The 66,815-nt window shown below is 60.2% G+C and overlaps 3 protein-coding genes across 8 annotated transcripts; 1 reads left to right on the forward strand and 2 right to left on the reverse strand.

Moving 5' to 3' along the window:
- Nucleotides 1-2,728: 2,728 nt before the first annotated feature.
- Nucleotides 2,729-16,890, reverse strand: LOC139155907 (dual specificity testis-specific protein kinase 1-like). 2 transcript variants are annotated; one of them, XM_070731275.1, is made up of 10 exons: nt 16,649-16,890; nt 7,894-8,015; nt 7,550-7,598; nt 7,313-7,459; nt 6,965-7,047; nt 6,789-6,879; nt 6,586-6,669; nt 5,262-5,351; nt 4,726-4,867; nt 2,729-4,332 (listed from the first exon to the last, which is right to left on the reverse strand). In XM_070731275.1, the coding sequence occupies exons 1-10, from the start codon at nt 16,868-16,870 to the stop codon at nt 3,383-3,385; spliced, it is 1,980 nt and encodes a 659-aa protein (XP_070587376.1). In that variant the 5' UTR covers nt 16,871-16,890; the 3' UTR covers nt 2,729-3,382. The 2 variants fall into 2 exon arrangements, with proteins under 2 accessions (XP_070587376.1, XP_070587377.1); XM_070731276.1 differs by lacking the exon at nt 6,586-6,669.
- An 8,288-nt stretch (nt 16,891-25,178) lies between these two features.
- LOC139155913 (ciliary microtubule inner protein 2B-like) lies at nt 25,179-29,961 on the forward strand. The gene is made up of 6 exons (XM_070731285.1): nt 25,179-25,299; nt 25,790-25,989; nt 26,333-26,478; nt 27,104-27,209; nt 28,251-28,454; nt 28,599-29,961. Exons 1-6 carry the CDS (start codon nt 25,229-25,231, stop codon nt 28,694-28,696), a joined length of 825 nt encoding a protein of 274 aa, XP_070587386.1. The 5' UTR covers nt 25,179-25,228; the 3' UTR covers nt 28,697-29,961.
- A 419-nt stretch (nt 29,962-30,380) lies between these two features.
- LOC139155914 (AP-4 complex accessory subunit RUSC2-like) lies at nt 30,381-49,184 on the reverse strand. Of its 5 annotated transcripts, none has more exons than XM_070731288.1 (13): nt 49,118-49,181; nt 45,381-45,469; nt 42,439-44,401; nt 37,375-38,139; nt 36,471-36,659; nt 36,095-36,238; nt 35,521-35,597; nt 34,377-34,551; nt 34,108-34,213; nt 32,967-33,013; nt 31,769-32,570; nt 31,243-31,401; nt 30,381-30,826 (listed from the first exon to the last, which is right to left on the reverse strand). In XM_070731288.1, exons 3-13 carry the CDS (start codon nt 44,315-44,317, stop codon nt 30,640-30,642), a joined length of 4,530 nt encoding a protein of 1,509 aa, XP_070587389.1. In that variant the 5' UTR covers nt 44,318-44,401; nt 45,381-45,469; nt 49,118-49,181; the 3' UTR covers nt 30,381-30,639. The 5 variants fall into 5 exon arrangements, with proteins under 5 accessions (XP_070587389.1, XP_070587388.1, XP_070587387.1 ...); XM_070731287.1 differs by having other exon boundaries at nt 45,370-45,469; XM_070731286.1 differs by having other exon boundaries at nt 45,347-45,469.
- Between the last annotated feature and the right edge of the window lie 17,631 nt (nt 49,185-66,815).

Here is a 66,815-nt window from a genome sequence, read left to right on the forward strand (position 1 = left end):
CTTCAACGTCGTTGAATGGAGGAGGTTTTAGAGGGGGGGGTGCTTGAACAAGGCTTCAAAGCCATGGCTTCTGCCTCACCAAAAGACGTTCTCTGCTGTGGGGTTTTTGCTCGGGACTTCGGTCAGCTGATTCGTGCGCTTCAATGATAAATGGACTTTGCTCTCTACGGAATTCCAATGAGGCCGAGTTTGGCCCCTTCCCCAGACTTTGTTGATGCTCAGCTCCGAGAGAAATGACCCCCTTTCCCTTGCTCTTCACGTCTGCTTTTCGCTGCCTCTGCTTTTGTCAATAGTTTGGCTTTGCCATGAAATGAGGGAGTTTTGAGTCGGTGGGCTCGCTCCGAGGGCCGCGCACAGAACGCCAGCACACTTCATAAGGGCGTGGGGTCCAGAGAACCGCATTGGTAGGAACCCACTGGTTTTCCCCGGCGTCTCCGTGTGGAAGAAGCCCTCAACTGTGCTTCGGACGAAGAATAAAGGTCAGCATTAAGACCAGGGCGGGCAGACGGGCTTCTTCCACAAGGAGGCGCTGTAAGAAACACCACTGAAAATCAGCGGCTTCATATTCGTGCCGCTCTCTGCACCACATCGGTAGGAAAACCACCGCTGCCCACTAGGCTTCAGGAAGGCCTGGACAGGTGCGCAGGGGGCAGCGAGGGTGTGTGTGTGTGTGTGTGTGTGTGCATGGGGGGAGGCAGGGAAGGAAGAGTGTGGTCACTAAAGGGTCTTAATAATGTCTGGTCAGATTCGGAGTTGCTGGCCCTCCAGCGCTGCTCCAGGTGTCTCTTCTGGGACTTCATCTCCAGAACTCTTTGGTAAACCAAGGACCTTTCCTGGATCCACTGCCGGGGGGGGAGGGGCCACAAAGGCGCCATCCGGTCCAGAGCCCCCATTGAGGCCCTACTCCAGGCCATTAGCAGGGACTGCGCCGGATTGTGTGCAAGCGAGTCAGGCATTCCCCCAAACGCCCCCTGGGACCCTTCTGGGCCCACCAGGCACCTGGGGTGGAACCACAGACCCTGCGGTGGAGGACTGGGGTCTTAAAGTCAAGTTGTAACAGGAAGTGACCTGACCATGACAAGGGCGAGCTGTCTACACCCCTTAACCCCAGATCGTGACCCCAGTGCCCCAGAGAAACACCAAGTCAAGGGTGTGTCCCCCCTCCCCCTCGTGAGTCGGACCCTGCACTACCCCGGTCAGGTCCCTGGTTGTCATGGAAGCCATGAACTCCTGTGCCCCCTCCCAGGACTCGCCGGGTGACGGGGCGTTAAAGTCCCCCAAGACCCTGAGCCTGTGAGTGCCAGCTGGGCGGCCACCCCGAGTAGCGCAAGGCAGCTGGGGGGCAGCGCTCACAGGGGACCTGAACAGGGGGGTGGGGGTGGGGGGTGAAAGAGAGCCATGGGGTCAGAAACCCCAGAGTCCCACCCTATGCTGGGCCCCCCACCCCTTTTGTCATCACATGGGGCTTCCCAGCACTGCTGCCCCCTCGAGGGGGAAAAGGCCCAATCCAAGCAGAGAGACCACCCCAGGGACAAGGGTCCACACCGCTGCCCCCCCTGGCTCCCAATTCTTTCGGGGTCCCTCCTCCTGCTAAATCGGGGGCCCATGGAAGATGCCGGCAGGAGCTGCCCCGCCTGGGGAGGAAGTAGGTGCGTCAACAGGGGGGGCCACGGCCTCCCCCTCCTCCCAGGGGCCCCTCCCACGGGGAGATGGGGAGGACTCGGCCCTTAAGGCAAACTAGGCCCCCTGGAGACGACAAGAAGGGGTTGGGCCTGAGCACCTGCAGCCCCCTCCCCCAATCCTATGGAAAGCTGCAACTTGTCAATCACCTTCTCAATGAACAAAACCAACATTTGGGAGGATAAAAGTGGTCCCCCCTCCCCCCCCTCCGCGTTCTCTGAGCCTCCTTCAGGGGCCGACGTCTCTGCGCCTGGCAGCCGAGTTTGGAAGGGTGGGGACAAGAGTGTGTGTGTGTGTGTGAGAGAGAGAGAGACCCCCTCTGTGGTCACTCCCACTGTTTCAACCTGAAGTGGCCTGTGGCTCTTCTCTGGGGCTGTGAGCGAGAAGGCCCAGAGGGAAACCCCAGAACATCTGCACAACCCTCCCCCCCAGGCTATGCGCATCGCTTCTGAGGGCTGGCTGGGGGTCAGCAGCAGCAGCGGCCTCTGCGTCTCCCTATTTCCCTTTGCCCCCCACCCCCGGCCCAGCCCTCAACTTCTGCTTCCCAGGCCTCCCTCGTGCTGGCCCCCAAGCGGTCAGCTGCAGCTCCTCCCTCTCTGCCACCACACACACACACACAAGGCTGAGGTTGGAGAGAGTGACCCATGCCGGCCTGCACTTTGCAGGGCGCCCCCTGGAGGAGAGAGCCATCAGCCCTCCCAGCCCTCCACGTTACACCACACGAACTCCCTCACCTGTCCACCTGTGGCTCGTACTTCAGCTACTTTCCCACCATCTAATTCCTTTCCATTCTTTCTTCCCCCTTTGGTGTGTGTGTCCCCCAGTCCACAAGTTGCCGGTCACACCAAATGATGCACAATTTCCTCCTTTGGCGTCAACCGTCCCATGCTGTAGCCGCTCCCTCCGTTTGGCCGTCCCTGCGGCCCTTTTCCACCCAGCAACCCAGAGGATCCAGGCCAAGAACTTTGGGGGCCCAGCCCCAGACAGAGACGGCCCCTCCCACCAATTCTCGTCTCCTCGGCAAAGACCACCCAGGCCGGGACGGGTGTCCGTGTGTCTGTCATCAGGTTTTATTTTTTTTCAACACATTAAATAAGCTGAATATATTAACAAGTATTTCCAAGTATTATTAAAAACGCAGCTGCCTTCTCTTCTCCCCTGGGGCCAGAGAGGGAAGGGTCAAGACGCACGGCTGACCCACCCCGGACCAGCCCTGCGCAGGGCGGGAGGGGAGGGCCCGGGAGTTATTTATCTGCCTGACCCATCCCTCCGACGACACACCCCACGCGGCACTGGGCCCAGGCTGTGCAAGTGCCCCCCCCCAGCGCAGCAGAAGGAACGGGGCCTCCCTTGGCCAGCCTCGCAGGGGCAGCCCAAATTCCCTTCGCTCCAGCCCCGCCTCCTCCGGCCGCTCTTCTCCCAGGCACCTAGCCCTGGTCAGGAGGCGAGCGCTCCCCCCCAGCACTACGATGGGGCCAGGCAGGGGGCAGCCGAGAGCAGCAACAGCAGCAGCCCCCTGATCGCGCAGAGCCCGGGCCGGGCACTGGACAGCTCCCTCCTGCCTCCTGCTGGGAGCCCCGTGCCAGCCTGCCCCAAGGGTGCAATGCCGCTCCGAGGCCCCTCTTGACTCACTGGGGGTTGGAAGGGCGGCCAGGACGTCCAAGCGGGCCCGAAGTGCTCCTCGAGTGCAGGGCCGGCCTCCTCAGGACTGGGCTTCCGGCAACTTCAGGCCTGGCGCCAGGCCCTTGCAGCGCTGCGGGTGCCTCTCCGGGCACTGCAGGCTCTTGGCCTCGCAGTTCAGGTTCTGGTAGCGGGGGGTGCTGGCGGCCGGCCGGTGGCAGACCGAGGCGAAGCTGAAGCTGAAGGGCCCCAGGCAGCAGGCGGGGCAGGACAGCACCTCCTCCTGCTCCATCACCCCGCCAATGCTGCTGCCGGAGGGGGAGAGGGGCAGGGCCGAGCCCGGGTGCTCCGTTGACGCTCCCTCCACCGCGGGCGGCACGCTCAGCTCCGAGAAGGCCCCGCCCCAGCTGTGGGGCTTGCTGTTGTTGTTCAAGAGCAGTCCGTTGGGGGGCCACGGCCGGGACGCTGACACGGCCGTACTGATGAAGCTGCCATTGGTCAAAGGGGCTGTCGCTGGGCCGGCGGGGACCGGGGCCGGGGCAGGGCTGTCTGGGCTGCAGTCCATCTGTTCGCTGACCGGGGAAGCAGGCGGCTTAGGGGGTGTCTGGTCCAGGAACAGGAGGGGGCGGTGGGGCGGCTGCTCCCGGCGAGGCAGCTCCGGGGAGGCCGGCAGCGAGCGGCACCTGCGCACGATAGCCACGGGCTCAGCAAAGTTGCACTGCATCTCCACGGTCGGCTCCGGCGTGATGGGGGTGCCTGGCGGCAGAGGCGAGGGGGGCGGCAGGTCGAAGGTCAGGGAGATCAGGGACTTGCTGGGCGTGTCAAAGAGCTTGATCCTGCCCCCCTGGAGGTCCTGGCGCTGGGAAAAGGGGTTGACGCGCTGCGGAGTGTCGTGGGCATGGGGCAAGGCGGGCGACCGAGTGCGGAACACGTCCGACTGGCTGCGCGAGAGGGGCTGTTCCGCGGTCAAGAGCCGCTGGCCAAGCCGGCCGGAGGGAGTGCTGGGGAAGGAGAGCGGCTTGGCTGCTTGACCTGCAAAAGGAAGGGAGGGTGGGGCCGCGCATTGGAGGCATCTGAGCAGGGCATCTCAGAGTCGCCCTGCATGCCACAAAAGCCAGAAAGCCGCTCAGCTGCCGCTGTTCCAAAGGGCTGGGAGGGAACTTCCGTGGCAGACGTGGAAAACCCGGCACGTCCCTCCCCTCCCCCAGTGGCCCAGAGGCCCAGGAAGAAAGCCGTCCTCTGCCCCCAACTCTGCCCCCAAGCGTGCAATGCCTTCCAAGGCTGCCCATTCCCCTCCTGCCCCCCTTCGCCCCTTCCCAGCACCCAAGACGGTCCCTGCAATCTCCCGTGGAAAACCATACTTCCAGGGGGGGGATCAGCCTCTCCACCCCTTGCCCACCCCCTCCCTCTCCCGAGAGGGGATACCGTTCAGCGCAGCTGCCGGGTTGGCTGGGAGGGACGTCCTCTCTTGATTCGGCAGGGCCAGGCCGGGGTCTCCTGCCATCAGCAGCATGGCCTCCAGGCGCTGGACGATCTCCAGGAAGGAGGGCCGGGCGGTGGGCTCCATCTGGGGACAGAAGAAGGGGGCTCATCTCTTTTGGGGCATGTGGGAAGCTGCAGGCCTCTGCGTCTCTCTCTGGTGCCCCTGGGCCTGTGGCCCCCATGGTCCCTCTTTGGCCTTTCCCGGTGGGGCAGAGCGGACCTCCCCTCCTTATGAAAGACCCCCCCCAAGAGAGGCCCCACCCCCATACAGTTCAGCCTGCTCTCTGCAGTTGAGTAGCCCCAACACACACACAGACACACTCAGCAGCATCATCCAGGAAGGCCGGAGGGCCCTCCCAGCTGCCCAGGTGGGGATGGGCCGCTTTGCAGGGAGCTGCTGGGCGTGAGGGTCCCCTTGGGGCTCTTCTCTTACCCTGGTTCCAGCCCCTCCCCCTTCCTTGGGGGGCGCCAGGACCCACCTTGCAGGAGTGGAAGGCCAGGTGGAGAAAAGCTGCTGGACAGTCGGCTCCCACCAGGTTGCAGAAGGCAGCCACGTCAAGGCCAAAGTCCTGAGGAGAGGAAGGGGGGAGGGAGGGAGGGGCTGAGGAAGACCCCTCCCCAAAGATGCTCTGTGGAAAGCAGGACCAGGGAGCCAGGGGCCACACTGCCTGGACTCACCCAATGGCAGCCACATCTGTTAGGACTCTACATAACTGCTGGGCTTGGCAATATATCAACAAACTATCAATGTTCGTTTAAATGAATTACAGTGATACCTCGTGATACGAACCCCTCGTCTTACGAACAACCCGAGATACGAACCCGGGGTCCAGAAATTTTTTGCCTCTTCTTACAAACTTTTTCCTTCTTACGAACCCGCCGCCTCTGCCGCCGAGAAGCCCCACCGCCCGGCTGTCGCTTTTTGAAACAACCGGGGGGGGGGGTGTTCTCAGCGTCCTCCTGAACCTGAACGCCAAACCCAAACTTCCGGGTTCAGTGTTCGGGAGGCCGCTGAGAAGCCCCCCGGCTGTTTCAAAAGGTGACAGCTGGGCGGGTGGGCTTCTCGGCGGCCTCCTGAACCCCGAAGCCACAGGTTTGGCAAAAGTTCGGGTTCGGGAGGCCACTGAGAAGCCCCGCCACCCAGCTGTCATCTTTTAAAACAGCCGGAGGGCTTGTCGGAGGCCTCCCGAACCCCAAACCCGGAAGTTCAGGTTTGGCGTTCGGGTTCGGGAGGGCGCTGGGAAGCCCCCCGGCTGTTTCAAAGGGTGACAGCCGGCCGGGGGCAGTGTTTTGCAGGGGGGTTTTTTTTTGGTTGCATGTATTAATTGATTTTAAATTGTTTTCTATGGGAAACAATGTTTCGTCTTACAAACTTTTCGTCTTACAAACCCCCCTCCGGGAACCAATTAGGTTCGTAAGACGAGGTATGACTGTATAACACTATAGCTTTAAGAGTGTTGCAGTTAGCCACAAGAGGGAGCCAGAGGCGTCTCTCTGTCTGGGCCTGTCTGTCTCTCTCTCTCTCTGGTTATTGTCGGCTCTTACTGCTTTGTGAGCTGAACAAGCGAGTCAACAGTTTTGCAGATGTTCTGACTGATTTAACTGCGTGTGATACGCGGGTTGCCCCACGGCTGTGTTAATTCACACCTGCGCCCCCACCTGCCCCCCCTCCTTGGAATCGATCAGCTGCCCCCACAGAGCTCAGCCCCTGCTTGGAGGAGCCCCCCCGCCCCCCCATGAAGCTCTCCCCAGGGGCCCGCCAGCCCCCCTCCTGCTGGGGCTGCAGAGGGAGGGGGGGCTTACCTCTGTGCGAGGCAGGTAGTCGGGGTCGGCCGGCACTCGCGCGATGACCTCGCAGAGGATGATGCCGTAGGCAAAGACATCCGCCTGTGGGAGCAGAGTGGGGAGGGGGCGCTGGAGGGCCCGAGGGGGCAGGAAGGGGGCAAGCAGGCATCCTCCCCGTTCTCCCCCCTCCCCTTCTGACCCCTCCCGGTGGGGGGGCTCACCTTCTCATTGTATAGCTCCCCACGCAGGACCTCGGGGGCCATCCAGTACGGGGAGCCCACCACCGCCAGCGGCTCCTGCTCGGCCCCCTCGCTGCAAGGGGGAGGAAAGGCTGAGTAGAGGCAGAGCCCCACGGGGAGGGCTGGGGGGGGCACGCAGCAGCATCCTCCGGGCTCACCTGTACGTGGGGATCTTCTCGGCCAGGCCAAAGTCCCCCACCACAGCCATGTAGCCGGTCTCCTCACACCTGACCAGGCAGTTCTGGGGGGGGGGCAGAGGGGGAAATTTGAGGGGCAGCTTCCAAGAAGGGGAATGACCCCCCCACCCCCCACACACGCAGGGACTAAGGAGAGGGTTTGTGGGGGGAGGGGCACCAGAGCAAATGGCTTTGCAGGGGGCCAAGAGGCTCTGCTCCCCCTTCTCTGGAAAAGGAAAGGGGGGGTCCGGGCCTTGTGGGGAGGACCCACAGCAGGAGCCCCTCTTTCTGCCCCCGGGCACGGGGGGGGAGGCACGGGGGGGGGCGCACCTTGGAGGTCAGGTCCCGGTGGAAGAGGCCCTTGCTGTGCAGGTAGCAGAGCCCCCGGGCGATGTCCAGGGCCAGCTTGAGCCGGACCCCCCAGGGCAGGGGGGAGGGGCTGTCGAGCAGCTGCTCCAAGTTGCCCCCGTTGATGTACTGCAGGGGGAGAGAGAGGAGCCGGCAGTGGGGCCCTCGGTCCCCCAGGAGAGCTAGGCCCTCAGCGGACCCTCGACCCCCAGCACTCACCTCCGTCAGAGCGTGCAGCTGGCCCTGGTGGACACAGACCCCCATGAACCTGGCAGAGGGAAAGCAGAGGGGCCACCGGCAGTGAGACCCCCGCTGAGGGCCCCAAAGACCCCCCCCCATTGTCCCCCTCTGTCGTCACCAGTATCCTGGGGGGGAAAAGGAGCAGGACCGCCCCCTGCTCTGCCCTGGACACCGGGTGCCATGCTCAGCCCACCCCCCAACCTCACCCCCAGGGGCTGCTCTGCGCCTGAGCTCCCAGTGGGCCCCTGAATACCTCCGCCCAGCCCTCCTCCCCCCAGCAGACCCTGTTCTTCCAGGCAGGGGCCCCGAGCCCCCCCCCTTACCGGAGGATGTTGGGGTGGCAGAGCCGGTTCATCAGCTGCACCTCGCGCAACATGTTCCCTCGGTTGCTGGTCAGCTTGTTCATCTTCAGCACCAACACCTGTCCCGACTGGCGGTGCCTCACCTGGGGGGACAGACAGCCGTCACTCAGGCAGCGCCCCCTCCCACCCAGCCCCACCTGCCCCACGGCTGGCCCAGGGCGGAAGCCCCACTGGACGGCTCCTGAGTGGCCGGCAGTCCACGCTCAGAGCTCGGCAGGCTGTCCCCCCTCCAAGGGCCACGCACACCGCCTGTCCCTAGGCCGGGAATCATGGGAACCGAAGTCCAAGCAGAGCTACAAACCCCGCTGGCATCCCAAGAGACCCAAAGCTCTGCAGCTGCCTGAGATCGACCCCCCCACCAACGGCCCCTCCCCCAGGGGGTCCCAACCGCTGGCCCCAGGGCCCCTCAGGGGCCACGATTGGGGAGTCGGCTCTCAAAGAGTTCAGCCAAAGGGTCGGGGGGCACAGAGTTACTCCAGCTGACTGCTAGATCTGCAGTTCGGCAGTTCAAATCTCGCCACCAGCTCCAGGTTGAGGGGGGTCAAAGGAGGACCCAGATGGTTGGGGGCCAGAGGCTCAGAGGGGGCTGGAACAGCAGCAGGTGCTATTGCCGGTTCCGGTGGACAGCAAGGAGGGGGGTGGAACTGCGGCTCCACCAGACTACGGCCTTTAACCTCAAAAATACAGGACATTGTGGACTTAATTCCGCAACTCGCAGTCTGGAAAAGTGACCACCATCTCCCGCTGCCCATGTGGCCTTTGTGCAGGATACGACTGTCTGCTGCACGTCTTTTATATTGGGGTTCCTTGCTTTTAGACTTTTTAAATGTACTATTGTTATTTTAGATTCTAACTATTAGATTTGTCATGATGTGCTGTTTTTATCACTGTTGTGAGCCACCCCGAGGCTGCGGAGAGGGGCAGCATACAAATCTAATAAATAATAATACATAATAATAATAATAATAAATAATTTCCACACACACATCACGTCATCATACCTGCCCCCCCAGTCTTGCTGCAGCCCCTCCCCCCCAAATTGCCTCTGGCCCATTTAGGGAGACCCTCCCTTCACATCTGCTGAGGCCCCAGGCAGCTCGGGAAGCGCCAAGTGTGAAGGCAAAGAGGGGGAGCGGAAGGGAACGGGGGGGGGGCTAGAATCCACCCCTCCCACCCGGGCAATGGTTTCTCCTGACCTTCCTCCCTTTCTAGCATAATTGACCATTTGCCCTGGAAATTGCCCAGCAGCAGCTGTGTTTTCATTGATTTACGGCCTTTGCCCCCCTTCACCCCCCGTCTGAGAGCCAAGAGAGCGACGGGGGCGGGGGGCTTCGAGCCCAGAGGGCACAGGGGGAGTGTGCCAGCCAGCCTGCCACCCCCCCACTTCCCCCCCTGCTCGGCCGGGTGCCTCCAAACAGCTTCCAGCCCCCCATCTGGGGCTCCCAGGGCAGGGGAAGGGGGGGCAAGCAGGCCAGCACCCAGAAGCCCCCTCCCCCAGGGACGCCATCCACGGGGAAGAAGGAGGAGGTGGAGGGCCCAAGTGCCCCCACCAGCCCCTCCTCCCCAGCCCCATTCCCAGCCCCCCCAGCTGCTGCCAGGTTGAGGGGGGGGTTTAATTTATTTATTTATACCTCCTGTTTCTGGAGCTGGGCAGCCCAGCCGGAAAGCAAGAAAGAGTGACCTGGTGCCCTGGGCAAGGCAGCTGCCCGGAGAGGCCCGGCCCCCTCCCCCTATACACCCCCCCCCCCCGCCAATGGAGCCTCCCTCTCTCCCTCTCCCCCCCCTCCCACATTCCTGGGCTCTGCAGCCATCGTCCATTCCTGCCCTTTTTAGTCCATGCCTCCCCCTCCCCCTCAGCTGCGCCTGCTCCTCCCCCCTGCCCCCCCCCACTCCATTCTGGGAGGGGCCTGGTTTGTGCCACCTGCTGGGGGGCCCCAAGTGGACTCTTTCTCTTTGGGGGGGGCGCAGGGGACACACCCTTTATTGTTGATTTGTTCGTTTATTTATTTCTGAGTCAAAAGACACATAATACGCAAGGCCGGCAGAGGAAACTGAGGACAACAGGGCAGAAGGACGGGGACCACATAGGGTCAGTGGTGCACTTACGCAGGCCCCCATAGGCCTCTCCCTCTCCACACCCCCCCCCCCCGGCCTGGCACGGCCCTCTGCCCCCCAGCCCTGGCTGCCCCAAGGAGGAGCCGAGCCAGCAGGGGAGGCCCAGACTCCGTCCGTGCCTGCCTGGGAGCTGCCCCTGTGGGACGGAGCTCCGGGGGGGAGGGAACGGGGGGGGCTCTGCAGGAGGGAGGCCAGCACCCCCCCACACCTCCCCTGCCAGCCCTGGAGCCCCTCTGCCCTCAGCAGGCACAGAAGACAGGGGCCCCCTCCTCCTCCTTCCTGGCCCCCCAGCCGTCCTGGCTGCCTCCCCCCTCCGCTCCCCTCCGGCCCAGCCCAGACCCACAGCGGGAGGGAGAAGTGCTGCCTGCCAGGAAGGGGGCGGGGGGTGTTGCCTTCCGCTGCACAGAAGCTGCTCCCAGCCCTCCAACTGCCCCCCACAAGGCTTTCTGGGGGTCCATTTAAAGTTTGCAGCCCCCTCCCTGCCTGGCCCTACGGCCCCCTCCAACCCCCAAGGGTGGCCCTGCAGCCCCCTCAGCCCTGAAGCACTGCTGGCAAGCGACAACGGCCACCACACAACGCAACCCCCTCCCAGCATCCCCACAGGAAGTGAAAGCCCTGTTCTCGGCCCAGGAAGGGGAGGGGGAAGCCCGGGAGGAGGGCCCAGCCGCTCCCACCAATGGTCTCCCCCCACCCCGCAATTCTCCTCCCACCCACAGCCCCCTCCCCCAGGCCAGTTAGCCAGGAAGCTGGGTGGCTGTAGCCGAAGGGCTCCCGTGCCCAGAGAGGGAGCTGCACGCAGGGCCTCCTCCGCAGGGGCCTCCCCAGTTGCAGTGGGGCCGGGCAGAGGCCCAAGGCAGCCCCTCCATCTCGAAAGTGGCCCTTGCAGCCCAGCCTGGAGGGCTGTCCAAGAGCCGTCCTGGGACCCTCGGACACAGTTGGGCGGTCGAAGCCCTTAAGAGGCGCCGCACTGGATGGAGCCCCTCAGAGGTGCCCCCACACTGGGGCTGTGGGAGGCCCAGGGCAGAGACGCTGCCTGCTGCAGTGGGGAGAAGCCAAAGGGGGCACCGGGGGGGGGGGCAGTTTGGAGACAGAGAACTCCAAAGCCCCCCAGGGCAGGACAAGAAGCAATGGGTGGGAACTAAACGAGGAGAGAAGCAACTTGGAACGAAGGAGGAATTTCCTGACAGTCAGAACGGTTGATCAGTGGAACAGATGTTGCCTCCAGAAGTTGTGAATGTTCCAACACTGAGAGTTTTTAAGCAGATGCTGGATGACCATCTGTCTGAATTAGTGTAGGGTCTCCTGCCCAAGGAGGGGGTTGGACTAGAAGACCTCCAAGGTCCCTTCCAGCTCTGTTGTTGTTGTTGTTGTTGTTATTGGGCCTGGGGGGGGGGTCAACCTGGCCTTCAGCTGCAGGGAGAAGGAAGGAAACAGGCAGATGCCATGGAGGGGGGGCCTGGGCAGCAGCCCCACCACCCACATTGGCCCTTGGTGCCACACAGGCTGGCAGGGCCTCTTGGGTGGCAGCACAGCAGCCATGAGGTCCCCTGACCTCTCTGGTCCCATTGGGGACCCCACGAAAGGGCCATCGGGAGGGAAGCTGGGCAGGCTGTGACCTGCAACGCTCATGGACTCCCCACCCGCAGGCTGAGAGCGCCACAAGGGCTGCCACAGCCACAGCCGTCGCCCGGTCGTTTGCCAGGGCGGGAGGGAGCGTGAGATGAAACCCGGGGGGGCTTTGGTGGGCAGAAGTGGGAATGCTGGCTACCCCACAACCCCCCTCAAGGCATCCGGGTGCTGGTCACATGGCTCAGGGCCACACTAAATACGGGACCGTCTCCTGCCGGACACCTCCCGGCGACCGACTGGAGCCCACGGGGTCACCCTTCTCCGCGTCCTGACCGCTAAGCAATGTCGATTGGCAGGCCTGCAGGGAAGGGCCTTCTCTGTGGTGGCCCTGGCTCCTTGGAATCAACTACTCCCCGAGTCCGTCCTGCCCCCACCCCGCTGGCTTTCCATAAGGCCCTAAAGACCAGGCTCTGCTGATAGGCCTGGGGGGCTGTGAGATTGACACCTTATTCCGGCCAAGATATGATTTGACTGGGATGTTTGACCGTAGGATTGTAGTGAGTTATTTGGGGTTTTAAGGGACTTTTAATCATTGTATTTTAATTTTTTTTAATTTCTGCTGTGAGCCAGGCTGAGTCCCATGGGAAGGACAGAGACCCTGGCCCAGCACAGGCACTGCTGTGTGACCCCCCTTCCAAGAGACCCCCCCTCGGCCTCTCCTTCTTCTTCTTCTCCCCACCCCCACTGCCCTGTTCCAAGCTCAGCGGTGGCCCCTCCCTCGCCCCCAGGGGAAACCCCTTCCTCCGAGACCCCAGGCCTCTCAGGGGGAAAGGTGCCCCCCCTGAAGAGCCTCTCTGCCCCTTCAAGCCCCCCCCTCTAGTCACGGCTGTCGGCATCCCAGGAGGCAAAGCTCAGCCCCCCCCCCCCATGCTTGCCCTGCGCCAGCCCCTCCCCAGCACAGAAGCCCTGCCCCATAACTCTCAGCTTCCACCCTTGAGGGGCTGCCCAACCCTCCGCCCCTGCCCTGGTGCCCCCCACACTGATACGACAGACCCCCTCTCACCAAGACTGCAGGCCCTCCCATTCAACGCCATGGCCCCCCCAACCTCCCCCCCAGGAAAGCCTCTTCCCCAGCTAATCCTGCAGGGCATCCTCCACCGGGGCCCTGGCTGAAGCCAGAGGGGGGGCCACCATGTCCCTCCCCCCACGGGGGTCTCGGCAGGCTGCCAGACCCCGGCACCCGTTCGATGGCAGCAGAGCCCCAGCAGGTTTGGGGCTCTCCTGGTGGCCCCCCTGCCACAGCTCCCAGGAGGGGGTTCACAGTTGGGCTCCTGGGCATCACCAGCCCAGCTTCCCAGTCACACGTTGCCCTAAACTAGAAACTGACCGGACAGGGTGGGATGCAGGCTAAGCAGGGGTGCCAACCCCCGAGGAAAAACCTAGCCGGACCCCCCCCTCACAGATGGAACCCACCCACCACGGGGCCTTAACGGAGAAGCCCGAGCGGTGTGGACTCGAGAGAGCCAGCCAAGCCACACGCCCTGGACCTGCTGATGGCGGCAAAGGGACTCCAAGGCCCATCAGCCCAGCCCGGCTGAGTTCAGGGGCAGCGGACACTTGGTGGCCCAGGACCCAGCAAGGCGTCTCCTAGCAACAGCACCCAGCTGGTCCAGGCTAAGGGGAGACCCAGGGAGGGCCCGGCAGAGCAGCCCGACCCACCTCCCAATCTGGGGGCCTGCCCAGCGGCAGGAGAGGGAGGGGCTGCCCAAAGGAGGAAGGGGGGAGCCCCCTCTCCCCACAAAAGCAGCAGCAGAAGAAGGAGTCAACCTGTTCTCCAAAGCAGGACAAGAAGCAATGGGTGGAAACTAAACAAGGAGAGAAGCAACTTAGAACTAAGGAGAAATTTCCTGACCGTTAGAACAATTAACCAGTGGAACAGCCTGCCTCCAGAAATTGTGAATGCTCCAACACTGGAAGTTTTTAAGCAGATGCTGGATAACCATCCTGCCTAATCAGGGGGTTGGACTAGAAGACCTCCAAGGTCCCTTCCAACTCTGCTGTTATTATTATTGCCTGCTCTGAAGAGCCACCCATTTCCAGGCTGGGAGGGGGGATTCAGAAAGGCTCGTTCCAGAGGGAGATAGACCTCCCCCCTCCATCCTGTGCTCTCCACCAGCCAGGGCAACAGAGCCCCCACCCAGGAGTGTCGGCCAGGCGCCTGCCTGCTCAGCCCTTTGGGGGCCCACAACAAGGCCCAGCAGAGCGGAAGCCAAAGCGGTGGAGGAGACCAGCAGAGACTCCTGAAGAAAGGCCCCACTCAGATATAAACCATCCCAAAAGAGTCCAGCCCCCCCCCAAAGCCTAGCAAAAGGCTCTGTCAACAAAAGAGACCGAGGTCAGAGAAGGCCCCCTTCCAGGGGAGATGGGGCAGACCCACAAGAAGGGCCCTCTGACCCTTCAGACCTCCTTGGGTGCACTTCTCCCTGCAGCCAGCAGGTGGCGATTCTCCCCAGGGAACCCAGAGAATCAAAGTGAGCCCCCCTCTCCCCCCAAATGACTCCCCACCTCCCCAGCCACAAGGGCCCAAAGGGGCCTGGCCCGTCTTCTGCCAAAGCCTCCTGGTCCCCAAAGAGGGCAGGTGGCCCCTTCCCTCCTTCCCTTCCCCACACGTAAACCCCCCACCCCCCACACATAGCCAGAAACGCTTCTGTCTTCTCCACCTGTCAGGTATTCACACCACCCAACGCAGGACACAGGGACACATTTCAATCAATATTCATAACTTTGGCTTCAATGTATATTACTGGCATCAGTACCTGCCAGTCTGGACTTTCATGATCTCTTCGAAAGAAAGAAAGAAAGAAAGAAAGAAGGAAGGAAGGAAGGAAGGAAGGAAGGAAGGAAGGAAGGAAGGAAGGAAAGAAGGAAGGAAGAAAGGGAGGGAGGGAGGCTTCCGTCTTGGGCTGCCTCTGTCTGCTCTCCTGCCGTGGCCTGAGTTGGGAGTCATTGCCCTCCCCCCGCTCCAGAGCAGAGGCAGCTCCCCTCCCCCCCCAGGAGAGTTGGAAGGGCTGGCCAGCCAAGCGAGGGAAGAACCTGCCTGGACACCAGAGTTTTTGTGGCCCAACTGGCCAAGCCACAGCCTGTCCTGGCACCCTCTCCTGCCCTCAGCCCCCCCAGCAGCTGAGAGGGCCTGACCCCCCAGCCCCCCCCCCCCCGCCTTCAGCTCAGTCAATCTGAGGCCGTGATGGATGGCAAACCCATGGCACGCCTGCCGTGGGTGGCACGTTGCCTATGTCAGCTTCAGCACACCTGTGCACACAGCCAGCTGATTTTTGGCCTCCGCAGGCTTCGGGAAGGCCTCCAGAGCCCATGTATGGTGAAAAACGGACCGAAAGGGCCATTCTGGTAGGCCTGTTGGGCCTATTTTCCACCCTCCACAGACTCTGGAGCCTTCCTGAGGCCTGCGGAGGGTGAAAAATGCTCCAACGGGCCTACGGAACCTGTTGGCTCTTTCCAAAAAAAGGTTTGCCATCACTGATCTAAGGGAGAGCCCCTCCCCCTCCTGGCATCACAGACTCTGCCCTGTTCACAGCCCTCCTGGGCCTCTGGCCATTTATTATTTTATTTATTACTTGGATTTGTATGCCGCCCCTCTCCAAAGACTCGGGGCGGCTCACCACATGTAGAAACAAATCATAAGTAATCAAACAATTTAAAATTTTAAAGATTTAAAAAACCCCACATACTAACAGACACACACACAAGCATACCATATATAAATTAAACGTGCCCAGGGGGAGATGTTTCAATTCCCCCATGCCTTACGGCAAAGGTGGGTTTTAAGAAGTTTACGGAAGGCAGGAAGAGTAGGGGCAGTTCTAATCTCCGTGGGGAGTTGGTTCCAGAGGGCCGGTGCCATTGGGGTACCCTATGCCACCAAGTGCGGCTGTGCCACGCAGGACAACCTCCAAACCGGTGTGTGTGTGTGTGTGTGTCTTCAGCAGACCCCACCCCAGAACACTGCAAGACCTTCTCCAGGGGCCTGTGTGAAGCCGGGGGACTTTGGCTGGCTGGCCCTTTGCCCACCGCTGGCTGGAGGCCAAGGCTTCACCTCTGCCAAGGGCTTCAGCAGCTGCCCAGGCTGCAGGTCCCTCTTGTTAACTCTGCACGTGGACAGAGGCGCAGGCAGGGGGCAAAGGGCCGGAGGGGGCCAAGGGGACATCAGCAGCCGACACCGAGACCACCTGTCCCAGCCGAAGCCCAAAGGGTGAAACGAGCCCCTCAGAACTGGGGGAGCCCAGAGGATCTCGGAGGGGCAGAGACGCTCCCTGGCAGGCAGGCAGCGTCACTTGAGGGTCCTGGGCAGAAGGGGAGCACGGCAGCTCTGGGGGGGGGGGCAACTGGGTGGCCCCCAACCGAGGCCGGGCGGAGGCGGAAGGCGTTTGGCCCCCAACCCCTTCCCACGGGGCTGCCCTGGAGCAGGAGAGCCACGGGCCCGTGGGCAGAGGACCAGCCGGGCCTCCCCAGAGTCCTCACAAGGGACACAAAGGGTCAACGCCGGTGGGAGCCTGGGGCTGCCTGGGCCAGGAATCCCCCCACCCTCCCCAGCGCCCCGCCAAAGAGGGAGCCCCCGCCGCCTCCGCCTGGGCTGGATGGGAGTCGCGGCTCTTGACCCGCGGAGCCAACCGGGGCTTCAGCCAAAAGGCTGCGGGACCTTCCGGGGCCACCCAGCACCCCGCTGCCAGCCCCGGGCCAGGCCCAGCCACCCGCCCGCAGCGCGCAGAGGGAGCGCGGGGTTCGGGAGCCCGGCCGAGGCAAGGAAGGCGCCGCACTTTGGCGATCCGCCTACAGCTCCTTCGCCAGTCCGGCCGCTCCGGAGCCGCCCGGCCGTCAACCGCGCCGAGGCCCCTCCGGCCCCCGGGGAAGTGGGGGTGGCCCAGCCGGAGCGAGGACGAGGCGCTCCTCCGCTGCCCGCCCGCCCTCCCCGCCTCCCTCCCTGGCTACCTCCCTCCCTCCGGGCGGGGGCTCTCACCTTGAAGACCTCGGAGAAGAAGCCGGCGCCGATCTTCTCGCAGTAGAAGTCGTCGAGGCGCGCCAGAGTGGAGACGGCGCTGCGCAGCGCCCGGTAGGAGGAAGGCCGCAGCCGCCCACCCGCCTGCCAGCCCCCCGGGCCCGCCGCCGCCTCCCCCGCGCCCTCGGCCTCCTCCAGCCGCAGCGAGAGCCCCGGCCGCCGCGCTGCCTTCTCCCGCTCCATGCCAGGCGCGGGGCGGGCGGGCGGAAGGGCGCGGGGCGCGGGCGGGCTGCGCTGCGCCCCGGACGCCGCAGGCTTCGGCCTCCGGAGGGCTCGGCTGCTCCACGGCCCGACAGCGGCCGCCCGTCGGAGGCGGAGCCGCGGCGGGCGGAGCGACTCTTAACTCCTCGGCTGCCGCGGCGGCCTCTGCCAGCGCTCGGCGTCCCGGGGGCGGGAGGCGCGGCCAGGCTCAGCGGTTCCCAGTCCGGCGGCGCTCCATCACCGGCGCTGTCCGAGGCCCCGGCAGGCTGCAGGCGGCGGAGAGGCCGGTCCCGGGGAGGCCCCGCGGATGGAGGCGCTCTGGCCGGGCCGCCCGCCAGAGGTTGGGCCTCGGCACCGGCGCGCGGCGCATCTGGAGAGCCGCCCTGAGCCGTGGAGCAGCCGGGAAAGAGCCTGTCAGAGCGAGGCCCGTGACATCTGCCGGGCTGCTGCCCCGTTCGTGGAGCGGCCGGACAGCCTGGGTCCCTGCTGCTTCGCCCCAGATGTTGCAGGCCGAAACAAAGCGGCTCCTGCTCCCCCAACTGCCCCGGCCACTGCGGGAGCGGAGCCGCTTGTCTCTGCGGTCACCTGGGGGGGGGGGCTGGGGGGAAAGCGTGGCCGTTCCATCCCGGAGGGTCACGTGTGGCAGCCAGGGGGCTCTTGCCCTCCCCCGCTTTTTATGTCTTTTCCTTTTTTAAACATTTTTATTGAATTTTAAAACAGAAACAAGACACAGAACAACAAAGTCAACAAACTTGTTATCAATTTACATTTCTGTTTCTACTGTACTATTTTCCATTCAACTGCTTGGCCGGAGCTCAGTCCGGGGACCAAGCAGGTCAACCGAGTGTTGTTGGCCCTTGGATCCTCTTGTTTGGCCACCTGCTCCCTGGGTGATGGACGGAGTAGAATTGAGCCTCCCTAGATCTTCTGGGCACCAATAATCCCTGCAGGGGGTCCTGGCTGATGGGCTCAGAGAATCCCAGAAAAGCTCACCCCCCCTCCCCTGAGGGCCCGATCCTGTTCCCGCCCCTTCCCAGATCCATCCCTGGGGGTGGGCACCTCAACCTGGGCGAGTGATGTTCATGCCACAGACGGACGTCACCCGCCCCCTCGGTTCCCAGAGGCTCAGAGAAGCCCCAGGGGAGGTAACCTGACCTCAGTCCGAAGGGTGGATGGTGGACACAGGGGCTGCTTCTCTCTCCAGGTTCGGGGCAGCAGAGACCCGCCAGAAGCCATCGGCCGCCCAGGCCTTGGGTGGCTCCACTGGCACCTCGCTTACCTGGGAGCAGGTGAGTCTGCTGGGGACGGGTTGCTGGTTGACAGCCAGGCGCCTGAAGTGGAGCCACCAGCTCTGCCGAGAGGAGAGGGACTCAGCTGCCAGGCGCCCCACGTCTCCAGATGTGAGTCCAGGGAGCCTCCCAGCTTGGATGAACGGCCACAACCTCTGCAACACGGGCATCAGGCGGGGCCTCCTCGGAGTGGCCGACCCTCAGCTGCCGGTCCCAGGCCGCCCCCTGCGCAGCTCCAGGACACAAAGGGGTGGGCAGTGAAAGACACTGGCGGAACAGCGACACGCCTGCGGACTGCTCAAACCGGCCCAAGAAAGCAGGCACACACACACACACACGCTCGGCTCTGTGGCACCAGCAGTGGAGACGTGGGTCTGCCCACCCTGTCTGGCCTTGCGGAAGGTCCAAAAGACCAGGCTGTGCCAACAGGCCTAGCATCCTCCAGATCCACCCACAAGAGATATGCATGGGGGTGGGGCGGTTATGGGTTTTTAATTGTCTTTTTAAATTGTTTTAATAGGAAAGTGAAGACAAGAACAAGGTGCCCCAATCTGAGGTTAGTTGCGGGAAAGATTAGAAGCAATGTGGGGAAATATTATTTTACCAAAAGAGTCATAGATGCTTGGAACAAACTTCCAGCAGACATGGTTGGTAAATCCACAGGAACTGAATTGAAACATGCCTGGGATAAACATCGATCCATCCTAAGATAAAACACAGGGAATAGTAGAAGGGCAGAGATGGACCAGGGGGTCTTCTAGGTTTTCTATGTTCATCTTTAGCTGTTTTCCTTCGTTGTGAATGGCCCGGAGTCCTTCGGGGGGGCTGGGCGGCATATAAATTAAACTAATAAATAAATTAAACTAATAAACGACTGCAATGGCTGAAGATCAGCTAGATGTCCATCCTTGTAATGGGTGGAGCAGAAGAGCTTGTGAGGACAATTACGGCCGTCCGGCTGATTGGTCAGTTTGTTTCTTTGTTTATCGGATTTATATGCCGTCCCTCCCTGAGGACTTGGGGCAGCTTGCAACATATAAGGGACACTGTTTATTTTTATTTATTTATTTTGTCCAATGCACAATAATACACAATAAAGGTTATAGAGTATATAGTAGAGAAGATATAGGAGATATAGGAGAGACTATAGGACAGGGGGCGGAAGGCACTTATGTACACCCTTATGCACTTATGTATCCAAATCCAATTAATTAAAATTAATAGTCTAGCAAACACAAAAAAAAACAGTTAAAATGCTCTCATGCCCATTCAACCAGCAAGCTAAGGGTACATTTGTCCGCCAGGAGGGGTCGTGTCTAATGATGAGGCCCCCAAGGAAATAGCTCTGAGCGGGACAGGATCCAGGGACCGAGGGAGGGGTCCCCAGGGGGGAGGGGTCCTCCAGGGGCAGGAGAGGTGCGGTCCCGAGACCCTGACATCCCAACTCCGTTTGCCACCTGATCCGGTGCTGGGGGCACTGAAGAAAGCCCCTCCCCAGGGGGCTTCCCTTGGAAAGCCGCCAGAGATTGCAAGAAGATTTATTTATTTTATTTTATTTATTTTGATGGGGGGGCTAATAGCCCAAGGAAGCAGCCTGGCACCAGGCCCGCCCCTCCCCCACTCCAGGGCTGCCCTGATGGCCAGTCTGACCCTCCGTGCCATCCAAGGTGCCGGTCGAGGCCCTGGATTCGTTTGTCTGTTTGATTTATATGGATACTTCGAAAGGCTGCCTTTGCCAGGGAGACCCCCCCCCACTAAACAAAGTGACCCCCGCCTTCTCCAAAGGCCCCAGAGGAATAGGGAGAGGAGAGGGTGGTCTGCTCGGGCAGCTTCAGGCCCCCCCTTTGCACTGAAGCCCCCAATTATGCAAATGTTTTCATATCCCAACTCTATTATTATTTTTGAATACCACCCACACGGTCAGAGGCCTTAATAACACTGATGCCTGTAGAAGATTCGGACCACCAATTAATTCAAAATTATGGACCTATCTCTCTTTCAAATTCAGATTATAAATTATGTATATCAATTACGGCTTAAAGAGTTAAAAAAAATCCTAACCAGCACATAGACCGAGGCCAAAACGGCTTCTTAGGAACAACCTGAGAACAATCGTGGGTGCGCTTGTGTACTATGAGGAACATCCGAGTCCTCGGAGAGGGGCGGCATACAAATCGAATAAATAATAAGAAAATAATATAAATAATAAAATAAAATAATAATAATAATAATACTGAAAAGCCAGCAGCACTGGTTATCCTTGATGCCCAAAAAGCTTTCGACAGCATTAACTGGAAATTTAGGATTCAGCAATTTGACATCATGAAATTTGGGGTGAAATTTATAAAAATGATAGAAACGACTTATACAAAACAAAAAAGTTAGAGTTGTTGTGAACGGGGAATATATGAAATTACACGACATTGAAAAGCGGGTAAGACAGGGATGTCCACTATCTCCCCTTCTAGCTACATTAACTTTGGAAAGTTTATTGATAAACATCAGAAAAGATGAGAAAATTAAAGGACTATCTATTAGAAAATAGGAATATAAAATTCAAGCCTTTGCTGACCATCTAGTGTTTATAATAGAAGAACCACTTGAATCAGGACCTAAATAATTTAAAAGATGGAAGAATTTGAGGAAGTAGCTGGACTTAAAAATCTATAAAAATTAAAACAAAAATTATAATGAAAAATCTCACTAAGAACCAGGACAAACAATTGGAAGAAATAACAACTGTGCAAGTGGTTAAAAAGTGGAATATTTAGGAATTTGGCTAACGGCAAAATGCTCATCAATAAAAGAAGATAATTATAACAGAATATTAATACAAATTAAAAAAAGGCCTAGCAAATCAGAACAACTTACAACTGTCATCAGTTGGAAGAATATCCTCAATTAAAAGGAATATCCTCCCAAGGTTGTTATTTTTATTTCAAGTAATCCCGGTAAATTCTGGGAAAACCATTTTTGAAGACAAGAAAAACAGCCATAAAGTATATTTGACAAGGGCAAAAACCCGGGGTAAGATTTGTTTATTTTATATTATTTGTTTTGTCAAGTACATATTGGTGGTATACAAAGAGATAACAATGTTTATATACATGATGCTAGTAAGAGAGAAACATGAGGACAGGGGACGGAAGGCACTTATGCAGGCCCCTCACTGACCTCTTAGGAATCAGGAGAGGTCAATGGTGGACAGTCTAAGGGTCAAGTTTGGGGAGTTAGGTGATGATACTACAGAGTCAGGAAGTGAGTTCCAGGCATCAACTACTCAGCTACTAAAGTCGTATTTCCTGCAGTCAAGTTTGGAGTGGTTTACTTTAAGTTTGTATCTGCTGTGTGCTCGTGTGTTGTTGTGGTTGAAGCTGAAGTAGTCGTGGACAGGAAGGGCGTTGTAGCAGAGATTTTATGGGCTGTGCTTAGGCCGTGTTTAAGCCGACATAGTTCACCTTAAATGATGGGACCTGTCACCAGATAACAAAGAAAGGGGTGGAGCCCCCATTCTGCTGGGTCTCTGGGGGAACTCCAGGGGGCGTGAGGTTGAGTCTTTCTGGCCCCCCCAGCCCCCTTTTGTGGACGGGAGGGGCCTCTGCTTCCCCCTGTCCATCTCCAGCAACTCTTGGCCTGATGATCCCCTTTCTTCCCTCCGGCTGTCTTCGGTCACCTGAGAGGGAAGGCTACACCTAGGGAAGCTGCCAGTGGTGACCTTACAGGTAAAGGTCAGCGCTCTCTGTTTCCACAAGCATCGCCCCTCCCCCCTCTGCCACTACCAGGCACATGAACCGAAACTCCTGCAGCCGAACGGGAAGCGCAGCAGAAAGAGGAGCCTCCAGAAACAAGGGGGGGTCAAATATCCCCCCCCCGCTGCCCCCACCTCCCGCCATTTGACCTGGATGACCAGACGTTTCTTCGCAGCTTCTTGGGTTTCTGGCCTCAAGGAGCAGAAGGAAGACCCCCCCCACTGCCCCCTCTCCGGTCTCACTGCTTCAGGTCAACCCTTTTGAGGTCTTGGCACAGTGGATGGAAGGGCCGGTCTTCCGTCCTTCCGTGTGGCAATTTCGGACTTTGGGAGGTTTCGTTTGGAAGAGGAGGCGGACGGAAGGGAGACCAGGGGTCAGAATGAAGGGGAGGGAGGAAAGAAAACCTCTCTGGTCTCATCAATAAGGTAGGGGTGCTCCGTGGAAACCTCAGCTCTAGCGCCAATGGCAGCTCTGGTGCCGGTCACCCTCCGGACGGGCACTGCCAATCACCCCGGGCAGCTCTCCAGTGGCCTCCCTCGCCTGAAGCCCTTCCTCTGGGGCCCAGGACTCCAGGGGGTCACTGAATGGCCCCCAGAACTGTCCTCAGTCCAGTCAGACCGCCTCAGGGGGGTGGCAGGGTTAAATTAGACCCCAGTCAGTCTCCTCAGTGGACCGGTCTTCCTTCAGCCCTCCAAGGAAAAGAAGGGAAAGGGGCCGCGGCTGACCAACGGAGGAGTGGCTCAAATCAGGCTCTTTCCAGCTGGACACAGCAGCCGAGCTCAGGACATTGTTCAAAGCAGAGTACATCTAAGCCCCCCCCCCGTTCAGTGGGGGTCTCTTTGCAGGCAGCCTCTGGCCCCCCACCTGCAGGTCAGCCCTTCAAGGGGGGAGGGGCAGGGCAGGAAGTGGCTGCTGAGAAATCCCGGGACTCTGCCTTTTGATCTGGGATCCAGAACCAGAATCGGGGAAGCCAGGGTTTCCCTCCCCCTCCCCTCCCCATTGTTCTAAAGAGAGTGGCTTAGTCCCCTCCGATGCCCCCTCCCTCCCTGGACTTGGCCCGTGTTTTGCCGCTGGGCCCTCTGACCTTCTCCATGGTCCTCTCGGTGGTTCTCTAGCCCACTTGCAGCTGGACACCGGCTGCTGCCTCCCTTGTCCCTGGGCAAATACCCCCCCCGTGTCTCCCCTGCCTCACAGGCAGATGGTCAGCACCAGCTCAGGAAGCTCCAACTGCCCCAGGAGCTGCTGGTCCGGTTCTTCGGAGGAACCGCTGAGTCCGTCGCCTGTATAACTGTATGGTTCGGTTCTGCAACCCAGCAAGACCGACACAGACTTGGGAGGAGAACCAGAACTGCCCACCTGCCTCCCATGGAGGACCTGCAGCCTGCACGAGTGTAAAAGAGGGTGGGGGAAATATTGACTGACACCCCCCTCGCATCCTGGACACAAACTGCTTCAACTCCCACCCTCAAAACGATGCAATAGGGATGGAGAAGCTTCTTTTTCCTTGGGTGCCAAAAGTGTGCGCACGCACATTATTGCACACACACACAAGTGCCCACACCCATCATTCAATGTCACCCACCCCCCTGCGCATGCACATGTGACCGCCCCCGTGCTGTATGTGTGCATGAGCCCCCCTGCTCCCCCGTTTCCCGACTTCGAGAGGGCCCAGTGGCCCCCTTCCTGCTTGACATCTCAGGGGGGGAGTCCAGCCTTTCCCGCCCGAAGGGAATCCACACCCAGACCCATAGCCAGCAGGGGACATCAGGGCTGGCAAGGTTCCCCCCCCGAATGGCTGCTCCCTTCATCCCTCTTCCTGGGGGGCGTGTGGCCCCTGGATCTCTGGCCCCACTGACATGACTGTGAGCAAAGTGATGAGTGGGTCCAGAGACGGCCGGGGGGGGTATTCATGGGTGAGGGTGGGGGTCTCAACTGCAGGGCAGGGAGAGCAGCAGATCCTGGCCAGGTTAGTGCATGGGGGGAGGCTGGGCCTGTCGGTTGCAGACCCCCCCAGGGCAAGTGATGGGTTTCCAAGGGCCGGCAGAAGAAGCCCCCGGTCCCTGTGGTCAAGGTTTTCTTTCTGAGGCTTGTTTGCCAAGTGCCGAATGCCTCTCTCGGGCACGGCCGGGGCCCCTCTTCTCCAAACAACGCCCCCTTCTTCCGGGCAGCCTTCCCTGGAGCCTGGGAGGAGGCAGAGGGTCCCGGCCGAGAGAGAGGCCACTGGAGGACCTGCCTCAGACCAGGGGCTGGAGACAAGGAGGCCTCCGGGTGCCCATCATCCTCATCCTCATCCTCATCACAACACCAGAGTGGGAAGGGACCTTGGAGGTCTTCTAGTCCACCCCCTGCTTAGGCAGGAAGCCCTACACTACTTCAGACAGATGGTCATCCAACATCTGCTTAAACACTTCCAGTGATGGAGCATTGACAACTTCTGGAGGCCACTTCTGTTCCATGGATTAATTCTTCCGACTGTCAGGAAATTCCTCCTGAGTTCTGAGTTGCTTCTCTCCTTGTTTAGTTTCCACCCGTTGCTTCTTGTTCCGCCCTCAGGTGCTTTGGAGAAGAGCTTGACTCCCTCTTCTTTGGGGCAACCCCTGAGATACTGGAAGGCTGCTCTCCTGCCTCCCCTGGTCCTTCCTTTCTAGACATAAACCCAGTTCCTGCAACCGTTCTTCCTATGTTTTGGCCCTCCCGTCCCCGAATCCTCTTGGTTGCTCTTCTCTGCCCTCTTTCCAGAGTCTCAACAGGGCCCACCGCAGGAGGAATGCTCGGGGAATCCCCTCGTAGTGCTCACCTGTGGGGGGCTTCAGAGGGCTATGGGCCAGTCTGCTACTGGCACAGCCTAAACTTGGGTTTGAGTCCGGGAGGGAGGAGGGCGAGTGGGGGCGGCCCTTCTCTGCTCTGCCCCAGGGCCCTCTGGCCTCCCCCCCCTCCCGGCCTCCAGGGCTTCCTTCCCTCCTGTGGCCTTTGTGCCCCCAGAGCCCTGCAGGCGGCTGAGCCAGGAATCCTGTCGGGCAGCCCTGCCAGTGTGACCCTCCCCGAGGAGGAGAAGGGGCTACCCACCGAAGGCTGGGGGCAGAACTGAAGGCGGCCAAAGTCTGCCTCCCCCCTCCTGTGCCAGGCTCAGCCCCGGCCTTTGCCCCCCCCCCCCGCGCCACCCCCCCTCCGCCTGGGGAGCGCCTGCCTGGCGACAGTCTCCCAGGGCAGCCACAGCAGCTCCCCCCCCCCCCTCGGCTCCTCCCCACAACACACGGCAGAGCCTTCCCAACCGGGGCTCCTGCCAGCCGCTCTGCAGCTCGATGGCCCCGACCGCGTTTGCCCCCAAGCTCAGCCCGGTCCTGATGACCCCGGAGCCCCACTTCCTCCCTGGGTAAGAGCCGGGCCCTCTGCCCCCCCCCTTCTCTGAGCAGAAGCCCTCGGCCCGGCTTTGGGGCAGCGGGGGGCACCGAAGGGGACGAGGCCCCCACCGGCAAGCAGGCAGGGCGCGGGAGGGGGTCTCTTCCAGGCACGCAAGCAGCCCGCCGCCCACCGGGGACAGAGCGGCGGGGAGGTGCGCGAAGCTGGGCGAGCAAGTCCTGGGGGCGGAGAGATTCCTGGCGTGTCCCGAGCACCGGAGGAGCCGCGCTGACCGGGGGGGAGAGAGGAGGCCGCCCCCCTCCCTCCGCCCACGGGGACCCCGCAGACACACCTTCCCCGGCCAAGAGGGCGGTGGCGGGCGGGCTCTAAGCCCCGGCTCGCGCGCAACTTCAGCCGGTCCCGGAGCTTAGCGGCGCAGGGCTGGGCGGGGGGGGGGGGGAGGGGGGGCGCAGAGGAACGGGAGCGCTGACGGGGGCTCTGGGGGGGGTCTCCTTTCCCCGCAGCTACGGCGGCTACTGTCCCCGCTACAAGTTCGCCCTGGGCCAGACTTACGGGAGGCTGACCTCGCAGCTCCTGGCCGCCCCCAGCCGCCCCGGCCGGCTCCTGCTGCAGCCCAACTGCGCCCTCCGCGGCCCGAAGGAGCGCCCGGGGCCAGGCCGGCGAGCTCGGGGCAAAGGCTCCAGCGGGGTCCCCGGCTACACCGGTAAGTGGGCGCTGCTCCGGCTGAGAGGGCCACGCGGGTCAGCCGAAGGTGATGGGGGGGCGCGGAATAGACCTTCTTTGGCCTCTTGCAAGTCCGAACGGGGGCTCCCTAGACCCAGCCCCCACCCCCATTTTTGAGCACCCTCCGCAACCCCCTTGCAAAGGGGCCAGAGCCCCCAGTGCCAGCAAGCCACGCCTCCCTCTGTCTGGGGGGGCGGGACAGGGTCAGCAGCTGGGGCGGCCCAACTGCCTGGAGCAGAGGACCCGGGTACGGACCGATTCCTGGCTGAGAGCCCAGAGCCCCCTCGCCCCCCCTCCAGCTCTCCCGCGGTGTCTCCCGGCAGGATTCATCCCCCGGGCGCAGCACCACTTTGCCAAGACCTACGGGGAAATCTGCAGGGAGGCCTGGCTGGAGTTTGCCCCCGAGCAGGACCCGGGGACCCGGGGGGGGCAAGCCCGGGAGGGGACCGGAGCCCCCCAGCTGCGAAGCGTAAGTGGCAGGCAGGGCAGCTGGAAGCCCTGGGGGGAGGCCGGCGGGGGGGGGCTTCCAGAACCTGTCCTGGAGGAGGGCTGGATCCCCTCACTGGGGGGCTCTCCTCCAGCCCCGCCCTGCAAGGGGAAGAGGGACCGGGCACGGCTGGCTGTCCGGAGGCTTGGGGCAGAAAGAGAGACAAAGAGGGGGCCAGCCTGAGCTTCCCCTCCCCTCCCTCGCAGACCCAGCTTGAGGGGGGGATGGGGGGCCCTCCAGTTTTCCACTTTCCTAGCATCCAACTATGGGTCGAAAGCTCCCTCCCTCCCTCCCCCCTTCCCCGATGCCTTTTATTTTATTTCATTTCATTTCATTATTTTACTATATATATATATATATTATTTTTTATTATTTTATTATATTATTTTTTATTTTATTCATTTTATTTATTTATTTATTTATTTATTAGACTTTATTTATTCGTTCATCCATCCACATCCGTATAGATGAGCATTGACAGATGGGGCTGGGGAGGGGGAAGCGTTGGGGGAGGGGACGGAAGGGCCTCCTGGGAGTGGCCTCTCTCTCTCTCTCTCTGCACGAGGGTCTCCCAGGGTCTCACCTGTCCGTCTCTGCTCTGCCCCAGCCTCTCCCTGCCCTGCCCACGGCCAGGACTCCTGCTGCCGCTGCCGCCCCCCAGGCTTTCCGCCCCCCAGGAACGGCCCTTGCAGTGGAGAGAGCCTTCGTCCCAGGTCAGGCTCCGGGGGGGACTCGGGACCCCTGAGGGGAGGACCGAGGGGGGGGCATCATCCTCAGTCTCACCGGAGAGAGGCTCAAGTGCCCCTCCCCACCAGCGCAGAAGGGACCCCCCCTGAGGGCCCCCTCCGCTTCTTCTGGCCTGGCCCCAGCCGTCCTTCCCCCTGCCCCCCTTTCCTGGCTGCCACAGCGTAGCCAGAGCCAGGGCTGCAAAGTCTCTGTGGGGCTCCCAGGGCCGGGGGGGGGCTTGCAGGGGAGACCCCAGCAGAGGGAGAGGGAAGGCGGAGGCACCACTTAGAGCAGGGATGGCGAACCGCTTTTTCCTCGGGTGCCAAAAGCGTGCGTGTACGTGCTACTATTGCATGCGCGCGAGTGCCCACGTCCATAACCCAATGCCCCCTTCCCACTGTCCCGCCCCCCTGCGCATGTGCGGACCAACCTCGCCCACTCCCCTGTTTCCCGGCTTCCGGTGGGCCGGCTGGGCTCAATTCTTTGCTCCTCCCAAAGGCTCCAGAGGGCTTCTTGGAGTCTGCGGAGGGGGAAAACCGCCTCCCTCGCTCCCCCACAGGCCCCTCGGAGCCAAAAACGCCCTCCCAGAATCCCCAAACAAGCCAAAACACAGCCGGCAGGTGCACACATGCGCGCTGGAGCTCAGCGAGGGCAACGGCTGGTGTGCCAGCAGACAGGGCTCCATGTGCCCCCTGCAGCACCCCTGCCATGGGTTCGCCATCCCTGACAGTGTTCTCTGAGAGGCCACGTGTGTGGGAAGGGGCCAGGTTGCCTTCTGAGGAAGAGAGACTCTCGTGGCCATCAACCAGGGGGGGCCATTGTGTCTGTGTTTGGGGGCTCAGAAGCGAGAGGGAGTCTTCTGTCCTGGGGGGGGGGGGCTGACAGAAACACCCGACTGGCTGGAACCATCACCAATCAGCCAGTGCTGAGCTGGGAGTGCCCGCCTGCAAGGGAGGGAGGGGGGCTGGGCTCCCTTGCAGGAGGGTCCCTTTGGGTTTAAGCTCCCCCCCCCGGTCTCCGCCCCACAGGCTTCACGGGCTTTGTGCCTCGGCTCCAGTTCCTGATTGGAGCAAGCTACCCGGTTCTTGCCCACCGGGCGATGGTGGAGTTTGAGGAGATGATGCAGAAGACGGGGCCAGACTCTTCCCAGAGTGGGGGTCCCCTCCCGCCCCTGGCCAAGATGTACCCCACAGATAGGGGTCTCCTGCCCCACTACAAGGGCTATGTGCCAGGTGAGTGCCCTGCCCCTTTTATCTCCTCCCCCCTTGGGTCAGCCCTCTCTGCCAAGCCCTGCCCTCGGGCGCCGATGGCATTAACTGCAGCTGTGGGCTTGCCCGCGATGGTCACTCCTTCCCCCCCCACCTCTCTGAATGCAGGTTACAAGTTCCAGTTCGGACACACCTACGGCCACCTCACCCGCGATGCCCTGGGCCTAAGCACCCTGGAGAAGCAGGTGCTGGACGTGACGCAGTAGAGGAGTCCGTGCCTCCCTCGCTGGGCGGTTCTGGGTGGGCTGGGGCCATGCAAAGCAGGCCCTGTGGGTGGGTGCCCCTTGGCCATTCCCCCTGCTCTAAGGGGAGCTGCCCCTGGACAACCCTTTGCAGCACTTGACTCCCACTCCCAGAATTCCTCAGCCGGGGGGGGGAATGGGGATCTGGGCTTGGGTGAGGGGCATTAAGGCCTTTTGCCCCCTCAGAAACAAGCAATGTCCAGCCGGCAGGTTCTCCTGCCCAAGCAGCCTATTGAGAGAGCTGAGGGCCCGTTTGATCCCAAGAACCCAAAAGAGGCCGGAATTCAGCTGCCCAGGTGGGCCCGTCAGGACACCCATCGGACAGGGGTCCTGCCTTGCTGGCGTTAGATCCAGACCACCCGCCTTCTGACCCCTTTGTCCGTCTGGCTGATAGCCGCCCACATGGTGCATTGGGGGCACGTAAAGGCCAACCTGCCTTTTTTGGGGGTTCCTGAATGGTCCCCTCAAAAGAGTCACCACCAGCTCAGCAAACTCCTTCCGAAGCCATGCTTCTCAAATAGTGGGGTGGTTCCCCCCGGGGGGTCACGGAGCAATGTCAGGGGGGGCGTGTGACCCCAGGGATCGTGCTGGTTTGGCCGCAGGGAGGAGGGGTTTTTGCACCGAACAACAGCACCCAGCAGAGAGCCGGAGACGGGAAGTGCAGATCGCAAACCCTTCAGACACCGTGGGAAAAGGTTGAACAGGGACGCAAAGAGGAGAGAGACGGAGATAATGAGGCAAATGTAAGATGAGGAAACAGGACGATGAAGCGTAGGTAGCGCTCGGCTTCCCTGCGACTGCGGTGGGAGGAGAGGGAAGACCGGTGTGTTTGCTGTGTCCCAAAATGTTGGCAGTGGACGGCAGGAAGCCAAAGGAATCAAGGCCTCCCTTAAACACACCACACCCCAGTCATGCTGAAAAGTTTTTCAGCGAACACGTGTCGAATATTGCAAACAATCGTCCCAGAAGAGACATTGAGGGGGGGGTGTTGCGTGAAATGTTTACTTCTTCCTGGGGGGGGGGCGTAACAGAAAACCATTGAGAAGCACTGTTCTGAAGGGAGCCTCCAGAGGGCTCTTTTTGTGTGGGTGGGAGGAGGGGTTGGGGGGGCAAAGAAGCCGGGGGGGGGGGATCACCAGGCTGCGCCAAGGGAGCTCATAATCAGCACCTTTTTTATTAATACGTGTCATAAATAAAGAAATAAATAAAGGCGAGACACCCTGTTCTAACGCCGGAAGTATAAATTAACGATGGCGCCACCCTCACGACACCGGCAGGATGGACGCCTGCCTCCCCCCTCCTGGGGGTCCTTGGAGGGGACAAATACTGACTGGCACAGGCTGTGGGGGGAGCCCCCTTCCTCCCCACCCAGGCTCTGGCCCCTCCCCCACAAAAACCTCCTCCCCATCAAGTGGCATGAGATTCCACCGACACCACCCAACCTGTCCCACAGGGGGCCCTCTCCTGGGCGCCCTTCTGGCCTCAAAGCCCCCACCCTCGGTGTGAGAGCCGGACGGACACACTCTTCCCCGACTGGTCAGCTGCTCCTGCAAAGACCGGCCGCAACCGGCTCCGTCTGCACACAAGCACAGAGGCCGCCCTGCTCCCACCGGCGTCTCGCCCGCCCCTCCCTCCCGCCCTCCCCCTGCCCAGCATTAATACAGGTTAGCACACAGCCCCACAAGTCCGGAGCAGGCCTTCTGGGGTCCCGGTGGCCCTTCACAGAGCCCCCGCTTCAGTTTGGACACGGCGTGGGGGGTGCCACGGACACGAGGAAGGGGAGGGGCGCATGCACAAGAACGTTTGGCCACAGGAGGAGGAGCACCCCCCCTCGTCCAGGGCGGGCAAGAGAAGCCAGGTCCGTGGCCGAGTCTCGTCGGGTGAGGAGCTCCGGGGCCGGCCGCCCGTCAGTAGTCGGCATCCTCCGGGTGGGTGACGTACATGATGGGCACCAGCCCGCTCTCGGCTCCCTCCCGGCGGCTGCACCGGAGCCAGTCGGCGTCCACCCTGCTCAGCACCCGCAGCACGTCTCCCCTCTGGAAGCTCAGCTGGCCGGCCTCCGTGGCCACGTGGTGGCAGAGGGCCTTCACCGCCCTGGGGGGAGAGAGCGTGCCCACAGGGGTCGGGAGGGCACTTCCCCACCCGGCCTGCGCCCTCTGCCTCCCCACCTGCGTGGGTGGCGGGGGTCTCGGGTCTTTTACAGCCTGCACAGAGCTGCCCCCACCCGTTACGAGTCCTGCTGGCTGCAGGGGAGCATCTGTGTCCCCCCACCCCCGCCGTTCTCAGGCCCTCACCCTGCAGGGGGGCTCTTCCGCTAACCCTCCCTGAAGATGCCTGCCAACCAGAAGCCCCTCCAGGCCAGGAGGTCCCCCCCGTCACAGGTGCACTGCCCGAAGAGTTGGGGACATGCAGTGCCTCCCTGCAGTGGGGCCCACGCCAGACGGGGCTGGTCCAGGGCCCGGCAGCCCCAGAGCAGAGCCAGGCCGCTACGGCCCTCCCAGCACACTCACCATGGGGCACCAGGGGAGGCCCTCCTGTTCGACAGCTGACCTTCGGCCACGGGCAGCTGCTTGGGTGCCGCCTCGGCCTCTCGCCACCCACTGGCGCCCACCGTCTGGGCCACCAGCTGGAAGACGGAGCGGTCCAGGTTCAGCCAGCCGGAGGGCAGCCTGCAGAGAAGGCAGCGGTAAAGGCCGGGGCAGCGGTGGGAATGGCCGGCTGTGGGGGCTCTGGTGGAACCCCACCCCCAGCACGTTCCCTGCCAGTTGAGAGGGCCACTGCATCCCCCCCCCTCCAGGCTCCGCCCTAAGCAGCCAGGCAGCGCAGCCCCCCATCTGGCCCAGCTCAGCCCTCGGAGGTCCACAGAGGAAACTGGGATGGCCCCAAAGCGACTCTCGACCCCCCCCCCTCAGGGTGGGCCACCAGGACCCCTCCGCCCTGCCCCCTTCACAGCTCAACAAGGGGGCTGCAACCCTCCGATTCCTCCCCCCCCCCCCTCCCTCAGCAGAGCCGGGGACCGACCGCCAGGGACGCTACCTGTTGGCCTGTTTGGGCCCCTTGGGCACCTGGCGGGAACCGAAGAGGTGGGCCCACTTGGGCTGGCCACTGCTGGGGCCGCGGGCGAGGGGCCGCCCCTCCTTCCCTGGGGGCGGGGTCGCCTGGTCCTGCTCCCTGCTGTGCTTCAGCTCCGCCAGCACGGCGTCCGGGGGGCTGCCCATCCAGAAGGGCCGCCCCTTCTCCTTGCTCTGCTCCGCGGCCGGGGGGCATGGCTTCCAGGGGGGCTTTGCCTCCTCACCTGGGAGGCCCTCTCTGACTCGGGGGGCTTCTGTGGGGGGTTGGGCCTCTGCACCCTCCACCACCCCCTCCCTCGGGGGAGGCGGGCCCTTCCCAGCCTCTGCCGGCCTGGGCCCCGCCCTCTTCCTGCGCTCGTGGGGGGCCAGGTGGGCAGCCCCCGGGGAGCCCTGGATGTAGACCTTGGAGCTCTGGCTGAGCTGCAGCCACCAGCTGGCCTGACGGTCCTTCTTCCGCTCGGGGGGCCCCTTGGCCGGCTCCGCTGCTCCCTCCGGGGGGGCCGGGTCGCGGGAGCCCTCGCGGGTGCGCATGAGCTGCAGGGTGGAGTGGGCCGAGAGCAGCAGGCCCTGCTGGCCGCGCAGGAGCTCCTTCTGCCGCTGCTGCCGCCAGCCCCCCTGCAGCAGCCGGTGCTCGAAGAGGAGGTCCAGGCCGAAGGGCAGCAGCGAGAGTGGCTGGAGCAGCAGCAGCAGCTCCTCGAAGAGGCCCCGGCAGGCCCCCCGGGTCAGCGGCAGGAAGCCCGTCGGCTGGTAGTGCGCCTGCAGCACATCTGGAGAGGGAGAGGGAGGGGGGGCAACTGTCACCAGGGGCCCCCAGGCAGCCCCATCCGGGCCCTCAGAAGGGGCCCCGGGCTGCTGAGCTCCACCACCAGGGGGCCAAGTGAGGAGGTTCTCTGCTGTGGGGACTTCAACTCCCAGAATGCCCAGCTAGCGGTCATTGGCTCAGGAATCCCGGGAGTCAAAGTCCACAAGGCATAGAAGGGCCCACTTGGCCCAGCCCCGATGTACCCAGCCCCTAGCCCCGCCACCCCTTGGCCTCCCTGCCCGCTTCCAGGAGTTGCCAAGGTGGTCAGGAGCCTCCTGAGGGCCGGGCCACCGCCTGGAGAGACCCTGACCCACCTCAGCGCACGGCCTCCCCCCACTCCGGCCAGGAGCCAAGGACCTACCCTCGTGGTTGTAGAGGTGGTTGAACCAGAACTCTAGGGACCGGAGGCTGTTGGGGGAGAAAGCACGGCTGCGTTGCACAAAGAACCAGCAGGGGACTGGAGCCCGGCCTGCTGACCACGGTGATATAGGGTGAAGCTGCTGGCTAGGAACCGGGAGGTGGCGAGTTCTAGTCTTGCGGGCTCAGGCAGGAAAGCCAGCTGGATGACTTTGGGCCGGCCCCTCTCTTTCAGCCCACCTCACAGGGCTGTTGTTATAATAATAATTAATAATAATAATTTATTGGATTTGTATGCCGCCCCTCTTCGTAGAGAGGGAAATGGGTGGCGGGGCCGCTAGGTATGTTTTCAGCCTTGATTTAGACCAGTGCTTCCCAACCCTTCTAATGCCTTGACCCTTTAATATAGTTAACATAGTCCCTCCTGTTGTGGTGACCCCCAACCATAAGCCTAGCGCCAATTCTCCCAACAGAGCTTGAAGCTGATTGGCAGGAAGATCAGAGAGACACCCCCACTTTCAACACCTGATTGGTCGGACTGTAAACACCTGACCCAAGGCGCCAGGACAGAAGCTTTAGTTCCTCACACCGGGGGAAATTTCTCTTCTCCTCCCACGGCCTCAGGCGACCCCTGGGAAGCGGTCACTTGGCCTCCAAAGAGGTCCCGACCCCCAAGTTGAGAACCATTGATCTAGACCAGTGGTTCCGAACCTTTCTAATGCCGCGACCCTTTAACACAGTTCCTCCTGTTGTGGTGACCCCCAACCATAAGTCTAGCACCAACTCTCCCAACAGAGCTTGACATTGATTGGCAGGAAGGTCAGAGGGACACCCCCACTTTCAACACCTGATTGGTCGGATTGTAGTAGCCTGCAGGGCTGCACTCTAACCACTGCACCACCCCGGCTAAAGGAGGCTCCTCCGTCCATTCCCGGGGTCGGCCTTTGCATTCCGGCACTCTCGTTGGTGGACTTCAACTCCCAGAATTCCCCAGGCAGCACGGCCGGTCAGACCATGGCTGGCTGGGGAATCCTGGGACTTGGTTGAGCAATGCGGCTTCAGGAGGGCTCTCCCCTCATGCTGCCCCCTCCCCAGGGGAAAAGCAGCCCCCCCCACAATCCCCTCCCCGCGCTAGCCCTGCCTACTTGAGGAGGCCGAAGATGAAGGCGTTGAAGCGCATGGTGTGGCTGGAGAGCTCCGGGTACTGGCTGACGCGGCTGTAGAGGCTGTGCAGGACCTTGGTGGCGGGCCCTGCGGGAGGGGAGGGGGCATCATCAGAAGGGGGCGGGGTCCCTTCAGGCATGGGCTGGGTGTGCCCGCTTCTCCCTGCGGGGGAGGCCCACAGGCCCAGCAGGGGTGGGGGCTGGCCGTTGGCCGGAGGGAGGAGGGCAGGCCGGAGCCCAGAGCCCCCTACCCAGCTGTGTGGAGGCCTCCACGATGCTCCACGGGAGGTTCCGCCTCTGGCCCACGATGACGTCCAGCACGTAGGCCTTGAGCCCGTCGCCCAGGACATCCCGGATGGCCGGACACAGGTACTTCAGGATGAGATGCCCCACGTTAGGGCTCACCGAGCTGTTCCCCAGTTTGGCCTGCAGGAGAGAGGAGCGGTCAGAGAAAGTTTCAGAGATTCCTGGCGACGTTCCGGTGAGGTCCCACTCGCCCTCTTCAGGCTGCTGCTTTCGTCCTTGTGCTCAGGCGGACACAGCGTGGTCTGAGCTGCCTGTCCTTCCATGGCGCCCAGTCCCCTCGGGACGCAGAGCGGCTCAAAACAACAATAAACACGAATCGATATAAAGGCATTTCAATTTAATGCCCTCGCAGTCGTCCATATGTATATTCGTGGGCCGACCTTGCTAATAACCCCCCCAAGGCATTGCCAGACCTTTGCCGCTTTCCAGAAGGCCGAGAGGGTCGGGGGGGCCTGGATATCAGGAGAGTCGTAGCAGCCACAGAGAAGGCTCTGTCCTGTGGACCTGCCAGGCAACTGTTTAGCCGACGGGACCCGAAGAAGACCAATCCTCTTGGGATCTCACTGGTCACTGGTAGGTATGCGGTAGAAGGCGGTCTCGAAGATTCCCTTCCCTCCCCCACCTCCACCCCCCCCAGGTCCAAGCGTTTCCCCTCCCCCTCCTCCCTGCAGAGTTGGCAGAGGCCTCAGCAGGTTTTGGGGTGGCTGCTGCTCTTTGAAGGACCTGCCAACCGTCCAGTGGGGAGTGGGACCCTCCAGGCAAACCCCACTGGGCTTGGCCCCGGGGACAGGAGAGCTTTCAAGGGAAGGGGGGCGGAGCGGGAGGACAAGCCCTTGGCCCAGCAGTCCGGTCTGGTTGCCCACAAAGGTCCACCATGCTTCTTCATTGTTACGACCGGCCTGCTGGACTCTCCTGCTCACCTGTCCGGGGGCAGATCCCCCCTTGTCCAGGGCATTTCGCCCACTTCCTGCCACCTTCCATTGTCCCGAGGTGGCAGGGCCACTGGACACACCTTAAAGGGCCATGACAGGGAAGATGGAACAAGGGAGGCACTGAAGGCAAAGGAGGCCAAGAGGAAAGCCAGCTCACCTTCACTCCAGGATCCCTGCTGGTCCCAAAATGGGCCACAATGAGGTCCACGGACATGTTGATTGCTTTGACGAGACCTGCTGGGCAGAAGGAAGAGAGTGGGCTAAGCGTGCCCCTCCCCCGAGCAGACCCCTCGGCCCCTCCATCCCATCCAGGACTGTGGTGGTGGTGGCTCTTCTGGCTCCAGAAATTGGTGGGGGGGAATATTCTGTGTCAAATGGTCCCTCCTCTCCCTAAAGACCCCTCCGTCCAGATGTCCACTGCAGCCACGCCTTGCCTGCCACACAATTTGAATATGCTGCCCACGCCTAACATTTGTGGGGGCCTCCTGACCACGCCAGATTCCTACCCTGCCCGAGGGTCCCATCCCAAGCCCCCAACCCGAAAGACCATTCTGCTCCGGGCAACGACTCTCCAGCCGGGCTGCCGAGGTCGGAGGGCGCCACAGGCCGAGCCTTCCTCACCGCCCTCCATCCTCTCCCTCTGCTGGGAAGCCCCCCCCCAGCACATATGGAAGAAACCTTGGGAGGGTGCCATGCCCCCCCCTCGTCCTCCCCCCGCCCAGGAGACCGACCCTTCTTCTGCAGCAGATCGACGGAGACGGACTCGGTGTTGCCGTCGGGGGAGAGGCAGAACTCGGCCGGGGGCTTCTCGGCCAAGGAGAAACAGTCGGGGAAGAAGTCGGGGAAGCCTGGCTGCGTCTCTTTCACCGCGAGGCCTGCAAGACGGGGGGGGAAGAGGGGGGGCACGGCACACCCACCTGGTTACTTGGTTGGCCTCCAGACAGCCTCACATCAACCACCTCCGTCGTAGACCCCCGAGGGACCCCAGGCCGGGCTGGGGAAGAGACCAAATGGGGGAGGGAGCAGGGGGCACTGCTGCCCCCCCTCTGGCCCATGGCCCCGGGGGAAGCCAGGGAGGGGAGCCTGCAACGGCCGAGGCCCACCCACCGTGGAGTCTGGCCCCGGAGTGGCCCACCGGCATCTCCGGCAGAGGGTTCCTCCAGGGCGGCTGGCCCTGCGGCTGCTTCCAGTCCAGGCGGCCGCTCAGCCCGGCCAGCTCCGAGACGCGGTCCAGGCCCAGAGGGTTCCTCCGCCGGTACTCCCGCCACTTCAGGGCTTGCAGAGAGAGGTGGTTGGCTGTGGCCACAACGGGGGGGAGGGAAGCCAAGACAGACGGAGGAGGAGACGGAGACAGGCGGCCGTCAGCGGAAAGGCAACAGCAGCAGCGGAGGCATTTGAGGCAGGTAAACACACACACACACACACAGCATGCAAGGGAGCAACCTGGCCAGCGCCTGGTGGCCTCTCCCCCCTCCCCCCCTTTGCTTCGGGTGACAGGAGTGGCTGATGCCCTGCGTGGAGCCCTCCCCTCCGGCAGGTGGCCAGAGAGGCTACTTCAGGCCTCTAAAGGTCCATGGCGGTGGACCCTCAACTACATGGGCCAGAACAGAAACGCCTCCTCCCCAAAGTTATTTACCTGTAGGACGGACACATTCACGGACTGTTGTACTATGTGCATAAACTACTTGGGCATGGCAACATAGAACACAAACCAGCAATGTGTGCTTACATGTATTGCTTTAGGAAGCAATGTTACCGACTGCCACAAGGGGGAGCCAGACGCGTGATTCTCTCTCTCTTTCTCCCCTGTTCTCTGCTACTTTATCTTGGTGACCATGCTATAGAACTTGGCAGTCAAATGAGGGTTTAATGTGTTTGCAGTCTTCTAATAAACTAAACTATAAACTGTAGGCTGAACAAGGAAGCTTGTAGTACGCACACACACACACACACACACACACAGGTGTTACGGGCATGCCAAGTTAACCCTTTCCCTGCAATGCCCACCTACCATTGAGGGGCCGGGGGATGCCAGCGCCCGAGGAGCTGAAGCTGGCGGTCTCGCTGCCCCCAATCTTCCAGTGGGGGTCACTGTGGCTCTCCACTCTGGACAGGCTCCAGCCACTGGACATCAACGGCAGGAGGGAGCCAACGGGGAGCCTGTCCTTGGCCAGTGGCGCAGGGGGGCCTGCTGGGGGTTCCTCCTTCTTGGCCACAGGGGAGGGGCTCTCACTCTGCATGTGCTGGACACCGGCCCCCGGACGTCCCTGGGGGGCACAGCTGCCGGCAGCCGGAGAAGCTCTGGTGCTGGACAGGAGGTTGGCCGAGGCTGGGCAGGACTTGCTGCGCGGGGGCTGCGTCTCCGGGGTGGGCGAGCAGAAGGAGGACTCCCCGCTTTGGAAGGAAGGCACGTTGTTGTTGTTGCGCACCGGAGAGTAGCTGCCCAGTGGGGAGAGGCGGGTGGTCTCTGGCCCCGGCCCCCTTTTGGCATGGCCGTCGCCCAAGGAAGCCGCTCCGTCCGCAGAGCGCTGGCCTTTCCCCACCGGCCCCTCGGCGGAGGTGGAGGACTGGGAAGCAGAGGAGGGGGGCCGGGGGGCCGGGCGAGCGGTGGCCGAGAGGCTGTAGAGCTGGGAGAGGCTGGAGGCCAGGTGGCTGTGCAGGGCCCGGCTCCTGGCCGGCTTGGGGAAGTGGTGCTGGAAGACGAAGGGCTGGATGGGCAGGGTGGTCGGGCGCTGGTCCTTGCTGTAGCGGACCACCCTGCCGTCCGCTGCGCCACCTGCGGGAGGGAAGGAGAGCAGAAGCGGCACTGCCCAGCGGACGGACGGATGGGGGCACGGCTGAGCCCGGCCCTCCGCACTACTCGGCCCGAGGGGACGGCATTCTGGGCAGTGTTCTCTCAAATTTTTTTTGGGGGGTGGGCGGAAAAGTATAGTGTCTGAGCGGCAGTCCCTTCGGGACTGGGCGGCACAGAAATAATAATAAAATTTCCCTCTCGGCTTCTGGGCAGGTTTGGAAAACTCTGAGTTGATGATGATTTTTAAGTGCGCGATTGCTCCCTGCTCAGCTTAGAGGGAACTGTGCTTCTGGGGTGGGGAGGGCACTGGAGGAAAGGCCAGAGGGGGACGTTCTCCCTGAGGCAGGGATGGCCAACCTTCTTTCCCTCGGGCGCCAAAGGAGCGTGCACGTGGGCGAGTGGCCACACCCATAATCCAATGCCCGGGGAGGCAAAAACACCCTGTCCCACCCCCGGAGGCGACCTGGGGGCCAGTAGGGTTGTTTCCCACCTTCTGGTGGGCCCAGTAGGGTTGTTCCGGCCTCCCCTGGCTCCAAAGGGACGGCAAAAACTCCCTCCCGCATCCCCCCCCGGATGGCCCCCCCAGAGCCTCTGTGCGAGCCAAAAATCAGCTGGCCGGCACACACACGCATGCACGTTGGAGCTGAGCGAGGCCAATGCCTGACATATGTGCAGCTGTGTGTGGTTATTATCTTTTGCTAGTTTGTGTTGCATATATGCAAATAATACTTCGTTAAATACTAAGTCTGTGTCTTTTACTGGCTGCATCACACAACTACACCCCTGCAATAACTCTGCTGTGTGTATGTGGTCGGTTTCGCACAAGGCTGCACTGAGACAGACTAACATTGGTTATGGGCCCAGTGGTGGCAGAGTGGACTGTAGTTTGTTAATGTGGGTTTGATTTGGCCAGCATTGTATTACAGTTAGTATTTACAGGTGGAGATACTAATAGCTCTGCATACCCCACCTGTGGGCCCTGTGCCATTGGTTCGCCATCCCTGCCCTGAGGTTCCTCTCCCGGACCCTGCCAGGTAGGGAGACCCCCCCCAGGGAGTTATTCCCCAGCACGACAGCCCAGGATGCCAGGGGAAGAGGCTCAGGACGGGCCTCCCCTGGGCCCGAACCAGAATTCGGATTCAGAAGGGCAGTTCGGGACCCCTGCCCGCCTGCCAAGCTGTCTCCCCCTCTTTGTGACAGGGGGACACAGGGAGGCATCCTCAGCCAACAGGGCGCTTCCCACTGACCCAACTCAAGCAGGTGGACAGGGGAAGCCTCGATTTCGGAGCCCCTCCCACTCCCCTGCCCTCCCCCACCCCCTTCCAAACTCCCAGGCCTGGGCCTTATGGGTTGCGTTTCTTAGTTGGGGGTCTCGGCATTTGCCCTGTCACCTTTCGTCTTGTGAGTTCACTTCTCCACCCTGTCATAAAACTGCTCTAGTTTTCATTCTGTGGCCCTGGGGGTCAGTATGTCCATCCCAATTCAAACAATTTGTTTAAGAATAAATAAAGAATGTAGACGCTTTGCTGAACTTTCTTATATCTTGTCTTTCAAAATGTAGACTTGGGCTTCCTCACTTCTCATCCTGTCCTCAGAGAAGAAACCCCACGCAGCCCCTCCCCAGGGTCAAAGGTTTCCACTTTCAGTTTCCAAACAATGTCTGGGGGAAGGCAAATATATTCCGGTCACTTTAACCTAATGTGGGTGTGTTCAGTGAGAACCTACAGACAGTATCATAACTTCATTTGCTTTGCTTCGTCTCACAGGTCCAGCTCTATTTCTCTTTGCGCTAAATGTTACTTGGTCCAATGAGAGTGTTACTCCTGCCGGCCTGGTTTCCTGGCAGTGAGAACTGATCTGTAATGGCATTTTTTAAAAAAAACCAAGGCTGGGGACATCCACCCGTAGGAGCAACCTAACTGGGACTGGCAGAGACTTGTGGCCCTCGGAACTCCCAACACTGCGAGACGTTCTCGGAGACGGCCGACTGTTAAGAGAGCAAAGTAGTGACGACGCTAGAAACTTCCCGCCCGCCAGTCTTGCAAGAGGCACCAAGTGGGAACCGACAAAAAGTTATTTTGTGACACACACACACACCCCCACTGTGAATTCACGAGTGACAATCTTGAGCCGGGTCCGAGGGAGCTGGGACCAAGCCAGAAACAGACACTCTTGGGAGAGGAAAGCGGGAGGTCAAGGAGGCTTCCACTGTGGAATTTGACCAGTGGTTCTGTGTGGCGAATTCGGCCGTCCTTCTGGCTGCCCAAAGGGAAGCCCCCCTCAGCTGTGCAGCTGCCCTCAGGAGACGAAGGGGCCGCTGGAGGGACCTGCTTCGGCTAAAGGTCAGGGAGACAAGACCGGCCCTTGTGGGTCGCACCAGATTGGGTTGCCAGGCGTGTCCAAGCAGCAGCCACCTGGCCCAGGGCGAGAGCAGCGAGGCGTTTCGATGCTGACCAATGAAGCAATGGTCTCTCATGGTGAAGACGAAGGACAGGCAACTGACGATGAAGTTATGGAGAGGCCTTAAACCAGGGGAGTCAAAGTTGTGGCCTCCCATTGTTGTCACGCGATGCATCCTGACTTCCCCGCCCTTGGATAAACCAGGGTGGGCGTGGCCAGCGTGTGACGCACAGGCCGTGACTTTGACACACACACCCCGCCTTCGAACAAACGCAGGCGCCCTCCACTCCAAAGGAAAAGACAGAAGATTAGAAATAAGAAAGGCCCCTGGGCAGAGCGTGCGGTTGGCCCATGTGCCACGGCTGCCATTGCCACGGCCACCTTCCTAGATGCTAGCTGGGTCACCGAAGAAGAGACTTGTAGCTGACCACAATAAGGTCAAGAGGATACAGGTGACACAGCCGGCCATTTTTGGTGACCCTCTGGAAGCCATACGAGAAGGTCTTCTTCTCACGCAGCCTCTCAGCCACCCAAAAATTGCGCGAGTGTTCTCATGCGACTTTCTGATGCTCCCAAGGCCCTGTGGTGGCAGGGCCTTCTTGAGGGCCTTCAGAGGGTCCAATGGGGGCAGGGTGTTAATAATAATAATAATAATAATAATAATAATAATAATAATAATAATAATAATTAGATTGGTATGCCGCCCCTCTCCGTAGACTCGGGGCGGCCCATAACAGTGATAAAAACAATACATGGTAACAAATCTAATTAAAATCTAGAATAACAGTTTTACATTAAAAGAAAAAAAACCCCAATAGATAAAATACATACACACAGTCAAATCATGCACAAAATTACATAGGCAAGGGGGGGATGTCTCAGTTCCCCCAAGCCTGATGACAGAGGTGGGTTTTAATGAGTTTACGAAAGGCAAGGAGGGTGGGGGCAGTCCTAATCTCTGGGGGGAATTGATTGCAGAGGGTCAGAGCCACCACAGAGAAGGCTCTTCCCCTGGGTCCTGCCAGACGACATTGTTTAGTCGAAGAGACCCGGAGAAGACCCACTCTGTGGGGCCTAACCGGCCGCTTGGATTCGTGCGGCAGAAGATGGTCCTGGAGATAATCTGATCCGGTGCCATGAAGGGCTTCATAGGTCATAACCATAGCTTTGAATTGTGACCGGACACTGATCGGCAACCAATGCAGACTGCGGAGTGTTGGTGTAACATGGGCATATTTAGAGAAGCCCATGATTGCTCTCGCAGCTGCATTCTGCACGATCTGAAGTTTCCGAACACTCTTCAAAGGTCGCCCCATGTAGAGAGCGTTACAGTAGTCGAGCCTCGAGGTGATGAGGGCATGAGTGACTGTGAGCAGTGAGTCCCGGTCCAGATAGGGCCGCAACTGGTGCACCAGGCGAACCTGGGCAAACGCCCCCCTCATTGATGTCTCTTTTCTTTTATGTCCACTGAGAGCATCTGCACCAAAGACAAATTCCTTGTGTGTCCAATCACTCTTGGCCAAGAAAGAATGCAATGCAATTTTTATTTCTATTTCTATTCTATTCCTGTTCTATTCAAATTCTATCTAAAATCCATCTAACCTTCTCATCTTGACCAACTTGGGGGCTTCTCCTGCAACGCCCGGTGCCCGAGGATGGGCCCTGGGCATTGGTCATCTGCTCACCAATCGCTGCAGAAACTTCCACGCTCTTCCGTGTCAACAGCCAGGGAATAGCTCTGGGCCCCAACCTAGCAAGGTCTTGGGACCAGTGTATTAACAGAGGGGCTTCTCCTGGCCAACCCCCCCCCCCTCATTTCCATCCTTAACTGGCTGTGAAAAAGAGGCCACTGGGCATTCAAGGGCAGGGGGGGAGGCTTACCATCAGCTCGGGCTCGGATGTCCTTCTGGCCGAAGATGCTGCTGCCACTGGCCCCCGACTCTGACACCGCAGAGAAGAAGAGCTGTCCGTCCTCCTCTTGCCCACAAGTGGACACCTCCCTGAAGCCGGGGGCTTTCCTGGTGTCTTCGCCTTCGGACCGAGCCAGCGGCAGTGGTGGGAGGCTGTGGCTGTGCCGCTCCTGGCTCTCCAGAAAGACGGAGCTGTCCCTCTGGCCCTCGGGGATGGGCGAGAACTCCAGGGACGAGTCCTGGCTGGTCCGAGTGGGGGGCGAGGAGCCGTTCTTCTTCCGGCCCTTGGCCAGCTCCGCAAAGGAGGTGACCCGCTTGGGAGGGGAGCTCTGGAGGGCCAAGGAGGGACTCTCACTCAGCTTGACCGGACAGCTCAGCATGCGCTCTAGGGAGCCCAGCCGGCCGGAGGGGCTGCGGTCCAGGTGGCGGTCATAGCTCCGTGAACGCTGCCTGCCTCCGGCCAGGCTGGGAGGAGAGACGTTGACGTAGACCTGACCTTCGATGGCGTTCTTCTCCAGCTCCTCCTGGGACTCCTCCCGGGAGCCCTCCGTGTCACTCTCCTCGGGTCTCTGGAAGAGGTAGTACTCGGTGGGCTGGAGGGGGCTGCCCCTGGCCTGCTCCTCGGAGCAGCTGGTGATGGAAGAGCCAGGGGGGCTGGGGGAGGACTGGGAGGACAAGTCGCACGTCACCAGCTTGTAGTAGTTCTGGGTGGCCACCACCAGTCGCGCCTGGCTCTGAAAGCAGGCCGTCAGGTCGGAGCCATCGGACGGGCACGGGTCGCAGAGCGGTGGGTAGGAGTTGCAGTTGGCATCCAGGACAGGGGAAGAAGGGTGGTGGCAGCCGCAGGACTTCCCGGGCCCCTCCAGGTCCTGCAGCTCTCCGGGCATCTTTGATTCTTGGGACGAGGAGTGCAGGTCAAGGTAAAAGGCAGCCATGTCCGACTGGCTGCCCGAGGAGGAGTCGCAAGACAAGGGGCCCGAGTTCAGGTTGGTGTGAGGGTGGCCGTGCCGCCTCTGGTAGAGGGTGCTGAAGTTGACCAGGACGCCATCGGAGCTGTTGCAGGAGGAGTCGCTGACGTAGCCCATCTGCTGGTCTAGGGGCTCCGACTGGCTCGAGAGGCTGTAGCACTGGCAACGCTGAAGCTCAGAGTTGGAGCAGCTGCACGTCCGGCTGCGGACGGCCTCCGGGTTGTTCATCAGGTCGTCTGACTCGCTGGCCCACTCCTGCTCCAGGGAAGGGCTGGAGGGGTCCCCGCGGTGGCAGCTGTACTCGTCCAACTCCATGCATTCTGCCGCTAGGGGGCCCTTGTCCTGAGCCTCCTCCTCGGTTGCCAGGCCAGCGCAGCCCTCCGCCACGTCCACCCGGTGGCTGTCACCCCAAGGCCTCACCACAGGGCTGCTCCCATGCAGATGGAAGGGAGGCAGCGCCGGCTCGTGCAGGCGGAAGGTGGACCGGCCCTCATGCAGATGGAAGGACTTCTGCCCTGGGTCATCCTCGCTGAGATCCCAGGCCTCGCCATCCCTCAGCAGGAAGGGGTTCTGGCGCCGGGGGGCTGCTGCAGGGGCAGCCAGGGTGGGGGAAGGGCTCTGCCCAGCCACAGGCTCCTCCCCTGGAGCCCCGTCTGAAGCTCTGAGGAGGCTGCTGTAGACCAGCGAGTCTGCCTGCAGGAGGGCCCTCTCGGGGAGTGAACTGGTCCGTCTGACCCCCAGGTCGGAGGGAAAGAAAGGGTTGGTGCGCTGGCTAATGCTGCCGCACTGTCGATCCGGGATCTGGCAATGCACCAGTGGAATATGGTGCACGATCAGTGTTTCTCCTGTCAGTTTGGGGGGGCTATCCATCTTCGGTCCCATTCGCCAGGGCACCTGTGGCGTTGAAGCTACCCATGGAAGGGACAGCAGGCTGGCAGAAGACGTCTCCTCAGGGCAGCCCAAGACCTGGCAGAGGCAAAACAGCAGCCAGAGTCACTCAGGGCACACCCAGCATCCAGCAGCTCTCCCCACCCCCGCCCACACCTCGGAGGACGCCTGAGCAGCCCCTGCTCAGGACTTTCCAAAGGGACCTCCCACAGGGGACGGGGACAGGCAATTCTGAAGGGCCGTCTCCCCACAGGAGCCTCGCCAACTTGTCTGGTGCCTCCCTTTCACACAGGGCAGGGTGGGGGCCTCAAAGGCTCCTCTGGTGACTCTGGCCTGGGAGCAGGCGGGGTCTTGGGGACCAGTGGATCCATCTACACTAGTGTCATGGGTTAGACAACAACCCAATCCCGGCCCAGCAAGGGAGAGATTGGGGAGCAATCTGGTGGGGTTGGCATTCTCCCAGGAGGGAGCACAATTGGTGTGTTTCTGTTAGTATTGAAGTGGCGGGAGGTGGGAGCCCCGCAGGGAAGACCAACGGCGCTTGTGGGGCTCTTTGCCACAGGAAGAGACGACGCTTCCCTCTGGAAACCCTTCAAGAGAGAGGCCAGCGGGTCACAGCAGCAGGTCCACTTCAGGTGCCGGACTTCGCTTTTGCCTTCCTGCTACAGGACACTGGCTGGCCACTGTTAGTACTATGCACCTAACTGGTTGGATTTGATAATATATAAACAAACTATCAATGTATGTTTAAATGAATTGTAACACTATAGCTTTAACAGCTGGTGCTGCAGTTCGCCACAAGAGGGAGCCAGAAGCATCTCTCTCTCTCTCTGATTATTCTCTACTATTACCGTTATGGCCTCTGTGACTGCTTTGTGCTAAATGCTGGTTTATGTATTTGTAAGCTCAACAAGTAAGCTTGTAGTATTGTATATGTATTGAGAGTTATTGACTGATGCAATTGTGTATGACTAGGATTGTTCTAGACTAAGCTATTTGCCAAAGTAAATAATATTTATACACCTAATGTATCTGGTTTGTCTTACTGAACCATTACTCGTATCTCAGGCTGTCAGCTGGACATCTGCTAGGCCTCCACGTGTCCTCTGGGCATCCTTGGCAACTCAGGGGTCACTCTGCTCACTCCTGAACAGCCGCATAAAGGGCGGCATAAAAATCAAATAAATAAGTGAGTGAGTGAGTAAGCAAGTAAGCGGGCAGGTCTATCGTAAGCAGCGCTGAAGAAAGCCCCACTCCTCAAGGGGCACGTTGCGTGGGGGGGGGACTCGCAGGCCCTAGCCCATAATAGCAATACAGCATTTAAGGTTATGTGTTGCTCCACAGCGATTTTACAGCCCTCTCTAAGCGGTTCACAGACTCCGCTTCTTGCCCCTAACTATCTGGGTCCTCATTTGACCCCCCTCGGAAGGACGGAAGGGTCTGAGTCTCAACCGTGAGCTGGGGGTCAGCTTCAAACTGCTGAACTACAGCTAGCAGTTGGTTGAAGAAGCCTGCAGCGCTGCGCTCTAACCACTGCTCCACCCTGGCTCTTAGGTGGAAAGGAGGGGGGGGGAGGAATAGCATTTAGACTTATATATCGCTGCCTCGTGCTTTGACAGCCCCCACTACACGGTTGACAGAATCAGCCTGTTGCCCCTAACAATCTGGGTCCTCATTTGACCCACGTCGGAAGGATGGAAGGCTGAGTCCACCTGGAGCCTGATGGGATTTGAACTGCCAAATTGCAGTCAGCTGGCAGTCAGCAGAAGTAACCTGCAGTACCGCAACCCAGCCACTGTGCCACCCTGGCTGATGGGCGCCACAGAGACAGGAGGGGAGGAGCTGTCATGTGCCCCCCTGGCCAACCCGTCTTCAGGGGCTGCCCCCCAGGAGTGGGTTCTCAATACTTTGGCTGCCGGTCCAGGGGCCCATGTCAGGCGCATGCGCAGAAGTGTCCCGGGTGGGTGGGGGGGACGTGCTGGGCAGACCCTCCCGCCACCTCCGCCACCAGTTTGGAGAACTGGGCCAAACCGGGAGAAATAGAGTTGGAAGGGACCTTGGAGGCCATCTACTCCAACCCCCTGGCCAAGCAGGAGAGCCCCTAGCATTTCGGACAGATGGCTGTCCAGTCTCTTCTTGAAAGACTCCAGTGATGGAGCACCTACAGCCTCTGGTGGCAAGCAGTTCCACTGGCTAATTGTTCTAAGACTGTGGCCCAGCAGGCTCCTTCAGCTGACTGCTAGCTGTAGTTCAGCAGTTCAAATCTCCCCACCAGCTCCAGGTTGAGGCTTGGGGCCCAGAGGGTTGGGGGCAATATGTCCTCACTCTCTGCAAACCGCTTAGAGGGGGCTGGAAAAAAGCACCGGGAAGCGGTGCCCCCCCCCCCCCCCCCAGCCAGCCCAACTCTGCCGGGCGCCCCTTCCTTTGGCTTGCAGGGCCTGTCTGGGAAGGGCTCTGCCGAAGCCTTCACCACCTCGAGATGGGGGGGGGGGATTTCTTGGCCTCTTGCTTAATCAGGCCCTGTCATCATGGACACATATATCGTGGTCAGCCCCCCTGAGCCCCTTCAGCTTATGCTGGGGCTCCAGAACTGCCCATCCGAGGGGGAGGGCTTTCTGCCCCCCCAGCTCATCTGAAGGCCCCCAAGGCCCAAGGGATGGGGGGGAGGTATTCCAAGCAGGTTGCTGCCTCTCACCCCCCTTCTGCTGCTGCTCAGCCCCCCCCCGGCTGCCCCCTCCCCGTTTCAACATGGCAGCTTTTTCCTCTCGTTCCCCTCATTCCTCTCTGGAAAGCTCGGCCCCTCCGGCCCATCCGCTGCTCCGGCCACTGGGCAAGGCCGGGAGGGGAAAGCTGGGCAAGGCCTGGCTGCAGAGGGAGGGGGAGGGAGGGGGCTCTTCTCCAGCCTCCTCACTGGAGCCTTTCAAGCGGGAGGGGGCCCTGGGGACGTTCACACCCTCCCTGCACCCGATTCGGTCACTGGGCAGAGCGCAAAGCCTAGATGGGGGGAACATCCCTCCTGCGAAGGCTGCCCCCTCCCCACACGGCCCACCCAGGAGGGGAGGGGCACCTGCTTTCTCCCCAGGGCAGGGGGGGGCATGCGAGGAAGGAGAGTCCCCCACCTCAAGAGGAAGCTCTCCCCCAAAGGTGGCACCACGGCCCCTCCCGCCTCCAGCAACACCGTGGCCCCATGGGCTGCCTTGTCCTCCTGCCTCCCCCAAAGGTCCCCCCCCCGTCTCTCTCCACAGGGCCCAGGGAGGGCAGCCTGGGAGGGGCAAGCTGGCTCTCCACCAGCCCCCCCCCCCCCCCCCGTGGAATCAGGCTGGACGTGCCTTGGATACCAATGAAGGCAGGGAAGGCTGGCCCAGCTGGGGGGGGGCTCCTGCCACTGCTGACCCAGCTTTGCCTCTCGGGAAGGTCGGCAGCGTTGCTGTGGTGCCCAGTGGATTCCCCCCCCCCCCTGCCCTTTCCGGATCCGCCCAGCAGAGGAAGCGCGGCCTGGCTCAGAGCTCCAAGGGGAGGCTGGACGGAGGGCCACCTGCAACCCCCCCCCCCCCGTTCTCTGAAACCTTCCTGATGCATCTGACCAGGCCCTTTGACCACCAACCCCCCCCCAGCTCCCTTGGCAGGGCAGAGTAGCAGGAAGCAGCGCCCCCCCGTCAGGGCCAAGGGGGCTCAGGTGCAAGAAGCCCAGCACTGGGGGTGGGCAGTGCCAATCAATCAGCCCCCCCCCACAGCCCAACCCAGGTGTTGAAGTGGGGGGGGGCTGAGGAGGGAGGGCAGCTCTTCGGCTTCTGAGCCAGGCTGCCCCCCCCCGTCCCTGACATCCCCACTGGCACTTCCACCTGTGTGTGGGGGGGCAGCAGCAGGGCGGGCAGAGGCCTTCAGGCCCCTCTGGCCAGTGGTGGGGCCTGGCAGGGTTTGGGGGCCGGGTCTGGACCGTAATCTCTCTGCGTGCAGCTTCCAAAGGCTGGGAAGAGTCTCACAGGGAGGAGGGGGTGGGATGGGACCCCCTAACTGGGGAGCAGGGCCACAGCTGGCCCCTTTGCTCCATTCAGGGCTCCCCACTGGCCCTTCGCTGGCCCACTCGGCTCACACAACACACTCAACACTAACACAGGCCTGGAATGGTAAATTCCTTCAGACTTCCCGAATTTTGGGGGGGGAGGACAGAGGTCACCACCTCCAGAGAGTTTTCGCCTCAAATTTCTAGAGTCACCCACAAACCTCTCCTGGTGGTCCCCCCTCCACGTCCCAACCACACCCAGCTGAGGTTCTTCCTCGGGCGAGATTCCCGGAGCCCCCTTGCTGGACGGAAACTTCGGGGAAGCGGGACAGGCGCTCCGGGCCAAAATAGCGGGCCCCAACGGCGACCGGCTGGACGGTGCGACCGCCGCAAGGCAGAAGCGAACCCGGCCCGGACGCACCCAGGTGACGGCCCTGCAGGACCGCCGAGGCCATCGAGTCCAGCCCGCGCCCCGCCAGCCCCTCCCCACGCCTTCGGCCGCCGCTCAGCCCCGGTCCAGCCACCCCAGGCAGCCCGTGGGCTCCGCGGCCGGCCGAGCAGAGCGCAGAAGACGGGCCGCTTCATCCCCTCTTGGCCGCAGCCCCGCCGCGCCCTCCCGCCCCCTGCCCGCCCGCCCTCCCTCGGCGGCTCCTCTGGCGCAGCATCGCTCTCCGCGGGCCCCGCGCCGGACTCCGCAATGGCGGCGCAGACACGCCCTGAGAAGCAGCGCACAAAGGCGGCCGCCGCCCCAGCAGCCCCCCGCCCGCCCCGGCTGCCCGCCCGCCGCTCACCTCGGCCCGACGCCCCCGACCCCGCTGCCGACGCCCGCCGCCTCAGCCGGGCATCCTGGCAATGCGGCGGGGCTGCGCAATCCCGCTCCGCCGCCCCCGCCGCCGCCGTGACGTCGCCGCCCGCCCCACTCGCCCGCCCGCCGCGCAGCCTCGCCGGCAGAAGGGAGGCTCAGCCGGGCCCGGGCAGCGCCAAGGCGGGGGGAGCGGCGCGGCTGCGGCCACCGACGGGGGAGGCGGGCGGCGAGGAGGCTGCGGCCGAGCTCCCGAAGCGCCCCGCACGACCCCCACCCCCGGCTCTGCCCCAAGCGGGCTCCCCGGGCCAGGGACGGAGGTTGGCGGTCAGCCTGGCCCAGCTGGAGGGACCCAAGCGGCGGCGGGCCCATAAAAGGGGCGCCCAGGATTGCTCGGGGCTCGTCCAAGCCTCCGGGGGACCCTCGGCCTCCCATCGCTGCGCAAGCAAAGTTGGGAGGGCAAAACTCCCGGTGCCTCTCAGCCGGAGGGAAGGAGGCCCAGCGGGGAAGACAGGGGGCGGAAGGTCAGCTCCGGCCAGGCGGTGGGGGGGTTGTGAGGATGGACTCCCAAGGTCCACATGGTGGAAGGGGCCCCCTGAACAAGAGCCCCCGGGCGTGAAATCAGAGGGGCTGCTCCTTGGGGGGGGGAGATCCAGGGCATCTCTAGGGCTGCGGTGGACTGGAGAAGAAGGGACTGGGGTTCTTTATTGGCCAAGGGTGATTGACCACACCTGGAAGTGCTCAAAAGTGCACATAAAAGGACCAGGTACATTTGTCAAGAAGGATCCAGAGGTGCCACCCTTAAGGGCTGTGCCAGGGCTCAAAGCAGGGGGTGCTTGGCAAGGTTGATGGGGGGAGAAGAAGGGGTCAGTGGGCGAGAGGGGGCAAGGAGCTCAGGAGCCGGGAGAGCTGGGAAGGCAGCCGCACCAGAGCTGCCCACAGCCACCGATTTCTGGGCTCCTTAAAAAGACAGAACCACCGCTGACCCTTTAATTCAGGTTAAAAGGAAAAAACAGAAGCCGCCAAGACTTCCACAGCCCCAGAGTTATTGCTTATTCAATTCATATGCCACCGTTTCAATGTTACCGTCACTCTGGGCAGCTTATGACACAATATAGTCTGGAAGACAGAAGGAAGAGGGGGACATGATCGAAACATTTAAATATGTCAAAGGGTTAAATAGGGTCCAGGAGGGAAGTGTTTTTCACAGGAAAGTGAACACAAGAACAAGGGGACACAATCTGACGTTAGTTGGGGGAAAGATCAAAGGCAACATGAGAAAATATTATTTTACTGAAAGAGTAGTAGATCCTTGGAACAAACTTCCAGCAGACGTGGTTGGTAAATCCACAGTAACTGAATGTAAACATGCCTGGGATAAACATCTATCCATTGTAAGATAAAATACAGGAAATAGTATAAGGGCAGACTAGATGGACCATGGGGTCTTTTTCTGCCGTCAGACTTCTATGCTTCTATGTTTCTATAAAAAGATGTAAAAGACAAAACAAAACAATTAAAATTTTATGACTGAAATCAAGAAAATGGACCAGGACCTCCTATCCCATCAGCCACCCCCCAACTCACAATAGCTCAATCTGGAGCCCCAGTCCAGGTAGCAGAGCCAGGCTGGGAGGCTCTTCCAGAAGGCTAGGAGGGGGAAAGCAGCTATTTCAGAGGGTGGGGGCCACAGCAGGAAAGGCCCTTCTCCTGGAGCCTGCCAGCCAAAATTCTTTGGCAGGCGGCATCTGAAGGGAGCCTCTTCCGCTAAGCAGTGGCACCCACAGTTCCCAGCTAATTTTCTTTCCACGCCTTGGGGGTGGGGGCTGTATTGGTGAAACCAGGCTTAATGGCAGCGACTCTGAGAGGCACCTGGGAGTCTTAGTGGACAGCCAATTAAATAGGAGGCAACTGGGCGGCAGCAGTCAAAAAGGCCAAGGCAATCCTAAACGGCCTTTACAGAGGGATACAATCAAGGGAGATACTAGTGCCACTCTACAAAGCCTTAGTGAGACCACACCTAGAGTACTGCATCCAGTTTTGGTCACCACATTATTAAAAAGATGTTGAGGGCAGAGAAGGGTGACAAAGAGGGTGAGGGGGCTGGAGGCTGAAACCTAGGAAGAACCGTTGCAGGAACTGGGTTTATGGCTAGTTGAATGGAAAGAAGGACCAGGGGAGACCCATGAAAGCAGCCTTCCAGTATCTCAGGGGTGGTCACCAAGAAGAGGGAGTCAGGCTGTTCTCCAAAGGTTGACCTGAGGGTGGAACAAGAAGCAATGGGTGGAAACTGACCAAGGGGAGATTCAACCTGGAAATAAGGAGGAATTTTCTGGCCGTGAGAGTGGTCAACTAGTGGAAGAGAATTTGCCTTCAGAAGTGATGGGAGCTTCATCCCTGGAGGCTTTTGAGAAGAGACGGGGCTGCCATTGGTCAGAAACGGTGCAGGGCCTCCTGCTTGGGTGGGGGGTTGGACTAGATGACCTCCAGGGCCCCTTCTGTTAATCTGTCCTTCCCTGCAGAGAAGCCCCCTCCCTGAAAGAGCAACTCGGACAGAGCTTCAGGTTGGGGCCAGTGGGGAGACTCAGTCCGCTCGCACCACTTTGGGAGAACCAGTCGGTAGCTTTCGGTGCACTTTGGTGCAGTGGTTGTTGGAGGAAACCGTGAGGGCAGAGGGTCCCACCACTGGACTGGACCAAACGGGAAAGCGGAATAGAGTCGCTGTTCAAAATCCATTCTGACCCTTCCCTGAATGAGTCTGTCTGGGAAACCCAACTGACCCAAGAGATGTTTCTAAAATGAAGCATCAGATTCACTTGGTCTCCCCAATCAGCTGACCCCGACCTGAACGGGGGGGGGCAAACACCCCACAACCCAAGGCAGCCACAGGGTCCCCCCCAACCTGCAGGATGTGTGGGAGGGGAGAGAGGCAGCGAATGCGAATCCTGCGGGTGAGTCTCTCCTGGCCAGAGCCAACGCGAGGCCCCCGCACTGGCCAAGTGGCCACCCTGAGCCACTGCCGGTAGGGCCGGAGGCGGGTGATGGTGGAGCCCCCTAGGAAGGAGGGAAGGGAAGACACTCCCGGAACAGCCCTGCCTGCCAACCCTGACTCCCCCATGGGCTCACCATCGGTCAGCAACGCCCTGCTCCCTGCGACGTGGGCTGCAATCGGCCACTGCCATCGGTGTCACGGCTATTGGCCTCCCATACAAAATTGTGGTCTACAGTCACTCGGCTGCCAAGTTTGTTTGTTTGTTTGTTCAACCCCCTCTGGGCACCTCACAGCACAAATGTCAGACATCAACCATAGTCCTGAAACCTCTCAAAACAGTTTAAAAACAAGTTACAATACATTTAAACCGTTAAGCCCCTTAAACCCATTCATGGGTGGATCTCGCTGGTTACCCCCATCAGATCAATGGCCCCAGGCCTGTCGCAAAAGCCGGGTGACTACCACTTTCCGGAAGGCCAGTAGGGGCGGGGCAGTCCGGATCTCAGGAGGCAGCTGGTTCCAGAGAGCCGAGGCAGCCACAGAGAAGGCCCTGCCACACAAGCCCATCAGCTGACACTGTTTAGCTGACGGGACCTGGAGAAGACCAACCCTGTGTGCCCTGACTGGTCTCTGGCAACCGTGGGGCAGAAGGCGGCCTTTAAAGGTCATGGCCAACACCCTGAATTGCATCCAATCGGGAGCGAGCACAGAGGATTGGTGTAATGTTGGTGCACCTAGGCTAGGGGCTCCCATGACGGCTCGCACAGCTGCATTCTGGGCCAGCTGTAGTCTCCAAAGGTAGCCTTCAAGGGTAGCCCCATGTGGAGCCCATTGCAATAATCCAGCCATGAGGGGACAAGGGCCTGAGTGACCGTGAGCAGAGCCTCCTGGTCCAAGCAGGGTCGCCATTGGTGCAATAGGTTCCTCTAGCCACAACTGTCAAGGCTTGGTCTTCTCTTAGCGGTGAGTCTACGAGGACCCACAAATTGCGAACCTGTTCTGAGGGGGGCAATTCCCCCCCTCTCCCCAGAACCAAGGATGGGCAGTCAATGCAGCCCTTCGGAGGCAATGCCCACAGCCACTCGGTCTTATCAGGGTGGAGCCTGAGCCTGCCGACTCCCGTCCAGACCCTCACGGCCTCCAGGCACCGGCACGTCCCACCCACCACTGAACTGACACGGGGGTGGGGGGTGGAGAGAGACAGCTGGGGGTCATCATGTTGCCAGTACCTCACCCCGTGTGGTCGGATGATCTCACCCATGTAGACCAGGGGTTCCCAACCTTTTTTTGGCCGTGCCCCACCTAAGCATCTCTAAAATCCTGAGGCCTCCCCCCCCGTGACATATAATTATGCAAAAAGTGGACTACTCACATGGAAGAAGCCTAAAAGGCCATTAACCTGGTTTAAACAAGGTTCCAATGGCCCCCATAAAAAATGAAATTGCCCCCCTCTGGGGCATGGGCCCCACGTTGGGAACCACTGATGTAGACGTTGCAGAGGAGAGAGGACCGAGCCCTGAGGCAAAAGAGGGGCCTGGGGGTCGACCTCTGTCCCCCTGCCAGACCAGAACATCTATGCAGCTGTGGAAGAGGGCTGGTGGCCTTAGGAGTCAGTCCCTGGCCAGAGGGCAGCCCCGTTCGGCTTCATGGGCCGCAGGGCAGCCGGGCCAGGCCGGGCCAGGAGTGCCGGGGGAGTCGCCAGGGCTGGGAGCGATTCCCCTCCGGTCGGATGCCAGGGGGGGGGGCCGCTGCCGATGAGGAACGGAGAGAATTCCCACCCTGTGCACTCGGGGGGGGGGGGCTTCTGGGAAGGGCCCTGGAGCCTCGTGCCGCGTCCAGAGCTGGCACAGAGGGCGATGGGCTCCCGGCCAGATGGCTCCGCCGGGCGTTTGCCGCCAGAATCCCAGGGAGGGAAGCCACCGTTCCTCCCCGGCTGGGGGACAGGAAGGCATCCTTCAAGGCTAGGCAAGGCATCATTTATCGCCTAGCAACAGGCCCTGATTGGCTGACTTGGCTCAGTGCCCGGCTACTGGCTGCCAAGGCAGGCCCTGATTGGCTGGCACCTCTTGCTGAGCAGCAGCCTTAAAATAAACAGGCCTGCCCCTCCCCCTCCCCACCCGACCCCGCTGGGCAGCCGGGCATCTTGGCTGGGTTTGAGGGGGGCAGGCAGGGAGGGGCAGAGGCCTTCGCTCCACTGGCGGCTGGAGGGGCGGAAGTGACGCCGGCCAGAAACAAGATGGAAACAGCGTTTTCACCCCCAAAGGCAGCGGAGCAGGAAGGGGGGGGAGATCAAAGGCCACACGGTCCCTGTCAGGGCCCCCTGCCCCCCCAGAAGACGCCCACCTGCCTGCACGGATTCCTACGGGGGGAAGCTTCCTCTAAGGGCATGGAGCCCCCCCAAAACCATTCCCTCCTTCCTGCCCCTCCCAGGTCCACCCTCAGGAGGGGGAAAATGCTGGGGGATGCAAAGAAAGGCCCAGAGCGCCCCCTCCAGGAGACAGCCGGGGACACAGCCTTCCCAGAAGCCCCCCTCCCCGATATGGCCCCACAGCCTAGCAGCAGGGCCCGGGCCCTCCCTCCTGGCCAGAGCCAAGCGCAAGGACCCCTGGAGGAGACCCTCCCATCCTGGGCCTGCCTTCCCAGCCCTCCTGGCCCCCCACCATGGAAGGAGGCCCCAATCTGCCCTCCAACCCCAGGCCCCAGTGGCCGCAGGGGACGACGGGAGGGGGGGGCGCACGGTTGACCCAGCTGGAGTGGTGCCTTCCACCACCCCCCCGAAGCGCACAAGGCCACCCCCGGTTCCTTCCAAAGACTCGGGGGCCCAAACCTTACGTCCTCGGGGGCAGAAAGCGGCTGCCAGCATCACAGGGAAAGGCCCACCCACTACCCCCACACCCGGGCTTTGCCAGTGGGGCTGGCTGTGTGTGTGTGTGTGTGTGTATGTGCGTGGGTGTGTGGTGTGTCACTACAACCCACCATTTAGGAGTCAGTGGCACATAAATACAATAAATAAATAAAGACAATTGACAACTTACAAATTCTGACTTAACTATAGTTCATAAAATCATATACCAAAATATCCTTCTAGTTAGTGACTACTTCACCTTCAACCGCAACAACACATGAGCACATAATAGATTCAAACTCAATGCAAATCGCTCCAAACCCGACTGCAGAAAATACGACTTCAGCAACAGAGGGACCAGCCCCTGGAATGCAGCCCCTGACTCTCTGCCTTCTTCCCCAAACCCCCCAAAAGCTTTAGCCTCCCACTCCCTACAGTCGACCTCTCCCCCTTTCTAAGGGGTCAGTAAGGGGCCTGCATAAGCGCACCGGTTGTGCCTACCGTCCCTGCCTTAATGTCCTGTTGTCTTCTATCCTTACTTTTTATCTTTACTTTTCCAATGTGATACTTATACAAATTACCATCCTATAATTGTCTGACAAATATATATATAAAATAAATAAACAAAATGAATAAAGTCACCCAGGCAGCAGCAGAAGAGTCCGTCCCCTTTGCCTGCCACTCCACCCTCCCAGCTGAGCCAACCCACTTCCCCCCTTCCCCTAGAGAGCCTGGGGGGTGACCACAGGCTGACCACATCTCTGGTCAGTCTGGGAAAGCGGAGGCTGACGGAGGCCCTCCAGACCTCTTGAAGGGCAGCCGGGAGCCGGCAGAGGAATGGGAAGCTGGCGAAGGGGATGGCACGAAGGCCCTGGGCGGCCCCTCCCCATCGGAAGCCCCGAGGGAGGCCCAGCGGAGGGCCTCCAACCTCTGCCCCCTCCCACAAAGCAGCTTTTGCCATCATGAGCCACCCCCAGAAGTCGCCCCCCCCCTCCCCTCATCCAGCCACATTGTCCTGGGAAGCCGCGAAGAGGAAGGGACCCCCACACCCCCAAGCCCCCCTCCTCTATCCCCGTTTCCTGTGAGGAGACTCTGGATTCTGTGCAAACTTTGCAGAAAGTGAACTTGGCTGAACCTGCAACCTGGATGGGGGAGGGTCCCTTGCAAGGGGGGGGGGGGTTGCTACCTTATCATCAGGAATTGAAAGGCACCTCTGGCCATTCGAGGAGGGGTGGGAGCAGGAATGGAAAGGGCAGCTGCGAGTGACCGGTTGGCCAGGAAGGAACTGGACGCAGCAGCAAAGCCAAGGGATTTTGGCCTCCGTGCCCGGCCCCACGGCCAATAGCGAAGGGACTCCCTCCCTTCTTGGCCAAGAGAAAGACGGATCCTATTGGCCTCCCTCCTAGAAAGCAAATCAGTCGAGTGAAGCCTGATGAGAAGGCGCTGGGATGGGAATGGCCGCAGCAGAGAAGGAGGCCAGTCAAGCTCTTCCGACTAAGATGGAGGCCTTCAGGGGGTGGGGTGGGGGTCTCCAGGCCTGGGTGGAATCTAGTGATCTGCAAGAGCCAGCTGAAGAGCTGGTAGGACCTCTGCCAAGCCCTCTCAGAAATCACACATACACATACTGGCTGGAGCCAACACTCAACAGCAGCGACTGCGAGAGGGATCTCAGAGTCTTGGTGGACAACCAGCTGAACAGGGGCCAGCAATGTGCAGTGGCAGCCAAAAAGACCAACACAATCCTGAGTTGCATTAACGGAGTGACACAATCTGGGACTAGGGAGGTGCTACTACCACTCTACAAGGCCTTAGTTAGACCACACCTGATGTACTGCATCCAGTTTTGGTCACTGGACTACAAAAGAGACCTTGAAACTCCGGAGAAAGGGCAGAGGACAGCCACCAGGGTGACCAGGGGACTGGAAACTAAAACATACAAAGAGAGGTTGCAGCGGGAACCGGGCATGGCCCGTCTGGTCAAGAGGAGGTCCAGGGGAGACACAACAGCAGTGTTCCCAATACTTGAGGGGCTGCCCCAGAGAGGAGGAGGAGGGGGTCAAGCTATTCGCCAAGGCACCTGAAGGACAGACAAGGAATAATGGATGGAAGCTGACCCAGGAGAGATTCAACCTGGAAACAAGGAGGACCTCCCTGATGGCGAGAGTGAGCAACCAGGGGAACAGAAGTTGCCTGTGGAGGTTGGGACTTTCAAGGGGAGACTGGATGGCCATTTGTCCGAAATGGTGTAGGGACTCCTGCTTGAGAGGGGGCTTGGACTAGATGACCTACAAGGTCCCTTCCAAATCTAATAAAATAAAAAATAAAAAGTCCTCCAGAACTGGGCAGGTGCCAGAAGAGCAGATGTGATCACACACACGCACACATTGAAAAAAGGAGAAAAAAGGAGACAAGGATCGTAATCCCAACCTTGACTCCAACACTGAACCCTGGAGAGGAACCAGGGGGAAAGGCAGGAGGGGTCTTTAGGGAAGGCAGTGCTGGGATAGCAAAGGGGCCTCGTGAAAACTCCCACCTCAGAAGAACCTAAGAACCTCAGAAGAGCCCTGCTGAATCAGGCCAAAGCCCCTCCAGTCCAGCATTCTGAGTCCCACAGTGGCCCCCCAATTGTCCATGGGGATCTTGAGCAGAAGGAGAAGGCAAGACTCCACCTTTCCCTCGACCCCCAACAAATGGGACTCAAGGGAATCCCGCCTGCCTCAACCAACATAGAGGCAGCACATGGACATCCTTTTCATGGTGGAAGGTCTTAAGCATAAAACGTGTCAGGAAAGACTCAATGAACTCAATCTGTATAGTCTGGAGGACAGAAGGAAAAGGGGGGACACGATCGAAACATTTAAATAGGTTAAAGGGTTAAATAAGGTCCAGGAGGGAAGTGTTTTTAATAGGAAAGTGAACACAAGAACAAGGAGACACAATCTGAGGTTAGTTGAGGGAAAGATCAGAAGCAACGTGAGAAAATATTATTTTACTGAAAGATTAGTAGATGCTTGGAACAAACTTCCAACAGACATGGTTGGTCAAGCCACAGTCACTGAATTTAAACCTGCCTGAGATAAACATAGACCGATCCGAAGATAAAATACAGGAAATAGTATAAAGGCAGACTAGATGGACCAGGAGGTCTTTTTCTGCCATCAATCTTCTATGTTTCTATGTTTCTAATAACCACCTATGATACACTTGGCCTCCATGAATCTGTCTCATCCTGCCTTGAAGCTATGCAGGCTGACAGCTGTCACGACCTCTTCTGGAAGGGAATCCCATCAACCAAGGACCCTCTGGGGGAAGAAGAAATATTTCCCTTGATTTGTCCTCACTTTCTCACCTGTGAGCTTTAGGGAGGGGCCCCTCGTCCTAGTATTGTGTGATAAATATTTTTTTCTCTCTCCACCTTTTCTATCCCATGCAGGATTTTATACCCTTCGATCAAGTCCCCCCTTCAACGCCGTCTTTCAAGGCTGAAGAGACCGAGGCCTTGCAACCTGGTTTCGTAAGGGAGGGGCTCCATTTCCGTGGTCATTCTTGTGGCCCCTTTTCTGCACCTTTTCCAGTCCCATTCTGTCCTATAATGGACCCCCTCCCTTCCCCAGGCGGGCGAGGCCGGTGCTGTGCACGGAGCTGCTCAGAGAGAGCAAAGCCTTTGAGGAGGCCCCTCGGGTCCTTCCCACTGACCACCGCGGTGTGGTTTGGGTGGCCCCTCAGTCTGCTGGGCCTGCCACACTCGGGGGGTGGCCATTCATTCTCTGCCTCCACCCAGAAAGCAGCAGCCGGCAGAGCCCCGCAGGGTCAGCCCCGGCGTCCGTGAAACACTCGGCATTTTGAGTGGGCACTTGGATGGCCGACTCGACAGGCAGCTCATGAAATTGATGGATGACCCGAAGGGAGAGGCTGGCACAACACCCAGGATGGCCGGGCAAGGCTGCCACCTGACCCGGATGGGCCGAAGGGCCGAAGCCGAGGGGAGCAAGGCGGCCTTTGACAGAGAAGGAAGGCCAGAGGAATGGACACACACACACACACACACACACACTCAGAGGCAGCCGCGTGGCCTGTCCGAGGGGGACCTGGATGTGGCAACCACAGCAACAACAAGCTGAGCATGTGACCAGAGGAGTCGAGTTCTCCCAACACAACACGCTGTGGGGGGGAGGGGGGGCTGGTGGTTGGCAGCCCCACGTTGGGGAGGAGGCCTTGGCTGCCCTCCCTGACCACAAGTGGAACCTGAGCCAGGACGTCTGAGAGGCCGGTGGCTGGAAGAGCGGGGGGCAGTGTATTTTTGGGCTGGGAATTCGTCTCTGGAAGACCCACGTGGGACCCTCGGCTTCTCCCCATGTGCACCTCTGGAGCGCTCCGAGTGACCCATGTTGCCAGCGAGAGGGTGAGAGGCTGGAGGAGGGTGCCCCTCAGAAGAAGGGGAACCGAGGGAAGACCCGGGGGCCCTACGGCTGAAGGAACTGGGGAGGGTCAGCTGGAGGAAAGACCCCCATGAGACAGGACGGGAGCGTCCAGGCACCCCGAGGGTGGGCTGGGGGAGGGGATCGGGCCCTAATTTCCAGGACCAGGAACAATAGGCCTAAGTTGCAGCTGCCTGGACATCATCTGGGTGGGAAGGAAAATCTCTGCCGCATGGAACCGTCAGTCTGTCGGTCTGTGAGACGGAGGGTCCTTCCCCTGCCCACTCAGTTCCCCACTCAGCCTGCCCCCCCACTCCCGAGTCTGCGGAGAGGGGCGGCATACAAATCTAAATAAACATGAGCATAAACCCCCGCCCGGTGACCAAGGAAGGATCTGCTCCAACCGGGGCTCGGGTGGGCGAGGGGAGCCCGGCCGGCCCCGCAGAAAGCAGAGCCCAGGGCTGCCCGGCCCAACCGTCCAAGAGCCAAACCAGAGCTGTGATTCACCAAAGCACCAGGTGGAGGGAGACTGACCGCTGGGTGACTCACCAGACTCCGCCCGTGCTTCCTTACTTGCTCCTCAGCACCTGCAACTTGTCCCCAACATCCCAGCAGAGCCTGAAGAGGTCGGGGCAGCAGGAGGAGAAGCTGAACGGTCAGCCCAGCAGAAGGGGACCCAAAGGCCCCAACGAGGCTCCTCCTAAGGAAAGCGTGCTGGGCCGGCAGCCTTCAGCCAAGCCGGGGGGAGGGGGGCGTCCAGCCAGCCAGAGAAGGTCCTTGAACATGAACCCCTCTGTTCTGCCCCATTGATGGATGGGGCTTTCTAACTTTGTATTTCATGGCTGTTTGCTGCCCTGAGTCCGCAATTCATAAATGTGCAAATAAATAAATAAATAAATTCTTCAGCACTTGGACCGACTGTTCAGCCGGGCTTGGTATGAGCCTCCCGAAAATTCAAGGGTAAAAAATTCACACACACACACACACACACACACACACACTTGAAAATTTTAGATCAATGTTTTTTATCACAAAATTCAAAAGAAACAAAGCAGCCTTTTTGTATGGCAAAGAGCACTCTTCCCAAAACAACCTTGTAAGCTGTACAATCCCCTGAAACAGTCCTTAAGTACATAGCTAGCAGCTGTGAAGAAACGTCACAGCCCTCCTTCTTCCACGAGTTGAAACACACACGCTTTGCTCTGCCTTGGTTTCAAAGTCTTGAAAAATCAACAACCAGAGTCCTGAAACAGCAAGTCATGGTCCAAACCAGTACGATCAGATAATCTCCACATTGTGAGGCCAGCACACTGCCAATATAACAGCAGCCCTAATTACTTGAACCCCACACAAACACAGGTGGACTCAATTATCTCCTATAATACTCTTGAAGCTGTTCACTCCTATGCATCGCTCTACGCATGCGTGGGTCTATCGTTAGTTCCTCATCCGAATCTAAGGAAGATAAGGGTGATTGACTTCTTCCTGGGCTGTTTTCCAAGCCCCCCTCCTCCATCTCACCGTCACTTCCTTCTGCAGAGGACAATTCACCATCTGACTCTGTCTGCAGCAACACAGGCCTACGGCATGTTGATGTTTCCCCCGCATCCCCCTCCTCAGTCCTTGGGGCAGGAGCTGGGCCAGAGCCAACCACAACACCGACGAGGACCCTGGCTGAGGGGGGAGGGGATTATGTCCCCAACAGCTGCCCTCTGGCCTGAGTAGTGCCAGCCTCACCTCCAGGGAGAAGAGAATGTTTGCCCCCTTTCTTCTTACCCAGAGATACCCACAAACACAGGTGCCCCCCCTCACCTGCCGTGTTACAAGGGACCCATAAGCACACTGTGCCTACTGACCCTCTCCACATCTTCCCATGTGCTGAAAACCCTCCCGTGCATACCTGGTTATACTTTTACTGTCATCAGATAGACAGACGGATGGACGGACGGACGAACAGACAGACCGATAGATAGAGGGGCAGGCAGACAGACAGGTGGGTGTGTGGAGGGAGGGAGAGAGAGAGAGAGAGAGATGGATGGATGGATATTGTAGATAGATAGATTAGATAGATAGATAGATAGATAGATGGATAGATGGATAGATGGATAGATGGATAGATGGATAGATGGATAGACAGACAGACGGATAGATGGATAGACAGACAGACGGATAGACGGATAGAAGGATAGACAGATAGACGGATAGATGGATAGACGGAAAGATGATAGATAGTGTTGTGGTTAGTCTAGGCCAGCTCCTGCCCCAAGGAATGTGCAGGTTGATGTGGGGGAGACATCCACATGCCACAGGCCTGTTTTGCTCCCGATGGAATCTGCCGAGGAAGCCTCCTCTGACCAAGGAAGTATGAGTGATAGGGAAGAGGGGAGTTTGGCAGACAGCCCAGGAGGAGATCAATCATCTGTATCATCCTTGGATTCTGAACAAGAATTAATGACACATCCACGCATGCGTAGAGTGATGCAAAGGAGACAACAACTAAAGGATTATTACAAGAGGAAATGAGGCCGCCTGTGGTTGGGTGGGGCTTCAGTAATTAGGGCTGCTGCTATAAATAGCAGCGTGTGGGTTTGGCCACCTCAGGAATCCTGGGTTGCTGGTTTCTGGACTTTGTTGATTTTTCACGCCTCTGAAAACAAAGCAGAGCAGTGTGTGTGTGTGTGTCACTTCCTTGGAAGAAGAAGGGGTGTGAAGTTTCTTCACAGCTGCTAGCTAAGTACTTAATGACTGCTTAAGGGAAAGTATACAGGTTTTGAGGGCTCTTTGCAATACAAAAAGAGTGCTTAGTTTATTTTGACTTTTGGGATAAAGAACATTGTTCTGAATTTTCAAACCTCAAAGCTGCCTTAGACACCCAACGAACGGAGGAAATGAGAGGCCGGGTGCACCTCGGGGGTCAGCCGGCCAAGCAGGACAGCCTGGCCGGAGTCGCTTCCTCCCGCGGAGATCCGGGACGCAGGCGCGGCCTTGGGGACCCGGCGCTGCCCTCACAAGCTGGACTGCGCCGGAGGGGGAGGGTTTCCGCGAGCTCGCCTGGCTCCGCGCCCCCCTCGCCCTCCGCTGCCCCCCGTGACTCCCCCCTCCCCTCCCCCCTGCCGCCAGTGGGCCGTTCCCGGGCTCCGCGAGCACCCCCCCCTCGGCGGCCTGCCGTGGTAGCCTCCGCCCCCCCCCCCTCCCGGTCACTCACCGCGAGCCCGTCCTGCACAGGGGCTTCGGCGGGGCCGGCCGGTCCTGGGCGCGCCCCAGCCTGGCACGCGAGGGATGCCGCCTCGGCGCCAAGAGCGGCCTCCGCCCCCACCCGCCCCCACCCGCCCCGCCCGCTCAGCAGACCCCCCCCCCCCCCGAGGCTGGGAAGGCGACGCTCCGCCGGGGCTGCTCTTGTCCCCCCCCCCGCGAAAGAGCCCGGTCCCCCCGCCCCTCCGGCTGGCGACCCTTCGGACAGCCCCCGCCCTGCCCCCTCCTTTGTCTCCTATTAGGAGACCCCCCCGGTTCCTCTCTCGGTCCTCCGGGCATTTGCCCCCTTCTCCCCCAGGGCGGCTGAGAGAAAGAGAAGAAGACGATAAAGATAATACAATAACAACTCCCCCGCCCCACCCCCGGTAACCCTTTCACGGCCTCCCTCCTGCTCCAGGTCCCCCCCCTCGGGGCCCGTTGACTGAAGTGCCTCCTCGGGGCCTCCCGAAAGAGCTACTACAGTGGCCGAAGGGCCCCAGGAGATCATCCAGCCCCACCCACCACTGGCTGCAAGTTCTGCTGGAGAATTCTGGGTCCAGGCCACCCAGCAGCGGAGGGGGGGATTTTGGGAGCGAGTGGGGTGACTCCACCACTGAGAAGCCCCTCCCATGAAGGCCAGCTGGTCAATCTACTCCCTGGTGTAGGGACAACCTTGGCCTTCTGCTGGCCAGCCTCAGGCCACTTTCTCTCTCTGGCTGCTTGGTCCAGATGTTCCACCGTCTCTCCAAACTCTCCCTCCCTTTGCCGGGCGGGAGGGCGGTTTGAGGGGGGGAGGAGAGGGCACAATGACCCCTTCCTTTGAGATGGCCTGAGGGGCCGGTAGGGGCCGGTCAATGCACAGCCTTTGGCCCTTTAGCAGAGGCATCCTAGTGCCGGCTCTTGCTTGATGTGGGACCCCCCAGGTCCCTTCTGTGCCCATTGGTTAGTTTAGTTTATTAGATTTGTATGCCCCCCCTCTCGGAAGACTGGGGCGGGGGTGGGGCTCACAACATAACAGTGATGCAATACATTACAAATCCAATAGTAGAAAGTCAAATCAATTTCAAAAACATTAATACATAGTAAACTCCCTAACCATACAATCATACACATTGACCCTAATCCATCACCCAGTGAGCCCCCCCCCCCATGATATTTCCCTCCAAGCTGGAGTGAAACTATGCATGAGCATCCTTTGAGTATGGAAGCACACACACACACACACACACACACACAAATCCCAATTGGTGCTTAATATAAAGTGAGCAGATTTTAAGATTGGGAAAGAAGGACACCATTGTGGGGAGGGGGGGGCTAAAAAGGTTAACAAAAATGTTTTTCTGCAAAAAAAGTTATTTCTCTCCCTCCCTCCCTCTTATTCTCTTCATCCCTTCCTCTCTCTCTTTCTCTCTCTCTCTCTTCCTTCCTCCTTGTCTCTTTCTTTTTCTCTCCCTCCTTCCCTCCCCCCTCTCTTTCTCTCTTGCAGCTCTCGGGCAGTGGGAAGGGCTTGGGCCAAGGTGGGCCTGCAGGGGCAGCAGGGCGGGCAGCAAAGGTGGCCTCGCCAAGCAGCGGTCGAAGTAGGAGGGTGCCAGCAGCAGCACCACCACCACCACCGGGCAGTAGCTGTGGGGTGGGGGGGGCGGCCGGCTGCAAGCGGGACTTCCAGGGCGGAGGCACTGACGGTGGCTGGATGTGTTGCCGGACGCCGTACGTGCTGGTGCTGCGCTGGGCATGGGTGTGGGGCTGGCACTGACGGGCCCCAAAGCTCACCCACCCCCTCCACCAGGGAAGCTCCAGCCGGGCGGGACCCTGCAGCTGCCGGAGAGGCCGCCTCGGAAGCCGAAGGGGGGAACCTCAGCGCCTCCCTGGAAGGGCCGTGCGCGCGTTTGGCTCCCAACCTTTTGCAACCTTTTGCAAATGCAGGAGGGGAGGGGGAGGGTTTTCTGACTCCCCCCTTTTCGTGTGGCTTGCAGACTTGCTGAGTGGAGGGCTGAGCCCCGGACAGAAGCCCAAAGCACCGTCCTTCCCTCCGTGGGGCCACGGACCCATCTGGGCAGCCCCAGCACCAACCGTGGGGATCCCCCCTTGGAGGGCCCAGCCGCCTCCTGCCTGGTGCTGCCGCCCCCTCAGCCCCTTCTCCCGCTGGGCGGGCAGCTGCCGATCCCTCTGGGCTGGTGGTCCTTGCAGGCCCCCTGTGGGAAGGGTTCGTGGGTGGGGGGCTGCTTTCCCTGATCAGCTGCCCTTGCTGTTGGGCCCCTGGAGAAGGAGCCCCCAGACGGCAGAGGCAGCCAAGGCTTTTCCTCTGACAGGGGGGGGGGGACATCTCATGTTTTAATGTTGAATTGTTATTCAGACTTTTAATATTAGATTTGTTATTGTATATTGTTTTATCACTGTTGTGAGCTGCCCCAAGTCTTTGGAGAGGGGCGGCATACAAATCCAAATAATAATAATAATAATAATAATAATAATAATAATAATAATAATAATAATAATAATAGGGTTGGCAGTGATGGGGGCCACAGGTGGCATGTGGAGCCGTGTCTGCCGGCACAGAAGCTGTCGCCCTCACTCCCCCCCCCCCATGTGCATGTGTGTGCCGGCCAGCTGTATTGTTGGCTCTCACAGAGGCTCTGGGGGGCGTTTTTGGCCTCTGGGGGTGGGATGGGGGAGGGAGGGGGAGGCACGAGTTCACGGGGGCCACCAGAAGTTGGGGAACAGGCCGTTTCCGCCCCCCAGAGGGCCTTTGGGGAATGGGGGAGGGTGGTTCTGCCCTCCCCAGGCATTGAATTATGGGTGTGGGCACTCGCGCATGTGCGTAAGTGGGTGTGCACGCTCTTTTTGGCACTGGAGGGAACAAAGGCCTCTCCAAGGCGAAGAGGGAGACCCCCACCTCATCTGCTGCCCCCTCCATAAGGAAGGCAGCACTTTCAGCCTGTCCCCTCCTCCTCCCCCCCTCCCTCCCTCCCTGCCCCCCCCAGGGTCAGAGACTCCCCAGGAGACTCTTTGGCTTTGGCTTGGTGACTCAGGGCCACTCGCCGCTCTGCAACCAGGCCAACCAGGTGATGTTTAAGGCCTTGGAAGACACACAGCCGCGGCCTGGCGCGTTTCTCCCCCAGCACTCGGGCTGCCCAGAGATTTTCTCTCCACATCTAATAATAGAGCCCCACTTCCAACGGAGGGGGGGGGAGGGAAGCACCGGCACTATTTTAAGGCCTTTGGGCCCTCGGAACAAACAGCCGTAAACTTGGTCATCTGTTGTTTTTTTTTAAAAGCATGAAGGAAGCCCTGGCGGGGCCTTTTAAGCATCCAGGGGGCTCCTCTCAGCCCAGCGGGGGTCCCTGGGGGAGGAAGACCTCCTCTGGGCAGAGGGACAGGGGCCTCTCGACCTTTTCTCCCTCGGGGGCCAGGAGTGTGCGCTGGGCTGTCACCCTTGTGCGAGTGCCCCCCCCCCCCCGAGTCCCCCTGGAGGCTGGAAGCAAATCAACGCGTGTGCGGACACTCCGAAAGCACCAGAAGAAACAACGGAGGGAAACTAAACAAGGGGAGGAGCAACCTGCAGTTGAGGGGAGACTTCCCGGCAGTGGGAGGGCAGTGGAAGGGCAGTGGAGGGCTGGACTCCGGAAGTGGTGGCTGCTCCATCACGGGAGGGTTTTAAGAAGAGGCCGGACAGCCGTTTGTCCAGAATGGTTTAGAACAGGGATGGGGAACCTTTTCTCCCTCGGGGGCCAAAAGAGGGTCTGGGCACTCCATCGTCCATGCGTGAGGGTCCACACCCGTCATTCAATGCCTGGGGAGGGTGAAAACAGCCCCCCCGCCCCCCCGGAGGCTCCCTGGGAGCCAAAAATGCCCCCACATGAGCCTCCGTGCGAGCCAACAATCAGCTGGCCGGCTGCCCGTTGGAGCTGAGCAAGGGGAAGGGCTCACGTGGCCGCAGACATGACCCCGTGTGGCACCTGTGCCATAGCTTCGCCACCACTGGTACCGAATCTCTTGCCTGGACTGGCCCACCTCAGCTCTCGTTATCCTCCTGCAACTCCTGGCTGGTCTTGGCAGGAACCTGGCCCAGATGCGGCTTATGGAGCAAGCCACGATTGTCTGGCGCACAGGGCCTGACCCAACCCCACCTTCCGTGTCCTGAGCTCAGGATCCGCACTTGGGGAGCCAGAGGCAAGTCTGGCAAAGACCCTTCCCCCCGCCA

Source organism: Erythrolamprus reginae, unplaced genomic scaffold, assembly GCF_031021105.1.
Source record: "Erythrolamprus reginae isolate rEryReg1 unplaced genomic scaffold, rEryReg1.hap1 scaffold_130, whole genome shotgun sequence".
NCBI lineage: Eukaryota > Metazoa > Chordata > Lepidosauria > Squamata > Dipsadidae > Erythrolamprus > Erythrolamprus reginae.

Coding starts and splice junctions, on each gene's coding strand:
- LOC139155907 (XM_070731275.1), bottom strand. CDS start 16,870: ATGGAGCGGGAGAAGGCAGCGCGGCGGCCGGGGCTCTCGCTGCGGCTG. Junction 7,048..7,312: donor ACCGGGACCTGACCTCCAAG/GTGCGCCCCCCC, acceptor CCCCCCCCCCAG/AACTGCCTGGTCAGGTGTGA. Junction 4,868..5,261: donor TGGCCTTCCACTCCTGCAAG/GTGGGTCCTGGC, acceptor TTCTGTCCCCAG/ATGGAGCCCACCGCCCGGCC.
- LOC139155913 (XM_070731285.1), top strand. CDS start 25,229: ATGGCCCCGACCGCGTTTGCCCCCAAGCTCAGCCCGGTCCTGATGACC. Junction 25,300..25,789: donor GAGCCCCACTTCCTCCCTGG/GTAAGAGCCGGG, acceptor CTTTCCCCGCAG/CTACGGCGGCTACTGTCCCC. Junction 28,455..28,598: donor CTACAAGGGCTATGTGCCAG/GTGAGTGCCCTG, acceptor CTCTGAATGCAG/GTTACAAGTTCCAGTTCGGA.
- LOC139155914 (XM_070731289.1), bottom strand. CDS start 44,317: ATGGGACCGAAGATGGATAGCCCCCCCAAACTGACAGGAGAAACACTG. Junction 32,571..32,966: donor CCACCTCTACAACCACGAGG/GTAGGTCCTTGG, acceptor CTCCCTCTCCAG/ATGTGCTGCAGGCGCACTAC. Junction 31,402..31,768: donor GGGCCCAAACAGGCCAACAG/GTAGCGTCCCTG, acceptor CCTTCTCTGCAG/GCTGCCCTCCGGCTGGCTGA.